Below are 72,089 nucleotides of genomic sequence, written 5' to 3'. Positions count from 1 at the left end.
ATCCTTCTGGAGGGGGTTACTCCGCCACAAATGTGACGAATATCTCATCCGCCATATTACAACCCCATTATAGCCTACAGTGATCGTTATATGGTGGACGGGATACCTGCCATGTTGTGATGGAGTATTTCCTTCGCCTGGATCTAAATCAGGTCCTTAGTTGCCAAACTCCTGAGAAAAGAGAGTTTTCTATTTGGCACTACTGCAACTGTCTAAGCCTTGGCATTCTGAATTTGAGTTACTTGGACACCCTGACTGCTACAAAGATTCTTTCAATGCTGTGAAAGAGAGCATTCAGTGTTTATGGTTTCCCAACTACATGAAAGATGAGATTGGACAAGAGGAAACAATTGCTGCTGAGACAACTAGGGACAGTTCACAAAGCAGCCAAAGTTCAGGACTTCAATGTCAAGATCCACTTGGCCAACCAATTATTGATAATGAAGCTACTAAAGCCAGGAGTGGGGTGGAGACTGCACTTCAGCAAGCAAGACAAAGAAGTGCTGATTTGGAGCAGTCAATAATGATGAGCAGAAAGAAATATATGGGGGTAAAAGAGAAAGTAGAGCATGGATTTGTCTATGAGAAGAATAAATGGAAATGCTCATCATTTAAGCCAATACTATTATATGTCAGTGGTCAAGCTGGCACCTGATAAAGCTTTTTAATTGAAGTTCTTACTGCTTCCCTACAGAGAGCTGCAGATTTGAATTTGTCACGTGTAGTAACAGCACTAACTGGATTAGTTGCACATAACATTGAAGGTATAACTTTAACTTTACATTAACTACTCAAGCTACCTGTAGAACATGACAACAAACTAGAGAGCCAAAGGTTATCTGGTGAAGCTTGTCATCAAGTCTCAAGAGTACTGAAGAAATTTAAACTTTTATTCATCAATGAAGTGAGCATGGTCTCAAATGTAATGCTTTCCTTTGTACACTTGAGAATGCAACAGATTCTGAAGACAGACTATAACATACTGTTCAGAGAAAAGCACTTAATTGTGTTTGGTTATCTACTACACCTTACCCCTGTGAAAGGACAGCCTGTGTTCAATACACTTCTCCAAGAAGTAACTCAGAACTCCTTGAAAAATATTGGAAACGTAAACATTTGGCTACATTTCCAATACAAGGAACTACTTAGTAATATATGTTAAGCATCTGACGTGGAATATGGAAACATTCTGAAGAATATTAGAGTAGGAGTTATCACTAAAGAGGTAAAACATTGCTTAGATGGTCGAATTTTAAAGAAGGTTTTTCCTACAAAGAAGATAGTAGCACAGCTAAAGTTCAATTTCATTGAAGAAGGGAAATCCATTGTCTGTCTAATGCCTACATTTCAGAAGTGTTCCTGTTTCAATGAACACTTACTAAAACTGAAGAAAGAACACATTTTGGAACTGAAAGCGATTGAAAAAATGGAACAGCAGAGGCTGACAGTGCTGCTAAAGTGAAAAACTATAAGAAATTTGGATTCATTGGAGGAATCTGTTTCTAGAACGGCAGGATTAGAAAAGTGTTTACGTGTTTGCAAAAACTAGGGTAATTTTGTGGCATAAGTTAAATGTTGAGGAAGGATTAGTTAATGGTGCTATAGGCAAAGTAATTGCTTTCAATTTGTTTCCTAATAGGAATGAGGTTGAATACCTCACAATTAAATTTGATCAGGTTGATAGTGTAAAACAGATTGGAAGGTATGTTGCATGCTTCTTGCTTGTGAAAGACTTGTATGTTTGGAGGAAGCAGTTCCCAGGGTCTCTACTAGCTGAAACTATTGATACATCTCAAGGTTTAAGTGTAGATGCAGCATAGATTAATATTGGTGCCACTGTCTTTAAGGAAGGTATGTCATATGTAGACTTATTGCGGATTAGAACACTGTTGGGTTTATATTTTGTAGACTTTGATGATAGTAAAGAAAATGTCGATTCAAGTTGTGCCAAAGAGTACAACCGATTGAGAAGTATTTATGTTCTGCATTTAGGACAGGTTATCAAAAACCTACTATCTGCCCAAAGTGAAAACATTCCAAGGATTGTATCGATGTTGTTGACAAGAAACATAAAAAAGGGAACTAACGTCTTATAAAAATAAAAACTCATAATGCCGGTGATTATGATATTGTTGATTACCAGTTGTCAAACCCCACTGATGTCAACTGCTATGTCAATGTGGTTCTGAATGCACTGTTATCTTTACCGCATGTTTTTCATACAATTGAACAGAGAAAAGACAAAAGATTGTGTTCTACACTGTTTGCTTTGTTAGAACGCCTGTGCAGTGATATAAGTAATATATATTGTGAATCTCATATTCATGCCCTTATAGTTCTGTTCACTGGATCTGTACACTTTACTCAAAATATGCAAGAAGATGCACAATAATTTTTCATGGCAATCTTTAGTATCTTAGAAGAAGAGACAGTACCTAGTGACAACTTATTTGGATTTAGTTACTCATGGGAGCATTTGTGTTAAAATTGTTCTTCTATATCAAAAACACAAATAGAGTGATTTATTTACTTAACCCTGCCATATTGCAAAACTCAAATTTGACAGGTTGAAGCTCCACAGAACAATACCTGCAGAAATTTCCAATCAGCTTTGTATATACAAAGAAGGGGCAAATATATTTTTGTAATGCCACAAAAATGTACAGCAGATGGAAGCAAATTGGAAACACATGTTACACATTTTAAAGCAGGGCAAATATCTGTTTCAGGAAAAACATATACTGCTATGGCAATTATTTTTCATGAAGGAGTAACTATTACATCTGTACACTACACCATTTACTCAAGTGGATGGACAAAATAACAACATAAACCTTGGTTAAAAAAAAAAAATCCTGCCTTTTAAACTACCAAATTACTATCTTCTGTTTCTTAAACCTATTTTGTAAGGAAGACTACAAAATAATATACTTGTCACATCTCTAATACAACTATTTATGGCATCATATGGACTACCAGGCTTCATGTCTAGAAAAAGAATTTCAAAATGTTGATATGCAGTTAATAGTAGAATGACACAGCACAGATGTCAGTAAATTGGAAACAGTGACTACAAACTAAAAACCTTTTTTGTGGAGAAAGTAATACTGCTAACATTATTAACTTTTTGTCAAAGGAGCTACTATTACCTCTGGATACTGCATTTTGTATTTAAAAACTAAAACTGGAAGGACACAATATAATGAGAAGAACATCACAATCAAACTAATATTGGATCATGACCTACCAAGTTAGAAGAAAGATTAGAATTTGAAAAGTGAAATAGTCTGCTTGTAGTTTATGTATTACCAGTTTTTATGACATCATATGGACAACTAGAGGTAGTGTCATTATAAGGCTCTCCATATGCCAGTGTCCTTTATAGATATAAACTGTATTGCCACACTCTTAACTAAAAAACAGTTACCTTTAGCATAGGTTTCTTTATATTAGTTCAGTTAGTATAGCTATAACAATCAGGTAATTAATTGTCATTAATGCAAGGCACAGTATCACTAATTTAAAGTGACATACTGTGCAGTTGTGTTTTTTTTCCACAATCTATGTGATTTTTTTCCCCACTGTTCATTGATGTTTCTTCTTACAGCACATCAGTTATGGTATAGAGGTATGGAAGCTGAGAACAATAAAAAAGGGAAACTAAAATGCTTACATTATATTTATGATTGCATTACAGCTGTACAAATGTGTGGTGCTTTATAATTAACCTGACCTTTTACATTATAGAAATGTAAACTTTATTGTGTAAATTTATAACATGTAACATTAAATTCTATTTATGTTTCCTCTCTTTTTACAGATCAATGGAACCACTTATTGCAATAATGTAGGTAACTAATTACATCTTTCACCATTCATAATGCATCCAATAAGACACCCATGTCGACATTGGTGCAGACACTGACACACCCTGGTACACACTGAGACATACACCGAGACACCCAGACACATACTCATACATAGACAGACATAATCAGACACACACTGATACAGACACTGATACACTCATGCGCAGACTGGCACACACAAGGACATACCCAGGCACACACTGATGCATACACTGACACACACAGGTACACACTGATCCATACACTAATACAACCAGCCACATGCTCCTGCATACATTGATACACCTAGGCACACACTGATACATACACTAATACACCCAGGCGCACACTAATAAATACACTAATACATCCAGTCAGACAATCATGAATATACCAATACACCCAGGGACATGCTAATGCATTTGCTAACACACCCAAGCAGAAACTCGTATACACACTGACACACCCAGCCACACACTCCTCCATACACTGACACACCCAGAAACACACTCATACACAATTACATACTCAGGCACACACTCATGCATACACTGACACACACACAGGCACACATTAATGCATACACTGAGATGCCCAGCCACACACTCATGCATACACTGACATACGCAGATACACACTGATTCATACAAAAATACAGCCAGGCACACACTGACGAATACCCTGTTATACCCTGGCACACTCTCATCATACACTGACACACCCAGAAGTACATTGATTCTTACACTGAGACATCCAACCAAACACTCATGCATGAATTGATGCCCCGAGACACACACTGACGCATACAGTGATAAATCCAGGCACACACCAATGCATACATTAACACAGCCAGGCACACACTGACACATACACTGACATACCCAGTCACATGCTCATGCATATACTGACACACACAGGCACACACTAATGCATACACTGAGACACCCAGCTGCACACTCATGCATACGCTGACATACGCAGATACACACTGTTTCAAACACTAACACAGCCAGGCACACACTGACGAATACCCTGATAAATCCTGGCACACTCTTGTGCATACACTGACACACCCAGAAATATACTGATTCTTACACTAAGACATCCAAACAAACACTCATGCATGAATTGACACTCCCAGGCACACACTGATGCATTCAGTGATGTATCCAGGCACACACCTGTGCATACATTAACACAGCCAGGAACACACTGACACATATACTGACATATCCAGGCACACCCTCATGGATTTACTGACACACTAGGAAACACAATCATACATACACTTAAATACCCAGGCACACACTGATGCATACACTGAGATATCCATGCACACACTAATCCATACACTGACACACCTAGGCATACACTTATGCATACACTGACACACCCTGACACACTCACGCATTCACTGATACACCCGGACACACACTCATGAATACACTGATATACCCAGGTATACACTCATACATACACCAACAAACCCAGACACACATTCATGCATACACTGACACAGCCAGGTATACACCCATACATACACTTAGAAACCCAAGCACACAATCATGTGTACACTGAGACATCCAGGTACACACTCATACATACACTAACTCACCTAGGAACAGACTCATGTATACACTGAGAACACCCAGGCATATACTCATGCAAACACTGACACGCTCGGGCCTACACATACATACACTAAGAAACCCAAGCACACACTCACACATACCCTAACATACCCAGGAACAGTCTCATGTATACACTGATCCACCCAGAAACACACTCATGCATCCACTTACATACCCAGCCACACACTGATGCATACACTGAGACATCCATGCACACACTTATGCATACATTAACACAGCCAGGCACACACTGCTGCATATACTGACATACCCAGGCACACTCTCATGCAAACACTGATACACCCATGAACACTCTCAGGCATACACTTACATATCCAGCACATACAGAGGCATATACCAAGACATCCATGCACACACTGATGCATACACTGACAAACCTAGGCACACACTCATGCATATGCTGACACATCCAAACACACTCATGCATACATTGACACACCCAGGTACACAGTCCCATTTCACACTGGGGCCCTGCGGAGCACGCAAGACAGATGGCCGGGCCCTGGGGGATGGGGTCTTCAGGCCAAGATCGACCATGAGGAGGGGTGCTCTAACTATAACTGCTGCACTTCTACGGTTTTGTACGAGTAAATTCAGAACTTAATTATAAAGCCCCTGTATCCTTTGTTTTTTTCAGAGAATTTCTAAGTTTTTAAAAATTTTATTTCCTAACAATAACTTCCCTGTAACCTTTGTTTTTTTCAGTGAATATTTATCTATATATCTATATGTGTATATCTATATATCTATCTATATCTATCTATCTATATATATATATATATATATATATATATATATATATATATATATATATCTCAAAACAAATCCCTTTCAGGGTTAGAGTGACACATAAATTATGCAAAAAAGGAATAGAGAACTCTGGGGAGTTCCCAAGTTAAGGTGGAGAGCAGCTGTAGTAAGGAGCCCTGTGCAACACCAGCGACACTCTAGATTTGCTCACCTCAAGTGTCTGTTTATCTAGCAAAGTTTTTAAGCATTGGATCAGCACAGTGCTATCCACGCCGAGCTAGATAGTGACAAAGGCCCTCATTCCGATTCCGGCGGGCGGTGGGCGCCGCCCGCCGGGCGGGAACCGCCAATTGCCCGCTCCGCGGTCAAAAGACCGCGGAGGCCATTCTGGCTTTCCCGCTGGGCCGGCGGGCCCAGCAGGAAAGGCCCTGCAACGAGGAAGCCGGCTCCGAATGGCAAGCAGCCATGGAGATTCAGCCCAGCCGGGGGAAATCCAGCGGGAAACCGCCGGACCCGGCTGGGCGACCGCGGCTGTCTCGGTCAGAATAACAGAGGAAGCACTGCCAGCCTGTTGGCGGTGGTTCCGTGGTCATTGACCGCCAGGGTCAGAATGACCCCCAAAGTCTTTTGCCATTTATACAGCAATGTCTTTAAGCACAGGTTTGGCACAGTGTCAACCTTGCCGAGCTGCAAAATGACAAAAGCTATTTACCACTCCAGGCACAGTACCACAGACTTGGACTGGTAAAACACCGTCCAAGCCAACCTGTAACGAGTAAAAGCTACCCCTGACACGTGTTTCGCTCTCATTAGAGCTCATCAGATAGGTTTAGCTTTGTCCAGACACAAGGGAGCACCCAGTATAAGTCAAAACAAATCTCTTTCAGGGTCAGAGTTTCACTTGAGGTGAGCAAATCTAGAGTCTCGCTGGTGTTGCAGAGTGCTACTTACTAGAGCTGCTCTCCACCTAAACTTGGGAACTACCCAGAGTTCTCTATTCCTTTTTTGCATATATATATATATATATATATATATATATATATATATAATTATATATATATATATATAATTATATATATATATGTATAAACTACAAACTAAAACCACCTGAGGAAGACAAAGGCCCTCTTTATGCCATTGGCGGAAACTCCCTCTTACCACCACGCTGACTGCAGCCAACCTACTGCCACAGCGGCGGACATCCGCTCACCATATTATGACACACACACACCAATCCATCACTATTCAGCCACATACACAATTCTGCCATGCCAAAGGTCAGTGATACACTGGCAATATCCAAACCCACACCATTACGCCAACAGAACAACGCCCACCACATTATGACCCACGAATCACCACGGTGGACATTCAACGGCGGTAAACCATTGGCTGTACACACTGCTGCACTCAAACTACACACACACATACAAAACACCACCAATTTGGACAATTCAACCTACACACACGTGACACCCATACACACACCACACACCCACACCACTATAAAACATACACCCACATTACCCACAACCCTTTACCATTACAAACCATTGCCACAAGACAGACACCACGACCACAGACAAGATCAGGGCCACACACCACCATCACCTATACACCACCCAAGCACCTTACATCACACACCCCAACACCTCACCCTACACACCCTCACCCCACACTACTCAACCAACACCCATGGCACCACAGAGACACCCCTGATTCTCCGAGGAGGAGCTAAGGGTCATGGTGGAGGAAATTATCAGGGTAGAGCCACAACTATTTGGAGCACAGGTTCAGCAGATATCCATTGCTAGGAAGATGGAGCTATGGCGGAGGATCGTGGACAGGGTCAACGCCGTGGGACAGCACCCAAGAACCAGGAATGACATCAGGAAGAGGCAGAACAACCTAAGGGGGAAGGTACGTTCCATTGCAGTAAGACACCAACTTGTTGTACAGAGGACTGGCGGTGGACCCCCACCTCCTCCCTCACAACTAACAACATTGGAGGAGCAAGTCTTGGCAATCGTGCATCCTGAGGGCCTGGCAAGAGTAGCAGGAGGACTGGACTCTGGTAAGTCAACTACTATTTCTATCACCCCTCCTACCTGCATGCCATCACATACTCTCACCCTCACTCCCATCACTCCACCACCTCACACACACCCTACCATCACATATCACTCATCCAACTGCCAAGCCCTGCATGTACCACCAATACATGGACACCACTCACAGCCCTGCATGGACACTCATCACTAAAGCATGCACACTAGAGAGAATCAGCAAACCCACCACATACCACCTCGCACAAGTGAAAGCTGCCAAGGCGAATACAAACAAAGAGGGCAACCAACCAATGCATAATATGTCACACACAGAAACAGTAACACTGTATTCATATCCCCACAGGTACCCCAGCCAATGTCAGTGGAGAAGAGGCACCAGCACTATCCAGTCCCCCCACAGAAGAGGCCCACAGTGATGACAGCGACTTTGGATGCCTGGAGATGGATGACCAACCTGGCCCATCACGGACCTTTGGACGGTCGGTAACCCAGCCACAGTCACACACCACCACAGAGCCTCCCCCCTCAGGAAAATACCACCACAACACCCACCTAGCGTACCCATGCCTCTGTCCCCAGGACACGTCAATCAGCAGTGTGTCCACCACTACAGTAACCCCAGGGGACACCTCACCCCTAAGACAACCAGGGACCTGGGGTCAGTGGCAGTGGGCACACGGTTCAGGGGACAGAGGCACAGGCCACCAGGGACACTGGGAGGACTGCTGTGTGCTAGGGGAGGACAGGCCCAGGGAACCGACTCTCCAGGAGGCACTCACCAAGATCCTGGGGCATACCAACATTCCCAAGATATGCTGGGACAGATCATGGCCAACGTGCAGGAGAACAGGCGGCTGCAGGAGTGACATTGCCAGGGGATCAGGGAGGACTTGCAGGCCATTAACACCACCCTGGTCTCCATTGCAGGGGTGCTGGCAGATATGGCCAATATCATGAGGGAGGCAGCCTCACAACAGCGGGCCCCTTCCACTAGCCAGACATCTGAACTACCTTCCACCTCCGCTGCCGTTATTGGACAGAAGCCCCGCCACACGACCAACAGGCCACCAGCACCCCTACCCCTGCAGAACGTGAACCACCCCGCAAATGTTCCCTGCGATCCAGGCAGAAGCCGGAGACTATTGCCAAGGCCCCCGCCAGGAAATGAGACTCTCCTGATTGTCACCCTTGTGTCCCACTCTGTCACCCTGTCCACCTTGAACTGCCGTAGCTCCCCTTCCAATGAACCCTTGGACAATACACATGTGCTACCAATAGACTGGAACTATACCCTGGGCTTTCCTCCATCATCACCCCAGCCCATTGCACTTGCCTCTCTACTTCTTAGCACTTAAATAAACACCATTTGAAAAAATACAAGTATGGAGTATGTCAAATGATTTAAGTATGTATTTCTTTAGTTCAAACATTGCAATGCAAATGTACAATAATGTTCACATTGGAAAGACCTGTAGTTGGCTGCAGTGATCACACCAGGTGCGATAGTGGAGCACCAACATCTGCAAAATGAGTTACCAAAGGGTACAGTGAGTGGGCATAGAAGTGGGAAATAACAGCATGCCAGTGACAAAGATAAACAAGAAAATGTCAATGAATGATGAAGTAACACTGTCCTACCTGTCTGTCATTGGAATTATTGTCTGATCATTGCAGTTCTGTTGTCCTCATCTTTGTCCTCTGCCTCCTCATCCTCACTGTCCACAGGGTCCACTGGTGCCACAGGGCCATCTCCAGCCTCCTCCTCCTGCAGAAAAGGCACATGGTATCTCAAGGCAAGGTTGTGCAACATGCAGCATGCCACGATTATCTGACAGACCTTTTTGGGTGAGTAGTACAGGGATTCACCTGTTAGATGGAGGCACTGCAACCTGGGTTCAGGAGGCCAAAGGTACATTCTATTATCCTTCTTTTACCCTCATGTGCCTCATTATAACGTTCTTCTGCCCTTGCCCTGGGATTCCTCACAGGGGTCAGTAGCCGTGATAGGTTGGGAACAGAGAGCTTTCGGGATCAACCCTAAAAACAGACTGGAATTGATTTCAGGGAGTAACACATGACCCCCCTCTTCCAACCCCAACAGTTCTGGTGGTTGGCACCCGCCTCTGAGGGCTCAGGGCTCTCTTCTTCTTCTCTCACATTATGCGATCAGTCTATTCGGAGGATAATTATCAGCAGCTGTTGCTAAAACCTGAAATGTGTGCTTGAGACAGATTGCCTGGAATGCTCTCAAGATAATCAGAAACAAATAACTAAGGCCCATATTTATACTTTTTTAGCGCTGCATTTGCGCTGCTTTTTGACGCAAAAACGGCACAAAATTGCAAAGTACTATTGTATTTTGCAAGTTTTCGCCACTTTTGCGTCAAAAAATTATGCAAATGCGGAGCTAAAAAAAGTATAAATATGGGCCTAAGTGTTGCTAATTTAATTTTGCGAAGACAGCACGTGACCTGCTTTTTTTCTGGGATAACTTCAAACCTTGAAAATAAGTGTCGGAGTTAGTCATTTCATTTGCTGACAACCCTATCTGCTATTCGCCCCTATTAAAACAGGTTTTCATAATCAGTAGTGAATATTTATTTTATTGTATGAGCACTGCTGAAGTACAAGTTGTTGTTCACAGAAGACATGGAGTTATGCCACCACTTGAGTTTACACGCGCTAACAGGACCAGAGGGACTACATATCCCAGGCTGCTTTGTGGCCCCAGGAGGCGGGAATCTTGTGCATCACCTGCTCCCACTTGCCAAATCCAACGAGCGCTATAAAGCGTGAGGGGGCATACCACAGCACGGGACGCGCTAACAGGACCAGAGGGACTACATATCCCAGACTGCTTTGTGGCCCCAGGAGGCGGCCATCTTGTGCATCACCTGCTCCCACTTGCCAGACCCAACGGGCACTATAAAGCGGGAGGCAGAATACCACAGCGCAGGCTGCGCGCGGGCCGCGCCCAGGCAAAGTCTGGGCCAAGGGCAGGCCCGTCTGCACCCGTCCACGACCGACTGAGGCCGGGCAGGGCCACCCCCCCTGAGTTTGGCTTTTTGCCTTAGCCACCTCGAATTGTTCTGTCCCCCTTAGTCCTCCCTTAACTATCACTCCAGGCCCCTGTCTCATCCCATTACACTGCCACAGATATGGGCAAAAGAAAAGCAATCGAGGGTGGGGCTGGGACTGGGGGGAAAAAACACAAGAAAAACTTCAAAGTCGGGCTGTAACGAAGTACTTGACCACATTGCTAACCTCCTAGCTGACTGCGGGGAAATATTAACTCCATCACCCGGCACTGAACAGCCATTGAGTCCCAAACCGTGCCCTGCAACCCAATCATTGACTAGCAAGCAGAGAAGCATACCCAATATATTTAACAAAGCCAGGGTACGGGTGAGGAATAAAGACCAGAGTGGTGCCCCCCAACCCCGCAGATTCATTCCCCAGCTCCTGTTTCCTTCACGACCTAGCTATAGCGCCCCCTCCGTCACCTGTCTCTTTTACCAACCGTTTTAATCTGTTATCATGTCCCTCCGATCAACCTACTCAGGATCTCGCAGTTTTACCTGCCCAGGCTAGGGCAGAAAGCTTCGCAAATATCGAGTCATCCCTCCCTCCCCCAAACGACGACTTGGCAGGTTGCATACAAACACTCAGGGCAGAAATAGCAGCCCTCAAGTGCATAATAGGCGACCTCACGGTCACAGTGGGGCATCTTATGGAAGAGAGAGGGAGAACAGTTAGGGAAAGTGCCGACACCCCAGCCCAGACAAACACTACCACTCTGATTCTACCTGTTCCCACCATGCTTCATCATGCCAAACACCTTCGAGGCCCCCCAGGTTCTATACTTGAGGACTCAGTCCCTAGGACTTTGGTCGGAGCCCACATACTGGGTTCTCGCACACCAGCAGGTGTGCAAACCTATCCTCCCACTAACCCCGAGAACACAAGTTCCAACTTCACACCCCTCACTTTAGGGGAAGGCCGTCGCTCTGGTAGTACATATTCTCCCAAGACTCTACCTCACGGAAAATCTTTATGACCAACGTACCTAGATCTTACTCTCAGGGGGGGAGGGAAGGGGAGGATTCTCTGATTAACAAAGTCACCCATTGGATTTGCCATAGCAGAGGATGTCTTTCAGTAATTAGGAAAGATATTCTTAGGGCCAGACAACATCGGTCCCAGAGCTCACTGTCCGATTGTAACGAGCTCCTCCTAGTAAACGGGCAGCTAGCCTACGACTTAGTAGCCTTAGACCAAATAACTAACCCCCGGGTGGGTCCACCATACAGTTTAAACTCGAGCCACCCACTCTACCTTGTGTGCCACCCTCCCTAGTGGCTCTAGACCAAGACACTGTCTGTTCCATGATTGATTGACCATCCGCGATTGAGGTGCAGGCTCCCCACGTTAGACCTGATAGTAGCATAAGCCCCAACAACTGTGCCCGCACCAATAGCCCACTTAGCGGTCATCGCTGACCAGACACACAGGTCGGTCTCTACCACTTCCCTCAACGTCACCACACTAGTTACTCCATATATCCAGGTAAACCTTCTCCCACTATCCAACTCCCTGACCATCGGCCAGAAAGTTAAGATTGTTTCATGGAATGTGGTAGGCTTAAAATCCAAGCTTCCGTTGCCGCACTGGAACCTTTTCATTGATCAATATGATATATGTATCTTCCAGGAGACCTGGCTAATCGAACCTGCCCATAAACCTGGCTATGCAACCTATCACATACCCGCCGCTCCCAGCAAGGCGGGCCGCCCATCGGGGGGGTCTCCTAATTTGGGTAAAAATTGCACTATAGTGTGCAGTGAAACTGATACCTACCGACACCCCTGACATCCTTGGTATTAGCCTCAGGGGAACAAGGGCCCACTGCCACTGACATTTTTAACATCTATGCCAGGGGGACAAGGGGGACCAACCGCTCTGTGACCTTGCAGTCTCTAGAGACCCAACTGGGCGAAACATGCCCTTATTGTAGCGGGGGACTTTAATACCACCTTTGAACCCCTTGGTCAGGACCATATGGGTGATTCCAGGGAAGAAGATGACATTTGGCACATACACAGGTTGGAGCTCCCGCCCATTAAAAAGTGACACTCGGCCGCTCTTCAACTTAATGCCCTGACCCTCGGCCAAGGTCTGAGGGCTGCAAATGGAAGACCCAAATCAGATAAGCATGCCACCCACACGTTTACTGGTCCACAGGGGAAGAGCTGCATCAACTATATATTGATGGACCTTAGATATTGGTCGATGACATGGTAGTCCGGACCTGAGTGGACAGTGACCACAATCCAGTCTGTCTCAGATTAGAGTCACTGTGGGGCAGGGCGCCCCCAGCAACAACAACTACCAAAGTAGTCAAAGTGGTACAGGCTGAGAACAACAGACGGCGACTTAGATGGAACAAGGTGATCCTGCGTGACGACATTCTCTCTTCCATTGATTTGGACCTGACACTTTGTGTATCATTGATATCTATGATGGTAGAGGATGTGGGAAGCTGTCCTCCCTAATTGATGTTCACACTGAGTTCTTCCAAAGTTTGGAACAGCTCCTATCCCTGCTAGCAGCTCATAATTCCGGCAGTGCTTCTCCCCTAGAGGGGGTTAACTGGTACAATCGGGACTGCCAGTTGGCACGAACAAGGCTAATTAGCGCAATCAAACATAAGGATGTCGCCCGAGTTAGGTCTCTGTGGAACCAGTACAAACAGACGCAGAACAAGGCCAGGAAGGACTGGGAAGAGGAGAGATGGAGCCTCCTGAGGGCTACATGTGACCGCAGAGGCTCCAGATCTTTTTGGGCCATAATGATCAAAAGGAGACCCTGCAATTGGCAATAACATCCTGCCCTCAGATTGGTTTCACCATTTCAACTCTCTCTATAATGTCAAAAGCCAACTCGTAACTATCCCAGCCCAACCCCAGTCGAGTACCATCTATGGGGATTGTCTGTTCAACTTGGGAGACATCCGAGAAGCAATTAACAACATAGTTTGATTGAAAGCTGCTGGCCCTGACGTCATCCCTGGAGACCTCTTCCTTTATAACATCGACAAATGGGCAGAGTACATTCTCCTTCTATCCAATGCAATTGTCGGGGGAGCTCCCATTTCTGAGTCCTGAAGGGATGGCGAGGTAATACCCAACTATACGCCCATTACCCTCATAGATACAGTACAAAAGGTATTCTGTTGTGCATTACTATAGAAAATCCAAGATTGGATCAATGAGAATGGCATCTTATCACCACTCCATGCTGGCTTTAGGTCCAAAACAAGCACCATAGATCAAGTGTTCAGGTTTCTGCTCTTGTATTGGAAGGTCGTAGTGTTAGGGAAGGGGAGTCTCTATGTAGCCTTCATAGACCTCAAATCAGCATTTGATCTGGTCCCTAGAGGTAAACTTAGGGAGGGCCTCAAGGAGATGGGCATGCCCCCAGGGCTTTTGACCACAACAACCCGACTACACGAGGCCAACTATGCAAATATACGCTGGGGGAACCAGGGCGATCTCACTGATCCGATCCAAGTAGTCAGGGGCGTTCGGCAGGGTTGCGTACTAGCTCCCACTCTTTTCTCCCTTTATCTGAATCAGGTCATCGATCATCTTACCTCACAGCCCTCTGACGCTCCAGCCCTAGGCAACAAAAAAAATCACAACACTTTTGTTCGCAGATGATACCCTGATAGTATCCAAAACGCTGATGGGCCTCCAAACCTCGTTGAATCGATTTAATGACTTCTGCTCCACGAGAGGCCTAGAAATAAACACCTCTAAAACCAAGACCATGGTCAAGAACCCCCACAGATCACATAGGGGGAACCTTTTCCTAGGTGGGTCCAAACTAGAACTTGTTAACACCTTTGATTACCTGGGGATGAAACTATCAGACTCAATGTCCTGGAAAGCCCATATCAACTCCACATCATTAAAATTCGGCCAGTAAGTGGGTGTCCTTTTAAGGGAGCACCATGCCTCATCAACATGACCAATAGTTGCTGCTCTCCACATCTATAACATGAAGTTTGTCAGCGCAGCTCTATACGGGCTGAACTCTGGGGCTTCGAGGATGTAAGGGAACTCACCCGCAAAGAGAATATGTTTATGAGAAAACTCACATCTCTGCCCCCAAGCACCCCGCTTCTTCCTTTGCACATGGATTTGGCCCGCAAACCTGTAAGCGCTATAACTGGTCTTAGGCAACTGCTGTTTTGGAGGAGAATCATGGCAACTCCTGAACTTTCTCCCTCTGCCTCTGCGTTTAGGGACGTTTGCTCTTTGGATACCTCCAACAAGATCAGGTGGATCCACTCAGTTAAGTCAGCATTGATTGCCATTGGGACGGGAAACTCGTGGAATTTCCCACACACAGGGCCACCACCGACCAAAGAAAGAGTGAAATCCTGCTATTGGGAGTGGGTATCCCAGTCCATATCTTGCTCGTTCTCAGTAGGGCGTCTATCTAGCGAGTTTCTGGACTTCAAATCCACCTGGTCGCTAGAACCTTACCTGGACTGCATCTTAGATCTGACCAATAGGAAGCTCTATATGCAGTTCAGATTTGGTTCCCTCCCTCTTAATACCTTTACCATCAGATGGCAAAACAAATCCCCAAGCAACAACTTATGCCCCTGCTGTACCCTGTACCAGGATTTAACTGCCCATGTCTTCTTTGTTAGTCCATCCTATGCTTATCTTCAAAGGAAATGGCTCACGCCAACTTGCAAACGGCTTGGGACCCGTGATCATACTGTGGCCATAGGAATCTTAAAATCAGACTCCAGTCCGCCCATTGCCATTGCAGTTGCCAAATTTCTCGGGGGAATGTGGCGCACCAGAAGGAAATCGACTAAGCCAGTCTAGCCCCAAGTCTTTGTAGTTATACATGTCTATCTTTGTCCCAATACTGTATCCTGGAACTGTGTTATGCCATATTCTTTTTATTGTATTGCATTTTGTGCACTGTTATCCTCTTATTTATTTTAACCTAACCTATTTTATGTATTCTAACCCATTATTTATTGTGGTGCTATGCGACTTTTATGGCACTGGATGCAGAAATAAAGTTTTATGATGATGATGGTTGGGGTAACCAGAGTCACCTGCAAATATGGAGGGACAACATTTAGCTACAAACTATCCCATAGGGCCTACACCATACCCATACACCAACATCCACTGGGCGGGCTCACCTACTAGCCACACCCTGTGCCACTGTAGCTTGGCCATCACATTTGGGATGCTACTATTCCTCAGGAAAAAGGCATCATGCACTGACCCATGATACTTAACATTGACATGGGAGATGTACTGGTCCGCCAGGCATACAATCTGCACAGTCATGGAATGAAAACTCTTTAAATTTCTGAATACCTGTTCATTTTGTCAGGGGGGGGACAAATGCAATATGTTTTCCATCAATTGCCCCAATTATGTTGGGGATATGTCCCATTGCATAGAAGTCTGCCTTCACTGTGGCCAAATTGTCCACCTGGGGGCATACAATGTAGCTGCACATGTGTTTAATCAGGGCAGACAACTCTCTTGTCAGCACTATTGAGAACATTGGCTGTGACATTCCTGCTGCCAAGCCAACTGTCACTTGGAAAGAACCAGTTGCCAGGAAATGGAGCACAGATTGAACTTGCACAAGAGGGGGGATCCCAGTGGGGTGACGGATAGCAGATATCAGGTCAGGCTCCAATTGGGCACACAGCTCTGTGATTGTGGCCCTGTCAAGTCTGTAGGTGAGGATAATGTGTCTGTCCTCCATTGCTGCCAAGTCCACCAGGGGTCTGTATACAGGGGTATGTCTCCATATCCTATTCATCTGCAGTGGTAGCAATCTATGGGCCAAAAGAGGGAGGAGCCTGTCACAAACTGAACATTGTAGCCACAACAGTACAATGCATGATGTTAATTTGAAATGTATAAGTGACATTGTCCTGTATGTCCAATTGTGAACTGTGACGCAATTATAATCCAGGGCCTGCCCCCTCGAAATGGCATTCGCCTGTCCTGTGTGGAGGGACAGGTGGAAGTGAGGTAATTCCGCTGATGATGCATGCCGTTGCGGGAGGCGGTCGGAAACCGCTGTGCAAAGCCTCATCGGATAATATTGGCCTCTATGGGGTACAGTGGCCAATGGTGATGTACGACGGCGGTGACTTTATGCACTGTTGTGGACGTCACCGACATTTTCTATCTGTTCTCTCACTTGCTTCCTGACCTTCAACAGGAGAGGACCTACACTGCAAGTGCTGCTGTGACCTGTGTCTGGGATCTACCATGGTGTTTGTGACTGGGGAAAGGGCCTCTGCCTTTACCTTGGCGGAGTTGGAGAGACTGGTGAATGGGGTCCTATCCCAGTACGGACTGCTGTATGGGCCTCCAGACCAACAGGTGAGCACACTGTGAGCACGATGCATGGGGCATGAATGTATGGAGTGCTGTGTGTGAAAGCCTTGTGTAGGGGGGTTGGTGGATGTCCCCTGCTTGTGCGCTGGGCCCTGTGTGTGCAAATGGCGATGTGAAGGGGTACGGTGGACCACAAGTGTAACAGGCAGGACGGTCTGACTAATACCTTTCCCTGTGTGTATTTTGCTGCAGGTCAATGCCCATCAAAAGAAGGGTATATGGTGTGCCATCGCCAAGGACATGCGGACCCTGGGGGTCTATGGCAGGTGGAGCACCCACTGTCATAAATGTGGGAGGACCTGAGAAGCTGGGCATGGAAGACGGTGGAGGCCCAGCTGGGGATGGCCTCCCAACAAGGAAGGGGTACCGTCGAACCCTGACCCTCCTGATGGCCTGCATACTGGCGGTGGCCTATCCGGAGCTGGATGGGCACTTGAGGGCATCACAGAAGCAACAAGGTGGTGAGTACAGTGCCCATCATTACAACTTATGCCTGGTGGGGTGGTATCCGGGTGGTGGATGTGTGTCTGTGGGTGCTCCTAGGCCAGGCTTGACGTTGCAGAATAGGTCCCATGTTAGGCAGGGTTCTGATGTGATATCCCTCCTACCAAGCTTGTAGGCATCCACTACTGGGCAGGGCTATGTGGGTCCCAGGTATGCTGCAGTTGGAGGTATGTGTCCTTCTCCATGCCCTGGTGGCTAGCATTGTTACTGGTAGTGCAATGCATAATGCATAGGCCTGTACCCAGTGTGTGAGGGTGGTATGTACGCCAACTGTGGTTTTGGTGCAGCCATTGACCCAGTGTATCCTTTGCCTCTCCCCCTCTTTTTGTTTTGTCATCCTGTCCTTATATGCACTAACATCATTTCTCAGAGGAGCAGAGGCACCTTTGACGGAGGGAGCTGCATCCCACGGAACCCAGGAGGCAGAGTCCACTGACTGTGAGGGCACGAGTGGGATGGAGGGTGAGGGGAGCTCCACGGGGAGACTGGAGGGGACAGTTCGGACACAGATACCTCCTCCGATGGAAGCTCGAAGGTGGTGACGGGCACCTATGTGACCACTCCAGCTACAGGTACAGCCACCACCCCCGCCCCAGCACCGCCCTCCTAGCAGCCCCTCATCGAGTTGCCTGTGCCCGCTCACCCAGGAGGGTGGGCATCTCCAACCCATGCACCTCAGGCCCTGCCCCAGTTAGGCCTGCTGCCCTGAGTAAGGAGGCTCTCCTGAGATCCATCTCTGTTGGGCAGTCAACCATTATGAATGCCATCCAGGGGCTGGCAGCCCAGATGCAACAGAGTAATGCATTTCTGGATGGCATTCACACTGGCTTGGTGGCCGAACAGAGATCAATCCAGGCTTTGGGCTCCTCTCTGATGGCAGCCATTGTCCTTGTTTCCACCCTCCCCCCTCCAACTTCCTCTTATCAATCCCATTTCCCTCAACCCCAATCTATCCCAAGCAGACAGGCAGATGAGCATGAACACAGGACAACACACAAGAGTGGCACAGGCAAACACAAGCATCACACATCATCCCAAAGGCACTCACACAAACACCATCCAGATGCAGACATACCAACATCCACTGCCTCCATTGTGTCCCCTTCCTCCTCCACCTCCCTCCCAGTTGCATCTACACTCACACCTGCATGCACTACATGCTCATCCACTACCAGCATCACCAGCACACCTAGCAGAACACACACCTCACTGGCAGACAACACCACAACAGCCATGCACACGTCCCCTGTGTCCTCTCCCACCATGTCTGTTCCCCCCTCCCAAGTTACACAAATGCAAGCACCCAGACACCCAACAACCATCCACCTCATTACAACATCCAGCCCATGCACCTGCACCCAAACACAGCAGACAGACACCTCCCACAACCACTCCTCTTCCTCCACTCCCAAACCTTCTCCCTCTTCCCGCCCCAATATCCCTAAGCAGCTTTTCCTCTCCACCATTGACCTCTTCCCTACCCCTCCCTCCCCATCCTTCACATTTGGCCAGGGGAGCAAAAAACCCAGGCAAGCACCTCAGCCACCCAGTCCACGGGCCTAGTAGTGTCCACACCCACTGGTGGTAGTACAGGATCCAGGGCACTGGCAGCCTCAAGGAAAGGGTGCCTGTCCCAAGTGCTGCCCAGAAGAGAAAGGAGCCCTCCCCAGCTGCTCCCCTAAAGGGCAAGGTGCCATCCCCAGCTGCTGCCAGAAAGGGCAAGGACTTGCCCCAAGTGCTGCCCTGAAGGGCAAGGTGCCATCCCCAGCTGCTGTCAGGAAGGGCAAGGAGCCGTCCCCAAGTGCTGCTGAGAAGAGCAAGGAGCCATCCGCAGCTGCTCCCAGGAAGGGCAAGGGGCCTGCACCAGCAGGCAGGAAGGACAAGGGGCCTGGAGCTGGGACTCAGTTGGAGCCCCCAACAACAACCATGGCTGTGCAGCCATCCAAGTCTGCAGGGGATGGGCAGCAACTTCCCCTCACAACCACCACCAGCAGCAACACCACCACCACCACCAACACTAGCAGTGGGCAGCGATCCAAGGCTGCAGGGGATGGGCAGGAGCTTCCCCCCACCACCACCACCAGCAGCACCACCACCAGCAGCACCACCACCACCACCACCACCACCAGAAGTTGCAGCCGTCTGAGGCTGTGGGGGATGGGCACGAGCTTCTCCCCACCTCCACCACCAGCAACACCACTACCACCACGGAGCAGCCGTCACTGCCGGCGGATGGTCTGTAGACCTGCCTCCATGGGCTGTTGTGCAGCCTGCCCCCTGCAAATCCTGTGGGTATGACACCTAGCTGAGAGACTGTGACCTTGCACTCCCCAGGATCTGAAGCACAGGGCATGATGCCCCCTCCAGAACCAGTGGGTAAGACACCCACCAACCCCAGCCTCCCTAGGATCAAGAGCACAGGGCATTATGCCCCCTCCAGAACCAGTGGGTAATACACCCACCAAACCCAGCCTCTCAAGGATCAAAAGCACAGGGCACGGTGCCCCCTCCAGAACCAGTGGATAAGACATTCACCAACCACAGCCTCCCCAGGATCAAGAGCCCAGGGCACAATGCCCCCTCCAGAACCAGTGTGTATGACACCCCCTCACCCCATCATCCCCAGGATCAGAAGCACAGGGCACAATGCCCCCTCCAGAACCAGTTGGGAAGACACCCACTTAAGAGACTGTGGCCTTGCACTCCCCAGGACAAAGCACAGGGCATGTTGCCCCCTCCAGAGCGAGTGGGCAAGTCACCCACTTGATAGACTGTGACCTTGCACTCCCCAGGACCAAGCACAGGGCATGTTGCCCCCTCCAGAACCAGTGGTGTTGTTCCATCTGCCGGCTGAGGTGCCCCCATTCCCAGTTCCCCTGAGGTGCCTGCCTATTTTCCAACTGATGCCCCTGTATTGTTCTCTCTGTGTTGTTGCAGGATACAAGTGGGGCCTTGGACTTTGTCATGTGGCCCTGTGGGCCACGCACATTGAGGACTGGGCAGTGTCCCTTGAACTGTACATATGTATATACCTTTAGATTGAATGTTTGTATTTTTCCATTATTTATATTATTACAATAACTTTCATCTATTCGTGTTGTCCTTGCATTATTCCTGAGGGGTACGGGGTCAATATGTTTTCTTACTGCATCTGATTGTGTGCATGGTGTTTGGGGTGGGGGGTGTTGTGCGTGTGTGTGTCACTCTTTTTCCTCTCCCCTTCCTTGTGTGCTAGGTGGCTGTACTCACCGTGGTCGTTTTCGCTGTCGTTGGTGTTCGTGGTGGAGCAGGACATAAAATATCATAGGAAAGATTTGCAGCTCGGGCTCCATCGCGTCGTGGTTGCTCTCTGTGTTTCCAAAGGTGCGTCCTTTCACTTCTGTGCTCAGTTTCCGCCAGGCTTTCGCTGTTGTTGGTACACCCCGGAAAAGGTGGCGGTTTCCAGGGTCTTAATACGGTGGGCAGAACATTGACTTCCGCCTGGCTGTAGGAGGCTACTGCCGTTGTGGCTGATCTATCTGCCCTGGCGGTCGGTGTGGTAAAGTGTCTGTCTATCTGAGATCTTTCCACCATGGTGATAATCTGGCAGTAGTTACCGATCGCCTGTTGGCGGTATTACCATCACTTTATCACCAACCGCCAGGGTTGTAATGAGGGCCAACATGTTGAAACCCGTAGTGGTGTTTGAAGAGCTGTTCTGTGAATAAATGGAATCTGCTAATCTGTACCTCTGGGAGTGCAGCAATTCTTGTTGGCTTATTTTTCGTGGGTCCTAGTCTCAGCCCGTGGTGGCACTGTCAGTCAGAGTGCACCGCTTTTCCGACCAATTGTTTTGCAATTAATTTACAAGTGGCAGCGTCCAGTTTAGTGGAATGGAAACATCATGGAATGATACAGTTGGCGAGGAAATACTAAGTTTCTGCGTGTGCACTGTACACTTGGAGACAGATAAATATGAAAACTTCAAATATGCCTTGTGTCATCCTGAAAGCAGTGGGGCATCCTTATCAAGATGTTTGGTGAGTTGAATTCCTACAATTCTGGTGCCCCAACACCAACACAGCCTTAACTGGATAACTATTTAGGGGAAAAGGGCCCAAGACAAAGCAGTAAATCACAATTTTAATTGTCACAGAGACAGAGGTCAAAGGGGCTGGTAAAGAATTATTCTGGAAAGATTTATTCTGAACAGTGTGCATGCAGAGAACGCTTTACTGAAATGTTCAAACACACGTTCTGCTAATAAATTAACTCTATGTAAATGACGTTTTTATTAATGGAAGTACCAGCATAAGAGAAGTGAGCATAAACAGCACAGAGACTGTTATGACTTCCCATAGCTTGGTCAAGCAGCCCTTGCCATGTGGTGCATAGGTGCTCCTGAACACAGTTTTGTACTTTGTGTACTGCTATAACTTTACACACCTCAGCCTCCTACCAAGAGTGTGCTCTTGGATAGTAGTTTGCTGGCATGGCAGACATTTTAATTTTGAAAAAATGTAAAAAATTAAATAGAAAACTCAGCCAAAGCATGTATATTTCCCAATTTAATCTAAGTTTAAAACAGCAACTACAAGATAACATATCTTCACAAGTATTTTCAAATTGTTCACAAAATTCGTATATGTTTATTAAAGAAAACAAAGACATAATTGGTTTGTAAAAAATTGAATATGGAAGCTTTTACATCAAATGCTTCTAGACACTGAAAAAACAGGAAACAATTGTAAAGATTTTTCACTGAGAAAGGAGGTAACATTTGAAAAAAACAGAAGAACTGTTAAAAAAGAACAAGTATTTCTGCTGTCCACCTACAATTAACAGCAAAGATATTTCGGCATCCTGTGATCAGAAGCCCCATGAGAGTGCTGTGGTTTGTGGTACAGAAACTGTGAAAAACACACTTTTAAGTGTGCAAAGTTGATCTGGAGAGGACATTTTAGGTGTGTGTGTGCCTCTCTAATTGAAATGCATGCTAATGAAAAAGGATCTATGCAGCTACTCAGGTGCTCACTTTAAAGAAACACTAGCTGGTAAGACTGATTCATTATACATACCTTCAGGAAGGAGGTGACAAGTCACATCAGAGGGACATTGGGCTATGAAATAACTGGAGAGCCTGGACAGTTATTATTGAGCTTCCCCATAAGGACACTCATATGTTGACCATTGGAGACTGAACTCACCTTTACCCGATGTCAGAAGTGACAAACATGTTGATATTTTTGTTTTGGATGAAAATGGAACCCTTTAGTACAGAGATCTTGAAATTAGGTGTGGGTCATGCTGGGACATCAAAAGCTCTGTGGTGGGGGGCTTAGCTGTGGCTAGGGGAAGCATTTGTTATGCCTTCTAGGGAACAGAGACAAGCAGCTTGTTGTTGCCGTGCCACAGTGTGTGATCTTGCCCTATAAGAAAATACTGTTGGACCCTAAGCCACATGAAGTACTGCATATGAAAATGTTGGTCCCTAGAGCTTTGCACGTTAATAGTAAGCCAAGAAAGACTGCACATGCCAACCAGGAATTGGCAATCACCAGTGTGGGAGCCATGCCCAGGGTGCCCTGTAGGGAGCTAAGGAGGTCCTGTTGATGAAAGACAAGGCCTTGAACATATACAGATTGACATAAAGCACCATCCCGAGGTCTGGACAGCACCTGTTTGAAACTGAACATGTCCTTGAAGATGGGGTTGACAGATTCTGTGTGCCCAATCAATGGTGGCTTGTTGAATGCCAGGCTGCTATTAATCTGAAGGGCCCACAAACAAACAAATGGAATACTGAGGCTTCACTTAAGCAGTGTCCAAAACTCTTGACTTAAAATGGGTCAGAGTGAAAGGGTCAGTTCATCAGAGCAATGTAAAATTGCATGACAATGTGGCATACCCTTGGCAAATGCAGACAAAAAAGCTCCTTAGACCCACACTGGCCGCGCACTAGCTGCTATAGAGTGCACTTCCCTTCCAGAGCCAAGACTAAGGCCAGTGTGGAAAGAGGAGGCTGCGACTTACTGACTGAGGACACCATACTCATAGGGCATGCCAGAGGACAGCTTTCTCAGGTGAATAGTTGACTTTTTCTTGCCAATATAGTATCCCACTCATACTCTCCAGCGATGGAGTGACAAGCTGATCAGGCTGCAGTGCCTTCCCATGGAAGAGGATCATGACCCTGTGCTGGGGATACTATGAACATAAACAAAGTGAGAAATCATGCAGTGGCCATGAGACATGCCGCTCCTTGATTCACACATGTGGGCCTTCAGAAAACTGTAGAGACTAGCGACCTTTTAAGTACTTATATCAGAGATTGTACTTTACATGAAGACTCCCCCTCTTCCTTCTTTTACCCCCACAATATGGATGAACAAAAGCAAAGCTATACAAAAACTGTTGGAAGAACAAGTACCAAGATAAGATGGCTGAGATAATGCTAGAGACCCAGATGAGAGAGGACACTTCCACTATGTTTTAGAGCCAAGACACCTGTGAGGTGAACGTGCACTTTACAAATGGATATTATTAATAATAACAATAATAATCAAAGTGACCATGGACTCTGTCCGTGAAGAGGAAAAAGATATCTAACAAGATAAAATCTTTTCACTCGGGATGAGGTGCTTTACAAACATGCCTGGATACAACTGAGAGGAAAATGGCAGACCGTTAGGGTAGCTTTACCATCCTGGAAAGAGATCTAGATCCAAACCAAAAACTATGGACAGTATGTAAAAAGTTAGTAGTAGTGGAGGACTGCAGCAGGTGGAATAACATCAGATTCCTGGGTGTCACAGACGGGTGTGAAGTGAATCGCATGACTGGGTTTCTGACCCCCTTCCTCCAAGAGCTTGCTCGTCTGATGGACACCCTCTGCTGGAGTTCCAAACGGTGCATCAAATTCAACCTAGAATGGATGAAAACAGAGCATCACCCTGGCCATATATTGCCTGTCTTCTGCGACACCACCAGGCTTGACAATTCATTGTGGCAGTGAAGCAACACAATAGTCCTTTTGTGTACAAAGACTCTAAAGTATACATGGCTTTTTGCAGGAAGGGACCCACTCTCTGTAAACTAAACCTCAATTACCGGTTTTTGGACCTATCCATGATGCTGCTTATGATCAACAGAATACACTAGAAGTTTGATGAATAAGATGCTTTTTTAGCATCACTAGAGAATAAAGACATAGATACATCAATCCCAAAATATAGCCAGGATGCTTAGACAGACAGGAGCATACTGTGGCCGCAAGACAGAAAGAATGCAGATTATGATCCTGCTGTGGAAAGGCAGTACTCAGACATTGTGAACAGAAAGTGGGTGGAGAAAGACAGCAGCGAATTCCACAAACCAGCCACAGAGACAGAGACAAGTCCAGCTCCTGCTTGAAAGCCTGAAGAGCTACCTAAGGAGGAGGAGGTAAGAGGATGCAGCTGCACCCGCTGTGGAATAGCTGGTAAGATCTTCCCAATGTGAGAACTACCACTATAAATATATGGAACTATACTGAACTGCTCCATCCCCTCCCCCTCCCTGTAAAAGGAGATATCAGTACTGACATCAGCAATATTAGCATCCAGACAATCTGCTGGACATTGAAACGTTAATAAACTGATTGATGGACTTTTCTGATGCAACTAGCTAGGTTGGTGATGCTGTATATGCTGTATATCAATAGTACCCAGGGACTGTACCCAGGGACTGTTAGTCTTAATACCTTAATGTCTAAATAAGTGAAGTGAAGTGGAGGGAGAAGTGCCTTCCCATTCAAAGAAAGTTAGAATTAGGAGTAGAAGAATGGTTTTGTAGCTACAATTACCAACTCTGATAACACCTTATGGGTATATCAGCCTCTGACTTAAGCCCAAGTATAAACTCATCATTCACTATAGTTTCACATCCTCACTAATCACCCACCCCACCCAAATGGAGGCCTCTGATACATTTGTACTTTTGGATCAGGAGTACACCCGCCCCAGGTCGCAACTGATGCCTAGTGTCATCAGACAGACCCTCACTTGCCTCACACACACATGCCTCTTTATTACCCTGCACAACCTATGATCACCCACTCTATAGGCAGTTCACTGCTTGACCTAGAAATTACATCAGATACCTGCCCTAAGAACCTATACATAGAGTCATTGAATGTAAACCGCAGGACCCATTACATTAAGCTGGAAAAGTGTTATCATACTATCACTATCACACTCCACCATGCAGTCAGTCCCAATGCATCATGGTAAATGCAGTCAAAGTTCGTTTTTTATCCATAAAGTAAACTGTGGTTTTTCACCTTAGTAGGTGCAGCAACTGCTGTAAATCTCTGGACACGTGCTTCTGGGTTCTCCCTTTCTGGTTTTCCTGTTTAAGAAGGCCCCCTTGAGCCAACGAGCTGATGAGCTCTGGTTGAGAACCCACATGCCAGTGAGTGGTACATAAACCTGAGTGGACTTTTGGCAGCGTTTCCAGTAACTCCACAGACAAAGCTGCTCTTAAAAAAAACTGAGATTTACAGCACTTGCTGCACCTACTAAGGTGAAAAACTATAGTTTGACTGCATTTACCATGATGCATTGGGGCTGACTACAGGCTGGAGTGTGAGGCAGGGTGCCCCCTTTCTGGTTTTCATGTATCAGCAGATAAATGTACACTTATAGACATAGGGCCTCATTACAACATTGGCGGTAAAAGCCGCTTACCGCCGTGCACAAGACCGCCAACACACCGCTGCGGCAGCAGAATTCCGCCACGGTCATTATGACCCACTGCTCGGAATCTGCCAAAATTCAGACACACACACAAGTCCGCCACACCAAAGGTCAGTGATAAATTGGCGAAAACAAAACCTCCACCGTCACGCCAACAGAAATTCACCCACACTATCACGACCCACGAATCCACGCAGCGGTCTTTCAACCGCGGTATTCCATTGGCGGTACACACAGCCGCGCTCAAAATACACACACATTTACAAAACACAGCCACATTGGACAATTCCAAATACACACACCTAATACACATACACACACCACTCCCACACACTCAATACAATATAAAACACCCACCCACATCACCCACAAACCCCTACGACAAAATTACCGATAGAAGGCCAGAGAGAGACACTACAAACAACTACCAAGCATCCACAGGCACACAATATCATCACCCACATAACTTCCACGCACCTCACACAACACACCACTACATATCACCCCACTTATCACTACGCACACCACCCCACACCACCCCATGGCATGGCAAAGACACCCCAGGGTCTCTGAGGAGGAGCTCAGGGTCATGGTGGAGGAAATCGTCCGGGTAGAGCCCCAGCTATTCGGATCACAGGTGCAGCACACCTCTATAGCTAGGAAGATGAAGCTATGGCGAAGAATAGTGGACAGGGCCAACGCAGTGGGACAGCACCCAAAAAATAGGGATGACATCAGGAAGAGGTGGAACGACCTACGGGGTAAGGTGCGTTCTGTGGTCTCAAGACACCACCTTGCGGTTCAGCGGACTGGCGGCGGACCTCCACCTCCTCCCCCACAACTAACAACATGGGAGGAGCAGGTCTTGGCGACTCTGCATCCTGAGGGCCTCGCAGGAGTAGATGGAGGAATGGACTCTGGTAAGTCAAATCTTAACTATTACATCCCCCTCCCTACCTGCATGCTATCACCCTCACCCCCACCCCCATCACTCCAACTCCTCACAAATGTCCCACTATCACAACCGAGCCATCCCAACACCAAGCCCTGCATGCAACTACAAAGCATGGACACCCATCACCAATGCATGGCCACTGCACATACCCACACACACCCCTAAAAAATTATCACACAAGGTCTTACACAAGAATGCAAGCACTGGGGTACACGGTCACCCACCCATTGCACACCATGCCACACACAGATGTAATAAAGATCCTTTTATACCCCTGCGGGACCCCTACCCAATGTCACCAGACAGGAGGGTCCACACATGTCCACACCACCAACAGAAGATGCCCACAGTGATGACAGCAGCTCTGTCCAACTGGATCTAGATGACCAGCCCGGCCCATCGGGGACCTCTGGACAGTCGGTCACCCTGACACAGTCACAGGCCACCACAGAGCTTCCCCCCTCTGGAAACACCAGCACAGCACCCACCCAGCGGGCCCATACCTCTGTCCCCAGGACACGTCAATCAACAGTGTGTCCACCACTACAGGGAACCGAGGCTAACCTACCACCCCAACAACAACAGGGACCTGGGGCAGTGGCAGTGGGCACACAGCCCAGGGGACGGAGGCCCAGGAAACACAGGGGAACTGGGAGGGCTGCTGTGCGACAGGGGGAGGACAGGTCAAGAGAACCCACTCTCCACGGGGCCCTCTCCAACATCATGGGAGCTTACCACCATTCCCAGGAGACAATGGCAATGGTACTGGCCAAATTTCAGGAGACCCAGCGCCTGCAGGAGGAACAGTATTTGGGCTTCAGGGAGGAACTCAGATCCATCAATTCCACCCTGGGCATCATCGTAGGGGTGCTGAAGGAAGTCCTCAACACCAGGAGGGACACTGTGGCACAACAAGGGGACCCTGACACTAGCCTGGACGATGAACTGCCCACCACCTCCGCCGGAGCTAGTGGACAGGAGCCACAGGACCATCACACCAGCACCCCACCCCCTGCAGAGGGTGAACCACCCCGCAAACGGTCCCTGAAATCCAGGACAAAGACAGAGAACGATGCCAAGACCCCTGCCAGGAAATGAGACCACCCTGAATGTCATCCATCTGTCCCACTTTGTCACCCTGTCCTTCCTCAAACTGCCCCAGCTCCACTTCCTATGCCCATTTGGGCAATGCACCTGTGAGACTAATAGACTGGACTCTGCCATGGGCATTGCTCCACCATCACCCCTCACCATTTTACAACCCTCTCCAATATTGACTAAATAAACACCCTTGAAGCACAAAACAATCTGGAGTCAGTCTGTGATTTCAAAATAGTGTGTTAGCAATTACAGGGTGTCATTCCGACCCTGGCGGTCACAGACCGCCAGGGCCGCGAATGACGGAAGCACCGCCAACAGGCTGGCGGTGCTTCCTAGCCCATTCTGACCGGGGCCGGCGGTTTCCCGCCGGTTTACCCCCGGCTGGGCGAATCCGCCAGGGTAGCGCTGCAAGCAGCGCTGTCTTGGGGATTCTGACCCCCTTCCCGCCAGTCTGTTTCTGGCGGTTTTCACCGCCAGGAAGAGGCTGGCGGGAACGGGTGTCCTGGGGCCCCTGGGGGCCCCTGCACTGCCCATGCCACTGGCATGGTTAGTGCAGGGGTCCTCTAACAGGGCCCAGGGCGGCTTTTCACTGTCTGCTTAGCACCTGTCGCACCCGTCGCACCGCCGCAACACCGCCGGCTCCATTCGGAGCCGGCTCCTGTGTTGCGGCCCTCATTTCCGCTGGGCCGGCGGGCGCTAACTTGCTTAGCGCCCGCCGGCCCAGCGGGAATGTTAGAATGCGGGAAGCGGTATTTTGGCCGCGTGGCGGCCAAATGGCGCTTCCCGCCTGGCGGGCGGCAACCGCCGCCCGCCAGAGTTAGAATGAGGGCCACAGTGTCAAAATGCTCTTTCAAATGTAATGTCAACATACCTATGTCACACAGCTCTAGTCCATGAGGAAACAAAGCAGATGTCACACAGTGGGACCCACATCTGTGAAATCGTAAGGGAAAGTGACAACTCAGTGACCATACACTGGGTGAAAACGACAGACAGTTGAGAGGTAGCAGTGATAAAGTACATGTAGTAAGCAGGTTTGTATTATTACCTGTGTCTCACTGAAATATTGCAGGATCACCGAGTTCCTGTTGTCGATGTCTTCTTCTGCTTCCTCATCTTCACTGTCCACAGGCTCCACAGCTGCAACAACACCGCCATCTGGACCATCCTCCTGCAGAAAAGGCACCTGTCATCGCAAAGCTAAGCTGTGAAGCATACAGCAGGCCACGATGATCTGGCACACCTTCTTTGGTGAGTAGAATAGGGATCCACCAGTCATATGGAGGCACTTGAAGCTGTCCTTCAGGAGGCCGAAGGTCCGCTCTATAATCCGTCGAGTTCGCCCGTGGGCCTCATTGTAGCGTTCCTCTGCCCTTGTCCTGGGATTCCTCACTGGGGTCAGTAGCCATGACAGGTTGGGGTAACCAGAGTCACCTGCAAATGGCAAGGGACAACTGTTAGACACACACTAACCTGCAGGGATATCCCCAGAACCAGACAACCATTCCCACTGACTTGCTTCCAGGTGCTCACCTAATAGCCACACACGGTGCCTCTGGAGCTGACCCATCCCATAAGGGATGCTGCTATTCCGCAGGATGTAAGCGTCATGCACTGAGCCAGGGAATTTGGCATCCACATGGGAGATGTACTGGTCTGCCAAACACACCATCTGCACATTCATGGAATGATAACTCTTTCTGTACACCTGTTCACTCCTGCGGGGGGTACCAAAGCCACATGTGTCCCATCAATGGCACCTATGATGTTGGGGATATGTCCCAGGGCATAGAAGTCACCTTTCACTGTAGGAAAAACCTCCACCTGAGGGAAAACGATGTAGCTCTGCATGCGTTTCAGCAGGGCAGACAACACTCTGGACAACACGTTGGAAAACAGAGGCTGGAACATCCCTGATGCTATGGCCACTGTTGTTTAAAATGACCCACTTGCAAGGAAATGGAGTACTGACAGCACCTGCACTTGAGGGGGGATTCCTGTGGGATGGCGGATAGCTGACATCAGGTCTGGCTCCAGCTGGGCACACAGTTCCAGGATTGTGGCACGATCAAGCCTGTAGGTGATGATCACATGTTTTTCCTCCATTGTCGACAGGTCCACCAGCGGTCTGTACACCAGAGGATGCCGCCAACTCCTCACATGTCCCAGCGGACGGTGCCTATGAAGGACAACACGAGCACAGAGTCAACCAACTCAGAGGTACGTACCCACAGCTTACACAGAACACAAATCATAACCCGAAATTTGGCCTGTATGAGTGTTGAGGCAAGGCCTAGGTATGTGTGACGCAGTTAGAAATCAAGCCATGTGGGCCCCTGAAATGGCAGCTGCCTGACCTGTAAAGTGGGACAATGGGATGTGAGGTAACTGCGCTGGCGTTGCACACCGTCGCAGTAGGCGGTCGAAGACCGCAGCGCAATTCTGCATTGGTTAACATTGGACCCTGTGGGTCCCAGGGGCCAATGAGGATGTACGCCGGCGGTGACGGTACGCACTGCCGCGGACGTGACTGCCATTGTCTATCTGTTCAATCACTCGATACCTGATCTTCGACAGGAGAGGACCTACACTGCAAGTGCTGCTGTGACCTCGGTCTGGAAGAGACAATGGCTCGAGTGTCTGGGGAAAGGGCCCCTGCCTTCACATCGGAGGAGTTGGAGAAACTGGTGGATGGGGTCCTCCCCCAGTACACGCTACTCTACGGTCCTACAGACAAACAGGTAAGTACACTGGGAGCATGCTGTATGAGCTATGCCTATGTGGAGTGGGGTGGATGAAAGATGGGGGAGGGAGATTGAGGCGTGCATGAAAGACGGTGAGTGCATGTGCCACACGCAAGGGTAGGGATGGGGGGCCAATGACTGTGACGGTGCAGTTGGTAATAACTTTTCTTTTCCCCCTGTACAATTCATGTAGGTCATCGCCCACCAGAAAAAGGATCAAGGACGTCCGGACCCTGGGGGTCTACCACAGACGGAGCACCCACTGCCGTAAGAGATGGGAGGACATTCGCCGCTGAAGCAAGAAGACGGCGGAGTCCCAGCTGGTGATGGCCTCCCAAAGTAGGAGGGGTGCCCGTCGCACCATGACCCCCCTGATATTCAGGATCCTGGCGGTGGCGTACCCGGAGTTGGATGGGCGCTTGAGGACATCACAGCAGCCACAAGGGGGTGAGTACACTCTCATTCTGCTGATTTTGTGCGCAGTGGAGGTGTCTGGGTGGGGGAGGTGGGCTGTGGGTTTCCCTAGGCCATGGCGAGTGTGCTAGTTAGGTCCCCTTCTTCTGGCAGACCCTGTGGCACACCACGCCACCTGTGTACAGTGCCAAGTACACCTAGTCAGGCTCCTGTGTCATCCATGTGTGCAAATGTCGGCCATAGCCTTGTAGGCCATGTCCCAAAGATTGAACAGTGGACTCGAAGTGCGCGGCGTAGTGCAGGGGGCTTCTGTGTCTGTCGTGTCCGCCAACGGTAGCAGTAATGCATGCACTAAACATGTCTTTCTTCTGTCGTCCCCCCCTTTTTGTGGTCTCCCTGTTCTTGTGTGCATTAGCATCATCAGGCGGCAGAGCAGTGGCACCGGAGCAGGAGGGAGCTGCATCCCACATGGCCCTGGAGGGCGAGACAACGGACTCGGAGTTCACCAGTGGGACGGAGGGCGAGGGCAGCTCCACAGTGGGGACAGGAGCTGAGACCAGTGATACGGACTCGTCCTCTGATGAGAGCTCCCTTGTGGTGGCGGCAACATCTGTGCCCCGCATCTACAGGTACAGCCACCACCCCCCCCTACCATCACGGCCCTCCCAGCAGCCCCTCAGCCTTTGCCCCGAGCCCGTTCACCCAGGATGGTGGGCATCACATTCGCCCTAGGCACCTCAGCCCCTGCCCCAGTCACCCGTGCTGCCCTCAGTGAGGAGGCCATTGACCTCCTCAGGTCCCTCACTGTTGGGCAGTCTACCATTTTGAATGCCATCCAGGGTGTAGAGAGGCAGTTGCAACAAACAAATGCATTCCTGGAGGGCATTCATTCTGGTCAGGCGGCCCTTCAGCAAGCTTTTCAGACTCTGGCCTCAGCACTGATGGCAGCCATTGTCCCTGTGTCTAGCCTCCCCCCTCCAACTTCCTCCACCCAGACCCAATCCCCTCTACCTCAGCCTATCCGAAGCACACCTTCAGACCAGCATGCACACACCTCAACAAACAAGGGAAGCTCTGGCAAACATAAGCACCACACATCCCACAGGCACTCATGCAAGCATCACACACATGCAGACACACCAACATCCACTGCCTCCACTGTGTCCCCCTCCTCCTCGTCTCCCTCCTCCCTCCCAGTCTCGTCTACACTCACACCTACATGCACTACATCTACAGCCACTACTTCCATCACCAGCACACACACCACCACACCCCGCTCACGTGCAGTCACCACCCCCACTGCCATTCACACGTCCCCTGTGTCCTCTCCCAGTGTGTCTGTGACACCACCTCCCAAGATACACAGACGCAGGCACACACCCACCCAACAGCCATCCACCTCACGACAGCCTCCAGCGCATGCACCTTCACCCAAAGTCACCAAACGAACACCTCCTACAACCACAACCTCTTCCTCTACTCCCAAACCCCCTCCAGCTACCCATCCCAGTGTTCCCAAGAAACTTTTCCTGTCCAACCTTGACCTCTTTCCCTCACCTCCCCCACCCCGTCAGTCTCCTAGGGCCGACTCTCCAGGTCCCAACCTAACACCTCAGCCACAACATCTCCGGGACCAGTGGTGCCTGTAGTCACCGGAATCTGGAGTGCACCGGCCACCAGGGCAGCCAGTGTGGCACGGAGCCACAGCACGGACAGTCCCCCACCTGTCAAACATCAAAAGTTGGCCAGTGCCCGGCAGGAGAGGGGGAAGACTCCAGCTACCAAAGCCGCTCCCAGGGGTACAGGTGGGAGTGTGGAGGCAGCTGCGACACCTTCCAAGGTGGGGAAGGGCCACAAGAAAGTCTGCAAGTCTGGGAAGAGCAGAACGGCAGAGAAGACCGCCATCATCCCCGCTGCCCAGGAGGCCACCGCCATCATCCCCGCTGCCCAGGAGGCCACCACCAGCACCAGTCCTGCTGCCCAGGAGGCCAGCACCAGCCCAGCTGCCCAGGAGGCCACCGCCAGCACCAGCCCTGCTGCCCAGGAGACCACTGCCAGCACCAGCCCAGCTGCCCAGGAGGCCACCGCCAGCACCAGCCCCGCAGGGCCAGACAGGACCACCAGCTCCAGTCCCGCTGGGCCAGACAGGACCACCAGCACCAGCCCGCTGGGACAGACAGGACCGCCAGCACCAAGCCCGCTGGGCCAGACAGGACCGCCAGCACCAGCCCAGCTGGGACAGACAGGACCACCAGCACCAGTCCCGCTGAGCCAGACAGGACCGCCAGCACCAGCCTTGCTGGGCCAGACAGGACCGCCAGCACCAGCCCCGCTGGGACAGACAGGACCGCCAGCAGCTGCGTCACTGCCAAGGACCCCGCCGCCACAAGCACCGCTGAACAGGACGCTGAACAGGACACCGCCGCCACAAGCACCGCTGAACAGGACACTGCCACCACAAGCACAGCTGAACAGGACGGCGCCGCCACAAGCACCGCAGAACAGGACACCGCCGCCACAAGCACCGGTGAACAGGACACAGTTGCAACAAGCACCGCTGCCAAGGACACCTCCGCAACATGCACCGCTGCCAAGGACACCACTGCAACAAGCACCGCTGGCCCATGAGCACAAAGGGCACTGACGCTACTGAGTCCATCACGAGCAGGATGAAGCACTGTGGGCACAAGGCCCCCTCCAGAACCAGTGGAGAGATACATTCACTACCTCTGTTCTTGGCAGGATGAAGCACTCTGGGCACAAGTCCCCCTCCAGAACCAGTAGAGAATCACATCCACTAGCTCTGTCCTTGGCAGGATGAAGCATTCTGGGCACAAGGCCCCCTCCAGAACCAGTGGAGAGATACATCCACTACCTCTGTCCTTGGCAGGATGAAGCACTCTGGGCACAAGGCCCCCTCCAGAACCAGTGGAGAATCACATCCACTACCTCTGTCCTTGGCAGGAAGAAGCACTCTGAGCACAAGGCCCCCTCCAGAACCAGTGGAGAGATACATCCACTACCTCTGTCCTTGGCAGGATGAAGCACTCTAGGCACAAGGCCCTCACCAGAACCAGTGGAGAGATACATCCATTACCTCTGTCCTTGGCAGGATGAAGCACTCTGGGCACAAGGCACCCTCCAGAACCAGTGGAGAATCACATCCACTACCTCTGTCCTTGGAAGGAAGAAGCACTCTGGCCACAAGGCCCCCTCCAGAACTAGTGGAGAGATACATCCACTACCTCTGTCCTTGGCAGGATGAAGCACTCTGGGCACAGGGCCCCCTCCAGAACCAGTGGAGAGATACATCCACTACCTCTGTCCTTGGCAGGAAGAAGCACTCTGGGCACAAGGCCCCCTCCAGAACCAGTGGAGAATCACATCCACTACCTCTGTCCTTGGCAGGATGAAGCACTCTGGGCACAAGGCACCCTACAGAGCCAGTGGAGAAAGGCATCCACCTGAGAGACCGTGGCTTTGCACTCCCCAGGATGGAACAGTGGGCAACCCACCCACTGTAGAGACTTGAGAGACTGTGGCTTTGCACTCCCCAGGATAATGCAGTGGGCAACCCACCGACTGTAGAAACTTGAGAGACTGTGGCTTTGCACTCCCCAGGATGGAACAGTGGGCAACCCACCCACTGTAGAGACTTGAGAGACTGTGGCTTTGCACTCCCCAGGATGGAACAGTGGGCAACCCACCCACTGTAGAGACTTGAGAGACTGTGGCTTTGCACTCCCCAGGATAATGCAGTGGGCAACCCACCCACTGTAGTGACTTGAGAGACTATGGCTTTGCACTCCCCAGGATAAAGCAGTGGGCAACCCACCCACTGTAGAGACTTGAGAGACTATGGCTTTGCACTCCCCAGGATAAATCAGTGGGCAACCCACCCACTGTAGAGACTTGAGAGACTGAGGCTTTGCACTCCCCAGGATGGAACAGTGGGCATGTGGCCCCCTCGTGGATTTGGTGTCGTGCACTCAACCGGCTGAGGTGTCCCCCCCCTTTCCCTCCCACCTGAGGTGCCTGTTTTATTGCTATCCAATGCCCCTGCAGTGTTCTCTCCGTCATGTTCGGGGATTGAGTGTGGGCCTCGCCCATGCCGTGTGGGCCCACTGTTCCACGGACTTCAATGGAGCACTACCTGTACTACTATTCTTGGTGTATATATTTGTTAATGGTGTATATATATTTTTGCGTCCTGGATTTTAATAGATTACATTGAATCCACTCATTTGCTTTTGTCTTTGCATTCTTCCGGGGTGATTGGGGGTGTAACTGTAATGTATCATGCTGTATTAGTGTGTGTGTTGTAGTGGGTGAGGGTGGGGGTGTTGCATGTGAAGAGAAATGGAGATTAGACACAGAATTACATGTGAAACATCTTTTGTGTTAGATGTGTTGGAATGTCGATGTGGTCTTAGGTACATAGGCAGCACTATATGCCCTTTGAAAAAGCGCATTTTGGAACATATGAGGGCGGTGCGAAACGAGGACACTACGTATGCAATGACTAAACACTTAAAAACTCACTCAGCATTTGATTGGCTGTCCATGACGTATTATGGTGTTGCAACAATACAAAAGCATGAACGGGGTGGCGACAGGGTTCAGAGATTACGCCATTTGGAGTCGAGGTATATCATTAGGTTGAAGACCAAGATGCCATATGGGATTAATAATGACGAGGAACTGTATTGCCATCTCTAAGCTTGGTTAAATAGTATGGACTAACTCCCATTACCAACAAAAAAACAACAATGAAACATATCAAGTGAAATAAGTCAAATTGCTTTCTTCAAAAACAATTGGGAGGTGAATCCCCACAATCAAATGAGAGAATATAATTTGTAAATTTGAATAATGATAACAGATATTGCGGAGTTGGAAATACAAACATTGTAAATAGTGCAACATAGTAACAAAGTTTAATGATTAGTAGAGTAGCTGTGGTTATGTTTGTTGTTTATTGTTTCATTGTCCTTTATGTGCACTAGGTTGGTTAATTGTCATTATTTTTCAGTCTTTTCTTTGGTATTAGAAGTACACAGTGGGATGACCAAAAAGGGCATGGTGGTGTGATTAGAAATAGTATACATTATAAAGACTACATACCCCAGAATGCCACATAAGGGCATGGCTTAGAGGAATAGTATAAATAGTACTTGTAATGGATTGGTTATTCACCGTGATCAAGACCGGGAAGGTCTAAACGCGCTGGTGTCAGTTTGTTTGGGGTCCTGTTATGGAATAAAATAATTCTGATTCAATCCTGTGAGTGCCGCAAGTGAATCCTGGCTCCCTGACATACGTCCATAAACAAATTGTAGTCCAGAGATTTTCATTTTTTATATGTGTTTTGGGATCATTAGAGAATTGTAGTCCAGAGATTTTCATTTTTGATATGTGTTTTGGGATCATTAGAGAAGTAATTTATCTTGGGTGGACATTGCTGATCTGGGCCTAATTTTTCTGGATTACATTTATAAAAATGGTGGATGTGTTGCAGTGATGATGTAATATTTCAGGAACCATGATCCCTATATACTTCATTCTGGTGTCAAAACATAGGTTTTGGGGGTGAAGTAATCTAATAGAGAAAAAAAATAAATCCTTAGAGCAACCCTTCCGGCATTTTCCCAAATGGCGGCTATATTATAGGAAGAAGAGACATACATAGATATGAAACAAATAATAATGTTTTTTAATCCTTTTATGTATACACCAAACAATGTGTATGATCTGAATATGAATTTTTTTTTATCACTCCTGTTATATACACATTTTCATAGTTCACTTTATTTATTTTGCAGAATGTTGAACATTTGAGAAAAGCATATTGACAGGGACATCTTTTTGTAGCACAGGTTTTGCAAGTACATGTATGTGTAAGTTCTGTGTGAAGAGACTTTAGAGATTTTGTAGATTTTCACACCCCATCCATATCTTCCCAACCAAATTCACACAGATCTTTCTCTACATATGCATGATCCAAAACATTTACACATCCTCTAACCCAGAGGTCTTCAAACTGGGGGGCGGGCCCCCCTAGGGGGGCCTGAAGTGATCCCAGGGCGGCCCCAGACTCTGGCCGAAATAAATATTATACAGATAACAGGCCTTTGTTTTAAGCAGAAGCATGTTATTGCAGTTTTAAAACGGTAACAGTACTTAACTGCAATGTTTAAATAGGTTTAGACATATTTAAACATTGCCATGTTTATAAAATAATTGTGAAAAATTCTGAGGGGGGCCCAATGATTTTTATTTTTCAACTGGGGGGGCACGGCATTAAAAGGTTTGGAGACTTCTGTTCTAACCAAATAGAAAGCTATTTTAATGTATCCATGCACAGAATATGTGCAGTCAATATGCTCTTCTCAAATGTTCAACTGTTAGAAATGGGGTCTTTGGTTGGCAGTCAGGTTACCCCTTATCCAAGCAAGGACCCTCACTCTAGTCAGGGTAAAGGAGAATCACACTCAGTTAACCCCCGATCTCTCCTTTGGTAGCTTGGCACGAGCAGGTAGGCTTAACTTCAGAGACAATGTGTTAAGTATTTGTACAAACACACCCAGTAATACAGTGAACCTCTACAAAACGACACAACACAGGTTTAGAAAAATATTAAATAATGTATCTAAATAAACAGGACCAAATATGATACAAATCCACAATATACGGCTAAAAATACAAATTTAGCACTTAAAAGCAAGAAAACAGTGATTTGAGGTCAAAACACTTCAAATTGGTAAAACACGGTGTTGTAACAGCATAATTTCCTACAATCCGACGCCAATGGCACCGTTCACGGAGGCAGAAGGACTGCAGCATCGCGCATCGGCATCAGGTCCTTTCTACAGGGCGGTGGAGGTGAGGCAGCGTCGGATGCGAAGTCGGTCTCTTGGTTCTAGCAGATGTGAAGTCCAGCAGAGTTACGATGCTTTCGGGTGACCTCACGGGATCGCAATGATGCCACAGGGCCATAGGCGCTGTGATGGCATCAGATCATCAAGGACGTTGGACTTACGACACTCCAGTGTCAGCGAAGTCGGGCGGGATCAGCGGTTGCAGCGACGCAAGCCCTACAGGGTCATCTGACTTTTTACGAGGTCATCGGCCTCGGGCAGCTGGAGTCACAGTTTCTGGGTAGCGGTGTCAGCTCACAGGGTTGTCAGATTCGCTCTCAGCGAGGTCTATGGCCTTGGGGCAAGCGGCGTCAAAGTTCCAGGCAGCGGCGTCCTTTACGAAGTTGCATGGCATCGTCTGACCTTGGTAGACTGTTTTTTTCTCCAGGAATTCACTTCCAGGGGTCCAGGAACTGAAATGGCACCCTCTGGCAAGCTAGAATCCACAGTAAGAAGACTTAGGTCTGGTTCATGAAGCCTTTGCTGTCCCTGAGGCTTTAAAACAGGAGGCAAGCTCTATTCCAAGCCCTTGGAGTCACTTCTCAAGCAGGAATGCAACAAAATCCAGTCTCTGTCCCCTTGCACAGGCAGAAGCAGCAACTGCAGGATAGCTCCACAAAGCACAGTCACAGGCAGGGCAGCACATCTCCTCAGCTCAGCTCCAGGCAGGGTTTCCTCTTGAATCCTTGAAGTAATCTAAATTCTGGGGTTTTGGGTGCTCTTCGTATACCCCTTTCTGCCTTTGAAGTAGGCCTACTTCAAAATAAAGTCTTAAGTGTCTGTGAAATCCTTTCTTGTCCAGGGCAGGCCCCAGTCACACCAGGAGGTTGGAGACTGCATTGTGAGAGGGCAGGCACAGCCCAGCTGGGTGTGAATGCCCACTTCTCCCTTCCCCTCTAGCACAGATGGCTCATCAGAATATGCGGGCTACACCCTGCCCCCTTTGCGTCACCATCTAGAGAGAGGTGCAAGCATCCCAACTGTCAAAATGACCCAGACAGGGAATCCACAAAACACAGAGAATCACAGAGCGGTTTAAACAAGAACATGCCTACTTCCTAAAAGTGGCATTTTCAAACACACAATCTAAAAAACAACTTTACTAAAAGATGTATTTTTAAATTGTGAGTTTAGAGACCCTAATCTCTACAGGTCTATCTGCTCCCAAAGGGAATCTATGCTTTAATCATACTTAGGCAGCCCCCATGTTAACCTATGAGAGAGACATGCCTTGCAACAGTGAAAAAACCAAATTTGGCAGTATTTCACTGTCACGCCATGTAAAACACATAAGTACATGTCCCATCTTTTACATACACTTTACCCTGTGGCTACCTACGGCCTACCTTTGGGGTGCCTTACATGTAAAAAAGGGAAGATTTAGGCCTGGCAAGTGGGTACACTTGTCAAGTCGAACTGGCAGCATAACACTGCATGAACAGACACTGCAGTGGTGGGTCTGAGCCATGTTTACAGAGCTACTAATGTGGGTGGCACATCCAGTGCTGGAGGCCCACTGGGCACCTCTAGTGCACGATACTGGGGTCTTACTAGTAAAATCAAATATGCCAATCATGGAAGGCCAATTACACACACATTTTATATAGGAGCACTTGCACTTTAGCACTGGATAGCAGTGGTAAAGTGCCCAGACTAACACAATAGAAAAAACAGAGTCCAGCACACGTCAACAACCTGAGAAATAGAGGCAAAAAGTTAGGGGAGACCACGCCAAGGATGTCAAGTCTAACATTAACATTCTGCAAATGCACCACAACCGAATGCCGAAAGAAACAAATAAAGTGAACTATGAAAATGTGTCTAAAACAGGAGTCATAAACATTAGTTATTTCATATTCAGATCATAAACATTGTTTGGTGTATACATAAAAGAATTAAAAAACGTTATTATTTGTTTCATATGAATATATGTCTCTTCTTCCTATTTTATAGCCGCAATTTGGGACAATGGCAGAAGGGTTGCTCTGAGGAATGTTTGTTTTGTCTCTATAAGATTACTTCACCCCCAAAACCTATGTTTTGACACCAGAATAAATTATATAGGTCTCCTGGTCTACAACAACAGCAGTTTTAAATGAGGACACCTTTTCAAAATGAAATTCTTCAGGTGAAGGTTTTTTTTCAAGCTCTTGTTCGAGTTTGTGCTTCACTGGTTGGTGGCAGCATCTCCATCAAATGTGTTTGTAGGAAGAAGATCATGCAACAGAGTGTTCTTGATGAATTCACTCTATTCTTTTGCTACTTCAGTCTCTCTATGTGCTTGCAAAAGTTGTTTTTTGCAACCTGTTTTTGTAGTGGCTTGTTGCACGGAACTCTTTCTATGGCGATTAAAGTATGGAAGTTTAACTCCGAAGACATGTCCTTGTGTCATTATCCACATATTGTTTGGAAAACAAAGTTGTGTTGTCGCACAGGCTCAGACATTTCAAAGGGGTTACCTTCCTGCTGCATGAAATGAAGAAGGCTGTGAATATGTTTATTAAAATGTTCCCCTCTCTGTCCCACAAGTTTGTGGTGAGGAACAGTTTCACAATGGTCCATTAATGTTGAATTTGTCATCTCTCTGAAAACATTGCAAATTGAAAGGACTTCATAGTAAACTAGATGCCATTGAGCAACATATTCACTTTTACATGTTTCAGCAACAATTTACTTGGAGCTTTTCTGTGATCTCTAGATCGTCTGCTCTGTCTTTCACCACAAAATACCTTTGGATGAATTGTCTGTAGAGGTATGGTTTTTTCACCTGTATCTTTTTCTCTCTTTCAAATACCAGGGCCCATATCTCAGGTAGTTTATGCAATTGACCTCACTAAACACAGTAATCAGATGCTCCACAGGTTTCACCTGCAGCTCCCAATCGCCTTCCTGATCAGCGTGTACCACGTTTTTCACTAGAGCTATTAAGTAAAACATTTCCCCAGTACTTGCAAAGTTCTGATTTTTCTTCACATTATTTGAAAAACTCAATGGACATGGTTTTCAGGTTGTCTGATTTTGAACGGAGCATATTGAACATTGCCTGGCTTTGCATTATGTCTTTTGAATGAAGTGCACCCTGTGCCTTGTTCAGTTCTGAGATGAGATATGCAAAACCTAAAATGTTTCTATAGCCTCAGATATGATGAGCATACCTTGAAAGGAAGAAGCATAATGAGTTCAGCTCAATTCTGACTTGACAGTTTTGCTTCCAAAGAGTTCAGTCTCAATAAGTGCATCGTCTAAGCCACACCAACGGAGATAACTTCCTGCACACCGCAATGCAACTTTTGTCATGTGGAAAATGCCCATCATTGGATGAAGATCATGAGATTTCTCCTGGATTGTTCATAAAAATGTCAGCTACAACACAGAAAACACATTCCTCAATGACAATTGACAGGATATACTGGTCTTCAAGCTGAGCACGAGCATTTTGGATTTTTTTAGAGCTGTGTATACTGTTGTGTAGCTTGTGACTGGAGATGGTATTACTGGTAAGAACCCAACCTTCTTCAGTGGGATGGTATTCTGGGAGATCAGAGAACGAATTCCAGCTCACAGAATAACTGGCGTTTCTCCATCCTTCAGCCCACACCGAAAAAGTGTTATAATAAATTCAGTTAAACCAGCTTTGCGGACCACAGCATCAGGTAGAAGAAGATCCATGTCCTCGGCCACTTTGAAACTTTCTGGTAGACTGAGATGTATTGATGGCTTGTAGTGATTTTGAACACATTGGCAAGGCAGTTGGGTTATACATTTGCAGCTTAGTTTGTTTATGTCTACAGTTGACACAGTTTGTTTTCCACGTCATTGGTATATACTTGCAAAAAGCACCATGGCATTATCATGAATGCTGGATGTTCCAGACAAAGAAGAGCTGTCTTCAAAATCAAAATTATCAAGAGCAGCAACTGTAAATTCATTCCTTGTAAAGAGGCTTGAAAGTGGTGTGAAGTTGGATTCACAATATTCTATAGCATGAGCTGCTAACAAGTTCCTGCTCCGTACTGTCATTATAACTTGTTGATACACCAATCCTATTCATTGAAGTGATTACTTTTGCACTTGTCAAAGATCACGTGGGCAGTCATCATGTGTAGCAGACTTTTCTTTCTGCCGTGATGCAATTTATAAAACATAATTTGGAAAAGACAGTACATTTGCACAGAATGAGCCTGTCAGTTCAAGGGATTGTCTTCAACTTCTTTGCTTACATCTTCAAAGCCATCATAAATGTTGTCGGCTTCTGTTCAGAACTCAAGAACTTTAGTTTGTAGCACTTTTGCTGTGCTGATATTAAACAATGATGTAAAAATTGTTAAGACAACACAGGCATTCTTGTTGACTCATGATTTGTGAAGAACTGGGTCATGGTTGCTCATCCTTTTGTTAGATTGACAAAAACAAATTATGTTATTGTACATTCTCACCAGAAAAATCTTAATTTCATTATTATGGATCAATACAGTCTCATCAGTGTTGACCATTATTTCCCTGATCTCGCTGAGTGTGAAACCATAGCCAGCACTCAACAGTGGCTTTAAAACTTAATTTGCTTTTTCAAAGAGTGCAAACCTAACTGATGGCTGGAGGTTGCATTGCTCTTGGGAGCTCATTGTGCAGTCATATTTTCGATTGTATGCATGCATTCAGTTTGGGTGGGCATACAAATCCACTGCAAATACATTCACCTCGCTGTTTAGATCAGTTTCTCATTTGAAAACTTAATCTTGGAAAAAACCAGCTGCAGATAAAAACATGTTTGGCTTTTGAGACTCACAGACTGTACTGTTTCTTTTGTCAATCCCTTTGGCCCTTGTTCTTTCTAAACCACAGATAACACATCGAAGATCCTCTGCTTTCCTATTAGTTGTTGGAGGTGGACGAGGGGTAGCCATCGATCTTCTAAGTGGATGGGCATTGAGTTTGGTTGTCGTCGCTTTCTCAGAAGACTTGGATTCCTCTTGTGATTAACTGGTTTCTGCTATTTTGTGATTAATTTTTTCAGTTTTTTTCCTTTGTACATGACTTCTGGCAGTAATTTCAATACTTTGTTAACTTCGCCTTGCCGTATTTCTGCAGCATCTCGAATTCGCTTCCTTCCAGCTGCAGTTGATGCTAGCTTTTCTTTCGGATTAGTTTGGCATATGGCACATTTTTCTTTGTTGAAAGAGCTCTCAGAATTTGTAGTTAGCAACACTCTGTCAGGAGGTAAAGATGTTCTACTACCACCTGCTTCGCTCATGTTTACAAATTTCAATCAATGGAAAACCTGAAACAAAAACAATATTAAAATAAATTACCAACATGATGGCTAAAACACTTCATTATAGAGCTGCCATTTTGGAAAATGGCGGAAGGGTAGCTCTGAGGAGCTATTTTTAGCTCTATAAGAATACTTGACCCCCAAATCCTATGTTTTGACACCAAAATCAAGGCTATAGAGTTCATGGTTCCTGAAATATTGCACAATCACTGCAACAAATGCACCATTTTTAAAAATGTAATCCAGAAAAAAACTACCTGAAATTAGCAATGTATAGCTAAGCTAAATTACTTCTTTGAAAGTGCTCTAATGGGGGCAGGACTACAAGCCCCAGGCTACCCAGCGGGAGAGGAGGAGTCGGGAATCCAGCGGCCTCATAATCAGCGCTGCAACCCCCACAGCGAGGGATGCTCTTTGAGAATGCTCTAACGAAGGCAGGACTACAAGCCCCAGTCTGCCCAGCAGGAGAGGAGGAGGCAGGAATCTGGGAGCCTCATATTCAGTGCCACAGCCCCTGCAGCATGGTATGCGTGCGCGACACGCCTGGGCGAAGACCATGCCTGTCTTCGCCTGTCATCGGCCTGCAAAGGCCGGGCTGGGCATACCCTCTTTTGGCCACCTGGCTGCAAGGAGTTCAAAGGGACACACAACAAGTGCATAACAGTGAAGCAGGATAGTCGCAGGAGTGTGAGGTGACAATCATGGGCAAGCAAAATGCAGGGGACATAGAGCCATTAGTAAGTAAAGCTAAGAAACTAACAAAAAACAATGCGACTCAAAACCTGGGGGCCATGCTTAAGTGCTGATGCAGGCATGTTCTCTGATATTGATAATCTTATTGGGGAGGTGGAATCAATGTTAAATGGTAAACCAACCAAAGAGATAAGGAATGGAGCACGAAGCAAGGTCCCTGACATTTTTACTAAATCGAGGAACACTGCAAGGTTCGCTGATGCTGAAGCCCAGTTATTGCTTGGAGCCAATAATCCCTGTGGCCTGATAGAAGCAACGGTGTCTCCTAATGCAGACATGGCCCCGCCAAACATTCCCCTTTCTCTAACAGTAACAATTAATAAGATCATACATTGTTCAAACAGGTTTTCCCCCTTGGATACGATGGATAGTATTGCTACGCTTACCAGCACTAGGGATGATCCTCATATCAATGCCAGAGCAACAGTAAAGGAGCACAGCGTTGATCATGAGCCCCTACACCACAAACTAAACGAAGTCAAAACATTGGTCGCTGCCATAGCCAGCAGGATAGCCAACTTAGTTGCAAAGCTAAAAGCATGCAGCTCTCCATGTTGGGGCAGCTGCAATGAAGTAAGAAACGAGGCGCCAGCCCCAATGAGAAGCCAGGAGGCTTCACACCTAGGTATTAGCTATGCTTTTGGGATGGATCCCATGATGACAAATAAGCCACTTGAACTAAAGCCAAACTTGCATCCTGTAGGGAGGCCTAAAATTTGCACCAAATCTAGCAGCAACCCAAGCACTACTGGTAATCCAGTGAAATTGAACCCCTTAGATTGCCTAAGCGCAAAACGAAAGCTTGACCTGAGGAATCGCTACCCAGAAAAATATCATGCCCCAGTCGGCAGACATCATTTAAGGCTAAAGAACGACCCTGTGGTGCAAAGGCACTTGATATACTTAAACCTGGTGCCTAATCTCAGAGAGGCTCTTATGAGAAAAATGAGTCCTTGATCAACAAAGTTAGATTTGGCTTAAGAATCAACGCAACTGTTTGTCTGTAATAAAGTCCGACATCATCTATGTGAAGAGATTGTCATCTCAACTGGTAACAAATGACTACATCCCAGTACAGATAAGATCTAATGCTGCAGTTGAAAATCTTATAGGCTTTGAGCTACGTACCTGCCACCTCAGGAACAGCAAATCATCAGCAATTGGCTTGAAACTACTCCCGCAGGAGATTGGGCTAGGAGAAAAATGTGAAGGGGGGTTTCAGTGTGCAGTCAACGGGAAATGCTCAATCACAAACTAAGCGCTTCTCCTCTTCAACTTTCTACCCTTGATAAAGTGAATTGACTGTCTACATGGGTTGACATAGAGGTTAACTCATGCTTGCTTATCCCAAAGTAGATATGGACTAACATTGAAGCTTTGCCTGAGAAGGGACCCGACTTTGATATTTTCCCCATTGACCACTCTGGTACTGTCAATAATGAGTTAACAGTTGTCAAAGGAGACCTAGTACCTCCTGAGGATTACAGCGGGAGAGGGGGTTTATCAAGAACCACTCATTTATATCACAAGAGGCTCCCCTACAAATTACCTCTGTCAGCCCCCCCCCCGGTTGGGAGATTCGACGAAGCCGCCATTATGCCAGGTCATCCCCAATCTGGGAAATAATGTGAGTGGGGGAGAAAAGGTCACTCCTGGTAGCCATCTTACATTGATGTCATGAATTTAGCTGGAAATTAACATAAACTAATTGATGCTGAATGGTTATCTTAAACAGAGAACTGTGATAAATGTATGTTCCAAGAGACCTGGGCCACTGAGAAAATACTCACCAATGGCTTCACCTCTTATATTATACAGGCTAAACCACCGGAGAAGCTTAGGAGGGCTAGTGGGGTTCTGTTGATCCTTTTGAAGAACGATTAACCTAGCCTATCCAAGATTTTCAGACAGACTCCCCTGACATTTTGGGTAGTATAACCTTTCGCTCTGGTATACGCATTGCTTTTATTAATATCTATGTACAACAGGAAATAGGGAGCAAAGAGGCCCTAACTCTATCTTCCTTAGAGGAGACATTAGAAAATATCAACACTGACGTAAAGATCATATTAGCAGGTGATTGTAATAGAGCATTTGAGGCTTCCCCACTTTAGAAGGAGGTTACTGACTTAGAGGCTGATTAGTGGAACATCCCTCCTAAAGCTGGAAAATTTTGTTGTAACCATTCAGCTACTGCGCTTAAGATAGTGTCCCTGATGGTTAGCAGGGGTTTAAGATCATGTATCGGCCATACAACATCTGATCCTGATATGGACAAGAGGGGTAATCACTCCAGTGTTATCGATTATATTTTTCTAGATGTGAGATTGTTGGCCCTTCTAGGAGACATGAAAGTCAAAACCCGCTTTGATAGCGACCATAATTCTTTATTTTTGTTGCCATCAGGTGAATCAGTGAGGAAGGCAACCAGCACCTACAAGATGATGGATCCCAAACCCAACCTGACTAGTAATGGCCTTATGTTTCCTGGCCCGCTGTAATGTCCATTAAGAACATGCATTCAAAGATCTATGATCTTTTTGTACTTCATCTCTCTTGATATGATAGATATCAACCCTCAGACATCCCAATCCCAAATGTGCATAACCAGTTATTCATGCAACTGAAGGAACTGTTTTATAGGGACAATCACGGGAAGGAGGGAAGGGGTAAAACAACTAGATGGTTCAATACGGACTGTAAAGCTGCAAAAGACCATCTGAGAAAGGCCATAAAGGTAGAAGATAGAGAGGGAATAATGGAAGCAAGGTGAGAATACGGTAGAGTTCTCCACATTGCAAAAAAAAGAGAGGGATGACTTGATCTGATGTGACATGTTAATAGCAGTGTGGAAATGAAAGATGCACTGACTTTCTGGAAGCTGGAAGCTGCCAGCTACAGCGGAGTCTGATGATACAAACCTTCTCAACTACCATATAAACCCTGACAACAGGGACGAGGCACCCATCGGGGAATGTGTCTTTGAGCAAGGAGAAAGGGGTGAGACGGGCCCAGTAGTGTTTAGCCTCGCTGGTACAGTCAGAGCAATTAAGGTCCTGAAAAGTGCCAAAGCACCTAGCCCAGATAAAATTCCAGGCAACCTTTAAAAATCTGAGACACTAGTCTGAAGCAATTACATAAATTTGCTATTTAATGCTATATCTAGGGAAGGGGATGTGCCTGAGTCATGGAGGGGTCCGGAGAACATTCCGATTTGCAAAAAAAGGGGATGTGAGTTGCCCCTCAAATTATAGTATAATAAACCTCCTTGACAACCTTTAGAAATTTTTTGCCAGACAAATCTTAGATAAATTGCTATTGTGTGGTGAAAATGAGAATATTATGACCCCTTAACTGGCAGGTTTTCGTCCCAAGACCAACACCACGGATCAGGTTTACAGGTTGATGGGCCTGTACTGGAAACACGTGCTATTATCAAAACAAAGGCTCTATGTAGCATTTGTAGACCTCAAGGCCGCATTTGATTCTATCCCATGCAACAGGTTGTGGCATGCTGGGGAGAATTGACCAATAGGTTCACCATTAGACGCGGGGTATGTCAAGGGTGTGTACATGCTCCTACACTATTCAGGCTCTACATGAACGATGTGGTGAAGAAACTCCTTGACTGTGAGAATTACTCCCCTGCAGTGGATGATGTAAAAATTCAAATTTTACTTTTCGTCAATGATTCCCTACTAATTTCAGAAACACCAATGGGGCTCCAGGTCCTCATCAACAAATTTATGAACTTCTGTAATTCTAGAGGCCTAGCGCTGAATGTAGGGAAGACTAAATATATGATCTTTGGACAAAGGGGAACAAGGATGAGACCAATCCGAGTAGGCAGTGAAACACTGGAGAGGGTTAAATCCTTTAACTACTTAGGGGTCAAATTAACCAGTGATCTAAAATGGCAGCCCCAGTTAACAAAGCCTTCTCTAAAAAAAGAGCATAGTTCCAATGCTATTATAAGGGTCCATAAAATCACCAGCTCGCAATTTGTTTCTCCAGCCCCAGCAGTCTACCAAACAAAAGCACAAGGAGCTGCCTTATTTGGTGCAGAATTGTGGGGAAGGAGAAACATGGACTGTTTAATTGCTGTACAAAATAAATGTAAAAGGAAGCTCCTAAAGTTACCATCAAGCACTCTAGTGACTCCTCTTTATTTGGATCTTAACCTACACAGAATATCGAATTGGGCAGCTTGAAGTGAGCCACAAGCAAGACATCAAGTTGAATTTCTTCATTTATTGGAATGCGTGACCAAAGGAAACACGTCTCCATACAAAGGGGCACAGAGAAACAACCGTCTTTCCAGGAACATAGAATACCATGACATCATAGTAATGATGTCACGATATTCCATGCCTCTAGTAGACAAACATACACAAGGCAATGCAAGACAACGTGATCACCACATTATTTCCGCCTTTTTTTTTTTTAAACTGAACCAAACTCATGACATGACAAAATCTTGAAACATCTTTGGCTTTTGACAAATTCTTGTGCTTGTTCTACATTTGTATTTATCGTTAATGTCTTGTCTATTATCATTACTAGAAGTAGCGACATCAAATTGATCTTGTGCAGCTGGATCCAACGCTATGCGTGATGGGTTCCACCAGCTCCCATCTGACAGCTTCACAGCATTCTTACGCACTTCACGTATCTGTTGGGAATCTTTGATCTTGGATAACCCTTTTTTGACTAACACAGGATTTTTTACTCTCACCCAATCACCAACTTTTAATTCCCTATTTTTGTTATTCACATCGGTTAATCTTTTCAGTCCTCTAATATTAGAGTTGCGTTCTGCAACTTTCCAGAGTTCTTTAAAATCACTACCTTCATGGAACAACTTTACCATCCAAAAAGGGCACATTTCAGTTGATGCCAATCTCCCTCTCATAAGCTTAAAAGGAGTTTTCCCTGTGCATTATGAGGTGTAGTGCGATAAGACCATACTAATTCCTTGATAGCCTGATCTATCGACGAATGATTTCTGTACGAAGCTTGAATGCAATCTACCAGTACCCGATTAAATCGCTCGACCATGCCATTACTTTGTGGATGGTAAAGAGGTGTTCTGATGTGTTTCAAACCACATTTGTTCAGAAATTGAAGCATCTCCGCCGATACAAACTGAACTCCGTTGTCAGTTAAGATCTGTTCCGGGAAAATTTCACGACTAAAAATCTTTTTTAGACAATCAATCACAAGATGAGTGGTGGGAAACCTCACTGGCTCAACCTCTACCCACCTGGATAGATGATCAATTATAACCACAAAATATCTCATGTTGGGAGGTAGAATATGGTAAGGGCCAAGAAAGTCAAGACCAAGTTTTTGCCAAGCTCTTGCTGGAGAAGGAACAAATGTATCCGACATTCCAGCAGTGATTAATACTTTGTCACAACATCTTGTACAATTTTTTACATAGTCATCAGTTTCTTTATCCATCCTAGGCCACCAGAAATCAGATCTTAACTTTCTTTTAGTAATTGTAGCTCCCAAATGACCAGCATGAGACGCAGCAATCAAATTCCTCCTCACACATTCTGGCAGGACAAGTTTTTTGCCCCTAACCAATTTGTCTCCCTCAATGGATAATTCGTCAGATACCTTCCAAAATGGTTGTAACTCAGATGGTAAACATTTCTCCTTGGGCCAACCTGATCTGACCATGTGCATCACTTCACACAGTGTTTTATCATTAAGCACACCATTCACCCATTCTTTTTCATCCAAAGGCAGGTCACTTTCAGTTACAGAAGCAACAAAGCATTCTTCGATTTCTGTTTCCCATTCCTGTTCATCATTGTCTTCAATGGGTAACCTATATAAACAATCTGCCCTCCTATTTTTTCCACCAGGAATGTACTCGACTGTAAAAGTAAACTCCAGTAGCTTAGCCGACAATCCTGCAATCCGTGCTGTTGAGCGTTTCACTTCCTTGCCAGACAGAATTTCTACAAGAGGTCTATGAACAGTCTTCAAAACAAATTGTCTACCCCATAGGTATTGTTTGAATTTTTCAATACTCCACACACAAGCTAAGAGTTCCTTTTCAATCACTGAATACTTGCGTTCAACCTGCCTTAGGGTTCTTGAAGCAAATCCCACAGTACTTTCCTTTCCATCATCAGACAATTGTGAAATGACAGCACCAAGACCATACTCACACATATCAACAGTAACTATGGTGTTTTTTTTCTTCTGAAAAAGGCTGTAAAGCTGGAACGTTAACGATCTCCTGTTTGATTTGTTCAAACATACTATTACACTCATCTGACCAAAGGAACGTAGGATTCCTCAATATAGTTCTAAAGCATTCAGTATTTTTTGCAAAATTTCTCAAGAATTTGGCATAGAATTCTCATAACCCAAGAAATGACAACAGCTGGTCTCTGGTTTTGGGGGGAGGTGCTTCCAATATAATTTTAACTAGACTTGGTTTAGGTTTCATGCCGCCCTTTGAAAAAACATGACTCAGATATTCAATCTCTCTAGCCTTGAAAATACATTTGTCTTTTCTCAATGTCACACCTCTACTCTCCAGTGTGCACAACACTTCCTCTAAGACTTTTTCGTGCTTTGACTCATCATTGGAAAAAACTAGGATGTCATCTTGAAAGATCACAACATTAGGGTTGTCTGGAAACATGTCTGACATTAGTCTTTGGAAAGCTGCAGCCGCTGAGGCTAAGCCAAAAGGTAACCTACAAAATTGATAGGTTCCATCAGGGGTAATAAACGCAGTTAAATGTCTTGAATCTACATCCAAGTCCACTTGATGATACGCTGATTTTAAGTCTAGCTTAGTGAACCACTTGGATGAACCAATCTTTGCAATTAAATCATCAATTCTCGGGAGAGGAAAACTGTCTACCCAAATTGCCTCAATTTAACTTCTCAAATCCACACACATCTTCAGGTCACCTGTTTTTTTCTTGTCTAAAACTATGGGCGATAACCATAATGTTGCTTCAACATTTTCAATCACACCCTGCTCACACATTTCTCTTAGCAGTTTAGACAATTCAGACCTCACACTCAGAGGTACATTCCTTAGCTTATGCTTGACCGGGACAGCGTCATGTTTGAGTTTTATTGTGTGAGAGTAATTAGACATTTTCCCCAATTGTTCTTGAAATGATTTTTTAAACTTCTGTTGCCAATCACAAGCAAGATTGGAAACAATGTTAACTGGGCTTAGATTCTCTTCATCTATAACTACAGGTTTGTCTCGACCAGGCTTGAAAGCTAAATTAAATTCTGCCTGATGAAGTAGTCCTAGAACATTGATACCCTTCTTGGCAACATGGATTTTTCCACGTAGCGTTTTATCAAAAATGGTCATAGAGGCCCAAAAATAGCCCATCAAATAAATTTTGCTACCTTCAAACGCGACAGTGGAAACATCTGGAGGATAAAGAATTCTAGAGACCCAATTTTCTTTGTTTTTTTCCTGAGCCACTATGGTAATGCGAGCCCCTGTGTCTATTAATAATCTAATTTTTTTTCCATCAATTGTTACATCGATATCCGGATCAACAACAACATTGTTAGAACTGGAAGTGTCTTTAACCACTAATACACATTTGTTCATTTGTTCTTCCACAAAATTCTCGGTGTTATCACTATCATTTAATACACAACGAACATTGTTCTTTTTTGTACTTGTACACACTCTTGCAAATTGTCCCATTTTGTTACAGTTTCTACATTGTTGGTGCATCACTGGACAGTTCTTAAAAGACGATACATGCACTGAAGAACCACATCTGCAACATATAGGTTTCTTACTGAATTTGCTTCTGAGGGATGTGTTGTCCTGTTTTTTTCTCAAAACGCTCTTGTTTATTGTTGTTGCCCTTTTGCGTATTTACAACTGCTCCAGAAATGGTTGTGTTGGCCATAGATACTTCTAGTTGTTTGGCGTCTTCCATAGAATATTCAATGCTCTTGGCAATGTCAACGGCCTTGTCTAGCGAAGGATCCTTACATGTTAGTAATTTCTCTTGGATTCTCTTCAAAAAACACCTGGCAACTAGTTGATCTCTGATGAGTTGAAAAGTGAAGTTCTCAAATTCACATTTGGCTGCTAAAACCTTTAATGCAGTAATAAAAGTATCAATACTCTCGCTAGAGCCTTGTGATCTTGTAAAGAATTTGTAGCGATGCACCACAATATTCTTTGTTTTAATGAAATATTTATCCAATTGAGCAATGGCCATTTCGAACTCATCTAATTCTTCCTCTTCAGCTAGTTCGTAGGCTGGGAGATGATCAAATATATTCTGGCCCTCAACTCCCAAATGAAAATACAATAAGCTTTTTTTTCTTTCCGGTCTGAATTCATGACCATCAATTGCACCAAGGTATGCTTTAAACGACCGTAGCCAAAGTTTCCATTCGAGGGGTGAATCACCAGGATCTTGTAGAAAGGGCACTGGAGGTATAACATTTTGCATGTTTAAAATGTATTTATTATATTATTTATATTTATTATATATATATATATATATATTTAATAGTTGTCAGTATTGTTATACCCAATGCTTGTATCCCAACTGAAAGATGGCCGAACTGAAAATACAAAAAAAAGTCTGATTTCCAAGTCCATCTTCTATTTTTTGTAAGACCAAAAGTCGGTTTTCTATCTTTTATTCTCCAAGAGTTGGAGTCTGAGAAGCCCTCTGGAAGGAAGTGCAGAGAGGATTGACCCAAAATGCTTCTTAATATCGACGTTGAAGGTAAAGTAAAGAATTTTTCCTTAATTCCAAAGTGGCGGCACAGGAAAAATGTACTCAGACTTCCGCACGTCCGTGCAGCCGCATTCGTGTCGTCACACGCGCTGTGCCGGTGCCATGACAACAGCTGCGGTATAATGTTCGCTGCTATTTTAGAAGCAAATGCGGCGGTTGGCGGCCTCGCCGGCCCGACACACGGCTCTCGCAGATGTGCGACAGCCTCGGCGAAGCCAAAAATAGACACGATCTGTTTCCAACAAAGGAAGAGCACCTGCAGACCCGCGAGCGCTCTCTGGCATACGAACAACGAGCGCTCGCGCAGCACAGTACCAACAGTTCTGCGCTCTTAAAAAATCAACAGACTCTGTGCCCAGTATTTACCTTTGCGTAAATAGTAAAAAAGAAAACGAAAAGTCAATGGTAAACGACTCACATTGACGTGAACAGCTTTGTTCGCAAACGACTCACATTGACGTGAACAACTTTGTTGAGGTCTGGCCAAATACTTCCGATAAAAGACGTGCAGAGGTGCCTTGGTCGACTTACTTTAATGTAAGTTTCATCCTCGTCGCCACTGAAGTGAGCCACACGCGAGACATCGAGTTGAATTTCTTCATTTATTGGAATACGAGACCAAAGGAAACACGTCTCCATACAAAGGGGCACAGAGAAACAACCGTCTTTCCAGGAACATAGAATACTATGACATCATAGTAATGATGTCACGATATTCCATTCTTCTAGTAGACAAACGTACACAAGGCAATGCAAGACAACGTGATCACCAAACACCTTTAAAGTCCCTGGCCTACTGGGTTCGCTTGTGGTCTACCAACGAACTGAGCCCTTATAGGGACTCCCTAAGGGATTTGACTATTTCAGCTTACGCCAACTGCATTCCCTGGTTGACTGGTTTAATAGACTGAATCTGGATAGATTTTGAGACGAGCCAGACTGTTTACACAGAGATGATATTCATGTACTTAAAAACTGTTATTGCAAGTATATAAATGAGCAACAAGTTTTGACAGATGCTCATGGTTTTCTGACGAGCAGGTTTTTGGAGATAAAGTTTTTCCAATTTTTTTAACCATTTCTCGACAAGATCACTCCTGCTCTTGCCAAAAGTTTGCATATTTGTTTTAGGATCGGCACACTCCCTCTACGTTCCCGTACCAGCAGGTGGCATAGGGGCACTAGCTTGAGTTTGTGTCCTGCATGCGGCTTAGCAAACAAAACTGAAGTCCATGTGTGTCATGACCACACAAACTTGCCAAATCAAATCATAGAAATGCTTGAGAAAAGCAAAGAGATGTCCTCAGTGGAGACAGCAAAGCCCAAACTGGAAGAAGGTTTGCAGAGTAATCTTGCGCTTATTTCAAAGGAAGAATCAAGAAGAGAAGATTCAAGATGGCCGTCGTGAGTCTTGAAGGTTAGTTACAGTTCTAGTCTTGCAATCGGTTGGTTGCTAGGTTACGAGCTCACCAGCTGGAAGCTTCGCACTTCAACTGAGGTATGACACGAATCAGCTGTTTGGAGAGAGAACGCGCTTCAGAGCAGAAACTCCTGTGAGGTAAAATTACACTTGAAGGCTATTTTACAGAAAACGTGATAAATATTGTCAAGGTTTATTCGAGGAGTTTGATAGTAGACCGTTCCAGTGGAGGTTTGGCAAGGCTACAGAGTTTAATGTATGAACAAACCTTATGTTTACAAGGTTCCTGTTTAAGATACCAAAGTCAAAAGAAAAACGAACTTTAACAAGCAAGTATTTACAAATACCAAGGTTATAAACGAAGGCCAGGTTTAACGGAGAAATGAATGTTAACAAGTAAGCATTTACAATGCAACGGTAATAAACCAAAGTAGAGTTTAAAAGAGAAACAAACTTTAATAAACAAGCATTAACAAATACAAGTTATCGACAGATGTCGAAGTAAGAAAGGAGAAACTAACTTTAATAAACAAGCATTTACAAATACAAGTTATCAACTGATGTCGAAGTAAGAAAGCAGAAACAAACTTTAATAAACAAGCATTTACAAATACAAGTATTGACAGAAGTCAAAATAAGATAGGAGAAACAAACTTTCACAAGCAAGAATTACCAATGTAAAACAAACGTAATTGAACTCTCTAATGTAAAGTAGAAACCAACTAACATCAGCTGATTTGGAGAATGCATTATCAGCAACTATATATATATATATATAGCAACATAAAACCAATCTCTAACAAAGGTTAAGAAGTTCTTCCAGAATCAGTAATAAGCATTTTTAAGAAGAGCTTATCATTCATAGAGAGAAGCAAGGCTACAGAGAACTCAGGGTGAGTGAAGAAATAATAGAATTAAAGAGAATTAAGTGTTAAGAGTAGAAAGTGTAAAACTGATGTTGTATGTCCCTAGTAATTGTGACTGTGACTCTTGCAGGTGCTGCATCCAATCTTAGACGTGAAGAGGCAGACTGAGTACTGACGTTCATCATCACTGTGGCAGTCTCTCTACAATCCCATTCCCCTTTGCCCCTCCGGGGTACTCAGCACAAAGGATTAACATTTGTTGTGAGTAGCTCGGGTCGGGACTCAGGAGTTATCTTCTGCTTCTGAGGAAATCGAATTGAAGTATCCTGACAGATTGAAGTGCCTTCACCCTAATTTTAGGGAAAAAACTGATTTCCTCCTGAGCAGAATGGCAGAAGGAATTGATATAAAAGCATTAGCCACCGTTTTGGAAGGGTTCCAGAAACAATTAAATAACACCATAGAAGAAACAGTTGAAATAAAACAGCAAATCAATGAGTTAGGGAACACCGCTAAATCAAATGAATCTGTGTTTTCACAAATCCCTAGCACTTCACAGTCTGCAGGTATATCCACTCAAGTAATTCATGCGGTTTCCCCTATTATTTCTTTGGCTCAACCCGAGCGCTTCAGTGGGGATCCAAATAAGGTGCAGATTTTTCTGACCCAATGCTCATTGCATTTTTTATGCAGACCAGTCATTTTTTCCGAAGACCAGTCCAAAGTGGCATTTATATTGTCTTATCTGACAGGTGATGCGGCCGCATGGTCCATGACAATAATTTCCAGAAATGATCCTGTTTTATATAATTTCCAAAATTTCAAGGAAGAGTTCTTAAGAATATTTGATCGGCGAACTGCAGCTCAAGCCACTGACAATGAACTATTGGAAATCAGGCAAGGTAATAAAGATCTAGTAGCCTATTTGGCTCATTTCAATAAACTCATTGTAGAGACTGCCTGGCTAGAGTCAAACAGAGCCGCCATATTTTATCGTGGACTGAGAGATGAATTGAAAGATGCCTTAGCACAAGTTCCAAATAGACCCACTGAAATTTCGGAGTTAATTGATCTTGTGTTACAGATTGACCACTGGTTAACCGAACGAAGAGCAGAAAAGAGAAGAGAATATTGACCATTCCCCTGAGAATTGATCGTGTAAGAAATTATCATACGAGAGCCGGAGAAGGGATAACGATAGAAGAACCAATGCAAATTGGTTCCATCCGAGGTCCTTTATCTAAGGAAGAAAAAGAGAAAAGAAGTGTGAATCAACTATGTTTATATTGTGGTGCATCTGGGCATTTTGTTAAAAACTGTCCCAAGAAACCCAAAGCTCTTCAGTCGGGAAAAGGCCAGCTTCATCAGTAGAGGGAGTTGCCCTGATGAAAGGAGAACCCAAGACAACTCCTTTAGATCAACGAGTGGCAAAGACCTTACAAACCGCAGCGCCACATTTGGTACAAGCAGTATCAGTTAAGACCCTTGAGAAGGAAATTCAAGGGATCTCAGTTATGATAGACTCTGGAGCTACGGGCAATTTCTGTGATATCAAATACGCTCGTAAAATGGGTATTCGATTTATCAAGAAATCTACTTTGGAAGTAGTAAGAGCTGTGGATGGAACCAATCTTTCTTCAGGACCCATTTCCCATGAGACCGAACCAATTCAGATGCAAGGTTTTGGTGGGCATCAGGAGCAGATAATCTTTAATTTGATAGATGCTCCACAATTTCAACTCATTTTGGGTCTGCCCTGGCTTACAGAACATAATCCACAAATTGATTGGAGCAAGGGAACGATCAAGATGAATTCCTCTTACTGCAAAGAGAATTGCTTTCATGATGGAGTGGAAGTGTCCACCAAGTCCCAAGCGGCCTGTTTATCATCACACTCTTCAATGATCTGTGCACTAAAAACAACAGAAATCCCAAAAGAATATGAGGATTTAGTCGCCATTTGTGATGAAAAGCAGGCTGAGAAATTGCCGCCACATCGACCGTACGACTGCAAAATTGAACTGGAGCCAGGTGCAATATTGCCATGTAGCAGAATATACGCATTGACCGAAGCAGAGAACCAACATTTAAAGGAGTATTTGGATCAATATCTTGTTAATGGATTTATTCGTCCTTCTGAATCCCCAGTATCATCCCCACTATTTTTCATACCAAAGAAGGATGGGGGTCTTTGAACTTGCATTGATGATCGAACCCTCAATCAGGTTACCATCAAGAATCGATACCCACTGCCTTTAGTGTCAGTTTTATTAGATCAAGTAAAGAATGCTAGAATCTACACCAAATTGGACCTGCGAGGAACATATCACTTGATACGAGTGGCTTCAGGGGATGAATGGAAAACCGCTTTTTGGATTCGATACGGATTATTTGAATATCAAGTGATGCCTTATGGGTTATGCAATGCTCCCGCTGCTTTCCAGCATTTCGTTAATGATATATTATGAGAATTCCTCGACCGGATTGCAGTGGTTTATATAGATGGCATTTTAATCTTTTCCGACAATCTACAGGACCACATTTCCCATGTTCGATCCATCCTCACAAGGTTGCAAGAAAACCATCTCTATGTAAAATTGGAGAAGTGTGCATTTCATGTGGAACGAGTTGAGTTCTTAGGATTCATTTTGTCACCAAAAGGAGTTAGTATGGATCCCACCAAGATAAAGACAGTGCAACATTGGCCTTCTCCTTGCAATGTCAAAGAGATCCAGAGTTTCTTGGGGTTCGCTAATTTTTATCGAAGATTCATATCCAATTTTTCTCAAACAGTTACAGCCATTACTCGATTGTTGAAAAAAGGAGTGAAGTTTGAGTGGACAAAAGAAGCTGAAAATGCGCTTACTTTTTTGAAGAATTCCTTCGTTTCAGCTCCAATCTTGCTCCAACCCAATCTGGATGAGCCATATTATGTGGAGGCAGATGCTTCAGATGTTGCCATAGGATGGAACCTTTCCCAGCGTCATAAAGATACAGGTCAATTACATCCAGTGGCCTATTTCTCTCGAAAATTAACACCACCAGAGATAAATTATTCAATTGCGGATAAGGAGCTATTGGCAGTCAAAGAAACTTTTTGTGAGTGGAGGCACTACATTTTGGGAGCTAAGCATAAAGTGACCATTTACACGGACCACCAAAATTTACAGTTTTTAAAATCAGCTCGAACTCTAACAGGTAGGCAACTGCGTTGGTCCCTATATTTTGCAGACTTTGATTTTGTTATCACTTTCAGACCAGGAAAAGTAAATGGGAAGGCAGATGCTCTATCTCGAATTGATACCGGTTCAGTTAAAGAGCCTCCAGAAAAAGAATTGATTATTCCACAAGAGAAGTTCATATCTGCCATATTGTATGAAGATTTAACCAAAGAAATTCAAGAAAACTTATCATTCGAAGGAATGCTGAAGTGGTCCAAAGAAGGCCCAGGAGGAGAAATCAAAAATGGTTTGCCATACTTTAAAGGTGCACTGTATGTTCCGACTGTGGAGCTGCAAGAAAAAATTCTTCAGGCCTTATCATGATGATCAATTGGCTGGACACAAAGGAATTAAAAAAACTCAAAATCTGATACAACGAGAATTTTGGTGGCCAAAAATGAAAACTCAGATAAGACAATATGTGTCAACTTGTGACAAATGTCAAAGAGGGAAATCAAATAGAACAGCTTCACAAGGTCTGTTAAGACCTTTGCCCACTGCACCCCATGCCTGGCATACTGTTACTGTGGATCTTATAGTGTACCTCCCTAGTAGCCAAGGTTTTAAAACTATCCTAGTTTTTGTAGACACTTTCACTAAAATGGCGCATTTCATTCCTTTGAAAGAAATCCCTCGAGCCCCACAGGTTGCACAGTTGTTTACACAACACATAGTACGCGCCCATGGTATCCCAAAAATTCTAGTTTCAGACAGGGGGTCCAAATTTGTTTCTCGCTTTTGGAAGGCCTTTAGTAAAAGATTAGGAATTGATTCTCGTTACTTTACCAGTTACCATCCTGAAACCGATGGACAAACAGAGAGAGTGAATCAAGAGTTAGAACAGTATTTAAGACTCAATTTATTTGATCAAGAGAAGGAATGGCCCGAGTTGATGTGGGCAGCTGAATTTGCTTACAATAATGCTGTTCATTCCACCACTGGGTTTACCCCCTTTTATCTGAACCATGGTAGACATCCTAATGTAATGTTGGGTAAAGAAGATGATTCAGTGCCTGCAGTAGAAGAGATGGTGAGGGATTTGCAGACCACGTTAGTTAGGGCTAGAAAAAACATCATTCAAGCAAAAGATTCATATAAGACTCAGGCTGATAGAAAAAGAAGAGAGAGACCCATTTATTCGAAAGGAGACAAAGTTTGGTTATCCACTCGTCATTTACGTCTCAAAGGAAATCGCAAATTTCAGCCATGATTTATAGGCTCATTTAAAGTTGACAAGATGATCAATCCAGTGGCAGTTAAATTGCAGTTGCCAGCTCATCTAAAGATACATCCTGTTTTCCAGGTCTCCTTGTTAAAGAACAGTCCTCCAAATTTACGTCAAAACTCCCCGCCAAGTCCTATCCAGATTAGCTCTGCAGCAGAGTATGAGGTCAATCAAATCTTAGATTCCAAAATCCGTAATGGCAAGCTTTATTATCTAATTGATTGGAAAGGTTATGGTCCAGAGGAACGATCCTGGGAGCCACACGAGTATGTACATGCTTCAAGATTAGTGAGAAACTTTCATAGAACCTACCCAAGCAAACCTAAATTGGAGAACTGTTCCTTGAGGGGGAGTACTGTCATGACCACACAAACTTGCCAAATCAAATCAAAGAAATGCTTGAGAAAAGCAAAGAGATATCCTCAGTGGGGACAGCAAAGCCCAAACTGGAAGAAGGTTTGCAGAGTAATCTTGCGCTTATTTCAAAGGAAAAATCAAGAAGAGAAGATTCAAGATGGCCGTCGTGAGTCCTGAAGGGTAGTTACAGTTCTAGTCTTGCAATCGGTTGGTTGCTAGGTTACGAGCTCACCAGCTGAAAGCTTCGCACTTCAACTGAGGTTTGACAGGAATCAGCTGTGTGGAGAGAGAACGCGCTTTAGAGCAGAAACTCCTGTGAGGTAAAATTACACTTGAAGACTATTTTACAGAAAACGTGATAAATACTGTCAAGGTTTATTCGAGGAGTTTGATAGTAGACCGTTCCAGTGGAGGTTTGGCAAGGCCACAGAGTTTAATGTATGAATAAACCTTATGTTTACAAGGTTCCTGTTTAAGATACCAAAGTCAAAAGAAAAACAAACTTTAACAAGCAAGTATTTACAAATACCAAGGTTATAAACGAAGGCCGGGTTTAACGGAGAAATGAATGTTAACAAGTAAGCATTTACAATGCAACGGTAATAAACCAAAGTAGAGTTTAAAAGAGAATCGAACTTTAATAAACAAGCATTTACAAATACAAGTTATCGACAGATGTCGAAGTAAGAAAGGAGAAACTAACTTTAATAAACAAGCATTTACAAATACAAGTTATCATCAGATGTTGAAGTAAGAAAGAAGAAACAAACTTTAATAAACAAGCATTTACAAATACAAGTATTGACAGAAGTCAAAATAAGACAGGAGAAACAAACTTTCACAAGCAAGAATTACCAATGTAAAAAAACCTAATTGAACTCTCTAATGTAAAGTAGAAACCGACTAACATCAGCTGATTTGGAGAACGCATTATCAGCAACTATATATATATATATATATATATATGTATATATAGCAACATAAAACCAATCTCTAACAAAGGTTGAGAAGTTCTTCCAGAATCAGTAATAAGCATTTTTAAGAAGAGCTTATCATTCATAGAGAGAAGCAAGGCTACAGAGAACTCAGGGTGAGTGAAGAAATAATAGAATTAAAGAGAATTAAGTGTTAAGAGTAGAAAGTGTAAAACTGATGTTCTATGTCCCTAGTAATTGCGACTGTGATTCTTGCAGGTGCTGCATCCAATCTTAGACGTGAAGAGGCAGACTGAGTACAGACGTTCATCATCTCTGTGGCAGTCTCTCTACAATCCCATTCCCCTTCCCCCCTCCGGGGTACTCAGCACGAAGGATTAAAATTCGTTGTGAGTAGCTCGGGTCGGTACTGAGGAGTTATCTTCTGCTTCTGAGGAAATCGAATTGAAGTATCCTGACAATGTGCTATTCGCTTGTTCAGAGTACAAAGAACTGCGTAGAAGATGGATTCGCCCAATTTGCTTGCACCTTGGGATAACACATCACCAGCAAGCCTTGAGAATTTCAAAATATGACGTAACAGAAGTGATTGTTTTTTCAGTCAGCAGGTTTTTGCTGACATTTTGGCATAGGTGCCATAAGTTTTTAATATAAATTGATTACTATTAATGGAAAAAATGTACTGTATTTATCTTGATTTTAGTTGACTCTGTTGCATAACATAATGCACTTTCATGCAGGTTCTTGGTAACCAGGAAAAATGAGTTTCGCCGGGTGTAAGGAGGCTTGGGGTATTCCAAGGTTAGAGCTAGCTAAGAGAATGTATTAGAGAGCTCACTCGTCCATATTTGATGAAGCTTGTTTTAAAAGTAATGTATGTTATTTGTACTTCGATGGTCATTGTCGACCGAATAAAGTATTTATACTACTACTATTACTTCTCTAATGAAACAAAAACACAAATCAAAAATGAAAATCTCTGGACAACATTTTTTTATGGAGGCATATCAAGGGTCCAGGACTATATGTGCCACCATCTCCAAGATCCTATTTCGTCGCAGAATGTACAGCGTTTTGACTAAAGCAGGGAGTGGCCGAATGTCACACTTAATGGAAGGGCCTCTTGGCAATTCTGCTGTGAAATCGCTGAAAAAACAACAAGTATGACTGTTAAATGATGTTCAATTTATATGCTGAGAAAATGCAATGTTTAAAAATCGCAGATTGCACATTTGCCCTTCTGTTTTACTGTGCTACAATGGAAAGTGTGCCTCATAAATAATGGGCATGGCTGTCAAGAGGACTGAAGTCATGGGTGCCAACTTCAGACAGTCTCCATACACAGCCGATAGCATGTTCCTTGCTGAAACATTTGAACATATACCGACATGATAAAACTGTAGCTGTGGAACCGCTAGAGGTGACCCGCATGAGTGAGGCAGCTTTGAACTGGCATTTTGTATATTGCATATTTCAGGATTTCTGCGCACGAATATTGTGGCTACAGAATTGTAAAATAAACCTTGGCGGCGATATAATCCTACAATGGGCATGTATAAAATAAAGCATGCATTTCTCGTAAAAAAAAATAATTTCTCATTGGAGTGTAATTTAGAAAACAAGCCATATTTGTTGGCAATGAATAAAGAGGTCTACTTCCAACTACGCTTTAGAAAACGAAACCTGACCTGTATAATTATGGCAGGTGTAATTAAAGAACACTTATTGCAAGTAAACATCTAAACGGAACTAATTGTACCACACCCTCGTGTCAGTATTTTGGGTCAAATAAGACGCATGGGCGGCTTCTTGGAGCTGCCTTTGTGCGCTTCCTTTGGGATTGGGCCTAACGTTTTCTCTGTTGGAGGCGTCTTTTCTCCTACGTCGGTCGACGTTTTATCATTATGCAGGTTCCTATGGTTAATTCTAAAGCAGCCTTTCTGTTTTTAGTTGATGCAAAATGTATTCTCGAAGCCATGATCCGACTCCTTTCCCTGAAAATGTCAAGAATGTATTTTTATGTACAGTAGATGGGCAAAATAAATTCAAATGATAACAAGCCAATGAATAGTATACCGCGTAGTCAAAGAGTGCGTGATAGCTAGGTGTCATAAACATCATGGTATGTTCCCAATCTGTTTCTGGCATAGTCCTTTTGCACTGGGCACAACCATGCATACAAAGGTGACAAAATGTCTTGAGGCAGCTGTGTTTCAATAAAAGTTCTGGCACAGCAGTCATCTGACATTCTGCTACTCATTTATTTTCATTCTTAATGACCGAATAGGTTTTCCTGTGCATTACATTCGTGTTTGAATTCCTCTGATTGTTTCTCCACATCTTTGTCTGTTGCTCAAAAACAGAATACTAAGGGTCTCATTTACAAGAAACTGGCGCATTAATTCCCCAGTTTTCTTGCATCAGCCCCGGACCCCGTACGGATGCCATGGTCGTGCTGTATTTCATGATACAGCGCTCCATGGCACACATTTCCAAAGATGCACCAGGAATTCTGACGCATTTATGGCGCTAAACTTACACATTGTTGGGTTAGTGTACAAAAAATTATGCTATTCCAGCAATGCATGGAAGCCTCCCATGTTAAACAGCCCTGTGTCAGTTTAATGCCTGCTCTGAGAAACTGTTATACTTTTGATGCAGTGAAGTCACAGAATGACGCAGTGAAATGTACTAAATTTCACTGCACCAGTCCTGCGTGGCATTGAATGTGGGAATGCCCACCCTGCATACATCAAACCTGGTGCAGGTATAATGTGGCACAGGGCTTTACTAACTGGTGCAATTGTCCCATCGCGCCAGGTTGTAAATGTGGCGCTGTGTTGGGGACTGCTTGTGCCGCAGCAGCATCATTACGTATTCCCCATGAGAGACTCTCCCTGCATAAATCTGAGTAATATGCCAGGATTGGGCTACTCAATGTCCCTAAGTGTAGGGCTGTGTGTGTTTTGTGTAATGCTCAAGTGCATGAGAGGAGTGCCACGGGCAGTGTGGGGTTTGTGTAGCTGTATATCACCCCTTAAGGTTGCAAGGTGCTCCGTGTCGTTTAGTGGTAGTCAAACCGGTTGTCTATCCTTTTCCTCCCTGTTCCATTGCACAGCTACGTCCTTTTCCTCATCCTGGAGAAAACATTGTAAAGCCAAGAGTATATGTCTAGTTGGAAATCACATAAACTTCAAGAGACGCAGTAGGATCTCTTGTGTTCGACATCTCCATATCAAACTAGTTCCAGTTGGTCAGTCTGTTACCTCAGAGAAGCAGCACCTGAGCAAGCCCTGGCCACAGGCACTGCCAAAGCTGCAGACCGATAAAATGATATGAGCTGACTGTTTGTTACCAACATCGTGTCTCTTACTCTGATCAAGAAGCCAGGACTTATCTGCATCTGCTGTTTGGTCAGAGGGTGGTCAGACTCTAACCTACAAAATCAGAGTGACAGGTCAATTTGGTGGTTGGTTACTCTGTAGTAGTATCAGAACTGAAGCAAATACACTTCTAACTGATTCCCTCTCTCCTGAAGACTAGGGTCTATTTTGAATCTAAGTGGTCATTTGGCAGAAGCCTTACTGCCACTATTTGTGGATATCAGCTATCTCTGTCAGCATATTCAAGGGGTTTCCTTTTTATTTGGAAGAACACTGTACACCTCTAAAGAGAAACAAGACCAGAGGTGTTGCCCGTCTTATCTGAATCAGAAGGGAACATTTTAAGGGAGTAAGGAAAATGTTTTGTTGCTGCTGCAACATGAATAATAGGAGATGTAGATACTGTGTCTGGCTTCAGGCAAGAGCCTAAGGCCAGATGTTAAGTTATCACCTTGAGGAGTTTCTGGAGATTAAGCCTGCCAAATTTAGAGTACAGTGATCTGCGACTGCGAACAGTGCTGATCTGAGAGTATGGGCCCATGTGCACCCACATGGTGCTGCTGCACTTTTGGTTCCACATACCAGCATTTCCCAAACCAGATGTGAAGGCCCTATTATCTTCAGGTTTGCTGTTGCCTCATCGCTTCCTCGTGAGTGGTGCTGAAATGAACGTGGTAACTTCTGTGCTTTGGTGCTGTACCCTTGTTTCCCCAGGCAGTTGGCATAAACCGCATGTGAAAGCCCACAAGCCTCTGGGCCATTGCTGCTGCATGTGTTTATTTTGTGGGAGAAGATACATGCATATGACAAAGTCTGTATGTTCATATCCACATCCTTTCTGAAAATGATTGGGCAGCAGTTCTGCAAGTGTCTACCACACTTCACTTTGTACCCAGTGCTGTTTGTCCCCAAAGTGTGGAAAATGAAGCTGACAAGTGCTATGATCTTTTCCCTCTTATCAAGACTACAACTGCACTTCTCACCTAACACAAGAAAGACAAGAGAAAGCTGATGCATGGCAGAAACAGTGTCCCTTCACACTAATGTTCATGTGTGGTCAACTGCAGTGCTGTGCATGCAAGGCTGGCTTTAGGGCAGTGTGAACGGTGTGGCCCCACTGGGCGCTGACCTGAAGGAGGGCAATGAAGTGGGGGGGCACTATGTTTAACAATAATGTATGATTTAAGAGCACCTGCTGCGAGTTCCTTGTGTGTCCAGCTTTCAGAGAGCAATAAAAATGTCATGATAATTCTTATGATTAATGTTACTGCTAGAGAGGGAGATCGGAGTTTTGTCTAGTGACAGTTTTGACTCGCCATAAAGTAGTGTTGAAGGTTAATTTGCATCCTGCAAAGAAAAGATCTGTAAAGCTAGCCTTTACCAGCCCTTTAAAACAAAGGAAATCTATTTGCAAGAGGGGCTATGGTGAGATGTGGGGCACTTCTGCTAGGTGGTAGGAAAGGAAATCTGAGGAGTAGGTCATACGGGGGGAGGCAGGGGTGCTAAAAAAGATTGTCACACCAGGCTCCAGCAGCACTAAAGCTGGTCTGGTGTGCATGCTTCATTCACTACCCAAACTAAGAAAAGAAGTTGCAACGCAAGCCAAAAGCTGTTCTTGGTTATAGTTTTATGCTTACAATTGAAGCTGTTATTTTACTAAGGCATGCATAGGACATGTGAGAATACTGAGACACATAGAATCCACCAACAGTTACTCAGAATAGTTTATAATGCCAACACTTCCTGACTGTACTAAGTACTTTTTACTTAATGTGAAGAATGCTTTATTTATTTTACTAAACTAATAACATTGTTTGGAATTTAAATTTCTTTTTAGGGGGGATCAACGTGCATTCTAGCTCAAACCACTCTCTAAATGTAAGATACATTTATTTATTTAAATGCTTTTTAAAAGTGCAGACTTGCAATGGAAGTAACTTTTTAGCACTGTTATTTGGAAAATAAGTTTGTTTGAGAAAGTGGTCCCTAACCCCAACAAACACAAGCCCATGCTAGTCGTAGATCAGATTTCAAAGAAGGTTACTCAGTTGCATTCTTCCATGGCAGTTGATTTCTGCTCTTCAAGCCTTGTTCCTTTATGAGGGGATGTAATCCTGGGAAATTTGTGGTAGGAGGGTAATGTATTTTTTCAGGCTTCTGCTAACACCAACACACAGTTCACGTGCCTGCTGTGGTTCTTAAATTTGATCTCAAGTCACAGATGTTCTTATAAAATGAAATGCAATCCTCCAAACTGGGTCAAGTACACTCTTTTTGGACTTAACTCCTAAGGCAGCAGGAGTGAGCAGCCAAAGGAGGTAGTGTGGGAGGAGGAGATTCAGAGTTCAAATAATCAAACAGAATTCACACTGATTCACTTTCTAGCCAAGCGCTTGTCTTTGTAAAAAAAATAATTTTGGGGACAGGTCCCTACCCTGTTTTGCAGTCTGAAAAAGTGAATTCATATTTTGATTCTTTGTGCCACTTGAAGCCAGTGAAGAAATCTGAGGGCAGGGCATGTACCTTCTGATTTCTTCAAATTAAGACATAGGGCCTGATTTAGATCCTGATGGAGGGAATACTCTGTCACAATTATGTTGGAGTATTCCCTGCACCTGGATCTAAATCAGACCCAGAGTCTTGCTGTAGGTGCAGTACTTTGCAGTCTCTCACTGTGAAACTCCTGCATAGATCAAGCTATAGTAATTGATTCTTAACCCCTTAGCTGCTTGCCCCCCCCCGCCCCCCCCCCCCCCAGTGCTGAGCCTTTTTTTGGCTATTTGGGGTAGTTCGCACTTAGGCCTTCATAACTTTTTGTCCACATAAGCTATCTACACCACATTTGTGTCCTTTTTTCCAACATCCTAGGGATTCTAAAGGTACACAGAGTTTGTAAGTTTCCCTGCAGGAGACCAAGAAATTAGCCAAAATACAGCAAAAATGTTGTTTAAAAAAAATAAAAAATGGGGAAAAAGGGCTGCCGATGAAGGCTTGTGTTTTTTTCCCTGAAAATGGCATCAACAAAGGGTTTGTGGTACTAAAATCACCATCTTTTCAGGCAGACTTCAATCAGAAACCCACACTTTTTGACACAATTTTGGCATTTTACTGGGACATACCCCATGTTTACTATTTTTTGTGCTTTCAGTCTCCTTCCAGTTAGTGACAGATATGGGTGTCAAACCAATGCTGGATCCCGGAAAGCTAAACATTTCTGGAAAGTAGACAAAATTATGAATCCATCAAGGGGTAATTTGTGTAGAAACTACAAGGTTTTCCTAAAGAAAATAACAGCTGAAATAAACAAATATTGAAATTGAGGTAAAAAAAACTGCAATTTCTTTCCATGTTTTACTCTGTAACTTTTTCCTGTGATGTCAGACTTTTGAAAGCAATATACCATTACATCTGCTGGACTCTTCTGGTTGTGGGTAGATAGAAGGCTGGTAGGTTCATCCAGAACCCTAGGTACCCAGTGCCAATAAATGAGCTGCACCTTGCAATGGGTTTTCATTCTATACCGGGAATACAGCAATTAATTTGCTGAAATATAAAGAGTGAAAAATAGGTATCAAGAAAAACTTTATATTTCCAAAATCGGCCCAAGATAAGGTGTTGAGCTGCAGTGGTTATTTGCACATCTCTGAATTTGGGGGTGCCATGCCATCATGTCAATTACAGGACATTTCTCAAATAGACGTCTTTTTTACACACTGTCTTACATTTGGAAGGAAAAAATGTAGAGAAAGACAAGGGCCAATCACACTTGTTCTACTATTCTGTGTTCCCCCTAGTCTCCTGATACAAATGGCACCTCACTTGCGTGGGTACGCCTAATGCCCACAACAGGAATCGCAACATGGATACATCACATTTTTGCATTGAAAACTCTAGCTCAGCCAGCACCTAAGGAAACCTACCAAACCTGTGCATTTTTTAAAACTAGACACCTAGGGGAATGCAATATGGGGAGACTTGTGGGGCTCGCCCCAGGTTCTGTTACCCAGAATCCTTTGCAAACCTCAAAATTTGGCCACAAAACAATTTTTCCTCACATTTCGGTTACAGAAAGTTCTGGAATCTGAGAGGAGCCACAAATTTCCTTCCACGCAGCGTATCCCCAAATATCCTGATAAAAATGGTACCTAACTTGTGTGGGTATACCCAGTGCCCGCGACAGGAAATGTCCCAAAACACAACGTGGACACATCACATTTTCCCAAAGAAAAGAGTGCTGTGTTTTGCAAAGTGCCTACATGTGGATTTTGGCCTCTAGATCTGCCAGCACCTAGGGAAACCTACCAAACCTGTGCATTTTTTAAAACTAGACACCTAGGGGAACCCAAGATGGGGTAACTTGTGGCACTCTCGCCAGGTTCTGTTACCCAGAATCCTTTACAAACCCCAATATTTGGCAAAAAAAAACACTTTTTCCTCACATTTCGGTGATAGAAAGTTCTGGAATCTGAGAGGAGCCACACATTTCCTTCCACCCAGCATTCCCCCAAGTCTCCCAATAAAAAGGGTACCTCACTTGTGTGGGTAAGCCTAGTGCCCACAACAGGAATAGATCATACAACTGTCAATGTTGGTCCTTACATGGTGGCAACTGTTGGCTCTGGGGTGATCCATTCCTGAAGCAGGCACTAGGTACAGGCACTCAAGTGGGATAGCGTTTTTATCAGGACAGGTGGGGAAACACTAGGCGGTAGGAATTTTGTGGATCCCAGCATATTCCTGTAGTTTGTGTGACAGGAATGCAAGAAAAAAGTCAAGTTTTTATTCAACATTTCAGCTTTACAGGGTATTCTGGGTAAGAAAACTTTGGGGAATCCACACAAGTCACACCTCTGTGGACTCCCCTGGATGTGTATTTTCCAGAAATGTCTGGGTTTGGTATGTTTCCCTATATGGCCGCCGAGCCCACGACCAAAAACGCAGGTGCCAGCCTCACAATACCAGTTTGATTTGTGATAGATCATTTTGATGTCTCCACAATACGATTTGGGCGGTGGAATTTGGGGCTGAACTAAATTGGGGAGCTCTCAAGAGAGCACTCTCTCTGTGCTTGCAGCCGCATGCACCTGCTCTCTGGGTTGGGCTAACCCGCTATTGTCCCGCTGCAAAGACTGTGCTTGCAAAGGGACAGTAGGTCTGTCCTCATCACCTCCCTCATTATCACTGGAAAAGGAGCTATCAAATGGAACTCCTCCGACTGAAAAATCACTCCCAGAGTCTGCCCCATTGCGCTAGCCCTCAGATGCTGTCTCAGTATCTGCTGTCTCAGTCTCTGATCCTATGTCAGAGCTGTCCTCTATTACCCGATTTAGGGCTTGAGCAGCAGTCATCCAACGAGATGCCACCTCTGCTACTGGCTAAACTGTCGCTCTATAACACTGGCGCATGTAGACCGTCACAAAATTGCTGGTGGGTGTGTGTGTGATACCTGCAACAGTAGAGGTCACCTTACCTTTGCTTCTTCCCTCAATCATCATGTTCTCTCAAGACACTCAAAAAACAAAAAAGACACACGATTACATCACCTTGTCACACACCAATCATCACAGTCTTTAGCGCCTCTAGCGCCCCGTCCACCAATCATTATTGGTTCTCCCACTCCCATTGCCTCCTCCTCTGATTCCCTCACTACCACCCAGCAAAAGTGCATTTCATCTCTCCATAGCCCCCCTTGCACATACATTTCATTTGTATAGCAGTGCAGGTAATGGCTAGCTTTACTAATCCATTCAGCTATTCACATATAATAGTTTTTGATCCTTTCAGTAGGCATATAAACCTTCTGCACTACTTTATGGCATCAAAACTGCCACTAGACAAAAGTCAGATCCTTTTCTAGCAGAAACATAATCACAAGAGTTACTTGACTTCTTTATTGCTGCCTAAAAGCTATAGTTGAAACACGTCAGTTGAAGTGCGTGCATTGCTCTGAAGACGCAAGCTGCAACTGCAAGAGAACTGGTGGCAAATCTATCTATCTATCTATCTATCTATCTATCTATCTATCTATCTATCTATCTATCTATCTATCTATAAAAGTTACTGATTAGTCAGACGCCGGCACTCCAAACAACTTGAATGTTTAATTATAGACTTTTAAAGTCTTTCAAGAGTACCAAACTATTTACTTGCCACGTCTACGCTTTTCAATCATTGCGGTCTTCTTCATTAGCACAAATCGTTACAGACGCTTCCTCTCCCATAGAAAATATACAATTTTCTGTACTAAACATAAAAGACAGATTTTAAAGTGAAAAAAATACTATACAAACCCACTATACAATTCTAAATAAACCAAGAACATATATAAAATAACGGCATCTAAACCCATGTATTCTAAATTTCGCCATTCTATTTCCAAAATACAATTCCCAATTTTTTTTTATAACAAAGCAAGCCCAGTGGCATCATACTCTTGACATTTTCCAGCCTAGTGGCCACCTGTCATTTGACCCACAAATCATCTTTTCTACTCAATAAATCAAATTACAATCTTATCCATGTATAGTTTCGGGAGTACAGGCCAACAATTGAATGCAAGTCTGAAATAGTCCCAGAACCTCAAAACAAATTCAAAATAACACAGTCCAAGCTATAATCAAATGTGACACAATTAACATACTCTGGGGGTTCACCTATATGCACATAAAGTTCCTCATCCTGGTTCAATCCCCACGGATGTCAGCTGTTCAATCAAATTATGTATTCAGATTCCATTCTTCTGAGAATCCACTCCCTGTCA

The sequence above is a fragment of the Pleurodeles waltl genome, chromosome 5 (genome assembly GCF_031143425.1).
Source record: "Pleurodeles waltl isolate 20211129_DDA chromosome 5, aPleWal1.hap1.20221129, whole genome shotgun sequence".
In the NCBI taxonomy this organism is placed as follows: Eukaryota; Metazoa; Chordata; class Amphibia; order Caudata; family Salamandridae; genus Pleurodeles; species Pleurodeles waltl.
Note: the sequence above shows the minus strand (reverse complement) of the source record.